Genomic DNA, 54413 nt, shown 5'->3' with positions numbered 1-54413 from the left:
TGTGTTTATAGGTGTTTATAGGTGTTTTTAGGTGTTTTTAGGTGTTTATAGGTGTTTATAGGTGTTTTTAGGTGTTTATAGTGTTTATAGGTGTTTATAGGTGTTTTTAGGTGTTTATAGGTGTTTATAGGTGTTTATAGGTGTTTATAGGTGTTTTTAGGTGTTTATAGGTGTTTTTAGGTGTTTTTAGGTGTTTATAGGTGTTTATAGGTGTTTATAGGTGTTTATAGGTGTTTTTAGGTGTTTATAGGTGTTTATAGGTGTTTTTAGGTGTTTATAGGTGTTTTTAGGTGTTTTTAGGTGTTTATAGGTGTTTTTAGGTGTTTATAGGTGTTTATAGGTGTTTATAGGTGTTTATAGGTGTTTTTAGGTGTTTATAGGTGTTTATAGGTGTTTTTAGGTGTTTATAGGTGTTTTTAGGTGTTTATAGGTGTTTATAGGTGTTTTTAGGTGTTTATAGGTGTTTATAGGTGTTTATATGTGTTTTTAGGTGTTTATAGGTGTTTTTAGGTGTTTTTAGGTGTTATAGGTGTTTATAGGTGTTTTTAGGTGTTTTTAGGTGTTTATAGGTGTTTATAGGTGTTTTTAGGTGTTTTAGGTGTTTTTAGGTGTTTTAGGTGTTTATAGGTGTTTATAGGTGTTTATAGGTGTTTTTAGGTGTTTTATAGGTGTTTATAGGTGTTTTAGTGTTTAGGTGTTTTTAGGTGTTTTTAGGTGTTTATAGGTGTTTATAGGTGTTTATAGGTGTTTATAGGTGTTTTTAGGTGTTTATAGGTGTTTATAGGTGTTTTTAGGTGTTTATAGGTGTTTTTAGGTGTTTTTAGGTGTTTATAGGTGTTTATAGGTGTTTATAGGTGTTTTTAGGTGTTTATATGTGTTTTTAGGTGTTTATATGTGTTTTTAGGTGTTTTTAGGTGTTTATAGGTGTTTTTAGGTGTTTATAGGTGTTTATAGGTGTTTATAGGTGTTTATAGGTGTTTTTAGGTGTTTTTAGGTGTTTATAGGTGTTTTTAGGTGTTATATGTGTTTTTAGGTGTTTTTAGGTGTTTTTAGGTGTTTATATGTGTTTTTAGGTGTTTTTAGGTGTTTATAGGTGTTTTTAGGTGTTTATAGGTGTTTATAGGTGTTTATAGGTGTTTTTAGGTGTTTATATGTGTTTTTAGGTGTTTTTAGGTGTTTTTAGGTGTTTTTAGGTGTTTATAGGTGTTTTTAGGTGTTTTAAGGTGTTCATAGGTGTTTTTAGGTGTTTATATGTGTTTTTAGGTGTTTATAGGTGTTTTTAGGTGTTTTTAGGTGTTCATAGGTGTTTTTAGGTGTTTATATTTGTTTTTAGGTGTTTTTAGGTGTTTTTAGGTGTTTTTAGGTGTTTATATGTGTTTTTAGGTGTTTATAGGTGTTTATAGGTGTTTATAGGTGTTTTTAGGTGTTTATATGTGTTTATAGGTGTTTATAGGTGTTTATAGGTGTTTTTAGGTGTTTATATGTGTTTTTAGGTGTTTTTAGGTGTTTTTAGGTGTTTATAGGTGTTTTTAGGTGTTTTTAGGTGTTTTTTAGGTGTTTATATGTGTTTTTAGGTGTTTATAGGTGTTTATAGGTGTTTTTAGGTGTTTATAGGTGTTTTTAGGTGTTTATAGGTGTTTTTAGGTGTTCATAGGTGTTTTTAGGTGTTCATAGGTGTTTTTAGGTGTTTATATGTGTTTTTAGGTGTTTTTAGGTGTTTTTAGGTGTTTTTAGGTGTTCATAGGTGTTTTTAGGTGTTTATATGTGTATTTAGGTGTTTTTAGGTGTTTTTAGGTGTTTTTAGGTGTTTATAGGTGTTTTTAGGTGTTTTTAGGTGTTTTTAGGTGTTTATATGTGTTTTTAGGTGTTTTTAGGTGTTTTTAGGTGTTTTTAGGTGTTTATAGGTGTTTTTAGGTGTTTATAGGTGTTTATAGGTGTTTTAGGTGTTTTTAGGTGTTCATAGGTGTTTTTAGGTGTTTATATGTGTTTTTAGGTGTTTTTAGGTGTTTATAGGTGTTTTTAGGTGTTTTTAGGTGTTTATAGGTGTTTATAGGTGTTTTTAGGTGTTTATAGGTGTTTTTAGGTGTTTATAGGTGTTTTTAGGTGTTCATAGGTGTTTTTAGGTGTTTATAGGTGTTTATAGGTGTTTTTAGGTGTTTTTAGGTGTTTTTAGGTGTTCATAGGTGTTTTTAGGTGTTTATATGTGTTTTTAGGTGTTTATAGGTGTTTATAGGTGTTTTTAGGTGTTTATAGGTGTTTATAGGTGTTTTTAGGTGTTTATAGGTGTTTATAGGTGTTTTTAGGTGTTTTTAGGTGTTTTAGGTGTTTTTAGGTGTTCATAGGTGTTTTTAGGTGTTTATATGTGTTTTTAGGTGTTTATAGGTGTTTATAGGTGTTTTTAGGTGTTTATAGGTGTTTATAGGTGTTTTTAGGTGTTTATAGGTGTTTATAGGTGTTTTTAGGTGTTTTTAGGTGTTTTTAGGTGTTCATAGGTGTTTTTAGGTGTTTATATGTGTTTTTAGGTGTTTATAGGTGTTTATAGGTGTTTTTAGGTGTTTATAGGTGTTTTTAGGTGTTTATAGGTGTTTTAGGTGTTTTTAGGTGTTTTTAGGTGTTCATAGGTGTTTTTAGGTGTTTATATGTGTTTTTAGGTGTTTATAGGTGTTTATAGGTGTTTATAGGTGTTTTTAGGTGTTTTTAGGTGTTTTTAGGTGTTTATAGGTGTTTTTAGGTGTTTTTAGGTGTTTATAGGTGTTTTTAGGTGTTTTTAGGTGTTTATATGTGTTTTTAGGTGTTTTTAGGTGTTTATAGGTGTTTATAGGTGTTTATAGGTGTTTATAGGTGTTTATAGGTGTTTATAGGTGTTTTTAGGTGTTTATAGGTGTTTATAGGTGTTTATAGGTGTTTTTAGGTGTTTTTAGGTGTTTATAGGTGTTTTTAGGTGTTTTTAGGTGTTTATAGGTGTTTATAGGTGTTTTTAGGTGTTTATAGGTGTTTATAGGTGTTTTTAGGTGTTTATAGGTGTTTTTAGGTGTTTATAGGTGTTTTTAGGTGTTTTTGGGTGTTTATAGGTGTTTTTAGGTGTTTATAGGTGTTTATAGGTGTTTTTAGGTGTTTTTAGGTGTTTTTAGGTGTTTTTGGGTGTTTATATGTGTTTTTAGGTGTTTTTAGGTGTTTTTAGGTGTTTTTAGGTGTTTTTTAGGTGTTTTTAGGTGTTTTTAGGTGTTTATAGGTGTTTTTAGGTGTTTTTAGGTGTTTTTAGGTGTTTTCATGGTGCTTCTCTGTGTTTACGGTCCGTTTGTCATGTGACTCAGCAGCTGGTGTGTCAGCCTGTTGGGGGTCAGCGTTCACCCAACTCTTACAGAAGTGTTGTTTTAGAGGCAGAATCCAGTTTGTTTGAACTCTTATTCAGACGTTGGTTTGGAAAGCTTTAAAGTTTTTGGGGTTTGCAGCCTCGCTGCTCTGAAAGCTGCCAGCTGCTCTACAGCAGAGGTCAGAGGTCACAGAGAGAGGCTGTAAAACCTCCTGATGGAGCGTCTGAATCTGACGGAGCAGTGGAAGGACTGGTTCGGTCCGGCTGCAGGTCTGTCCTGGCAGCCGGTGGGAAAGTGCATTAAAGCTGCAGCTCGGGGCTCCGTCTGCCCGGCTGTGGAGTTATTCTGACCTCCGCTGGCTCGTGCTGACAGGAGGTCACACTCCGACACACCCGGCTGTAAATCTGCGGCGTAAAGCCGTCGGCGTGCTGAGGCTGAGCAGCTGGGCGGCTCATAGTGACGGAGGGTCTGCAGCTGCTGCATCATAAACTGTCCAAAGGTTCAGAACAACAGCAACGCCACGCTGACCTCAGAGAGTCCAACAGCAGAACCAAACTGGGGGGGACACCGGCCCCTCAGAGTAACGGAACCAACAAAAAGAATCACATTCAATAAAAGTTCATCATCAGGCGACGTGGCCTAAATACCCAGAATGCCTCTGTTCTCCTCAGCAACAGGTCATTACCCCCCCCCCCCCATCTGACTGTTGACCTCTGAGTGAGCTAAAGGAATGTTACTGAGTTAATAACAAGTTAATAAGTAGTAATGAGTTAATCACTCATTAATAAGCAGTAGTAAGAGTTAATAAATAGTAATAACTCGTTAAAAAGTAGTAACAACTCGTTAAAAAGTAGTAACAACTCGTTAATAAGTAGTAACAACTCGTTAATAAGTAGTAACAACTCGTTAAAAAGTAGTAACAACTCGTTAATAAGTAGTAACAACTCGTTAATAAGTAGTAATAACTCAGTAATGACTCATTTATAAGTAGTAATAACTCTTTAATAAGTAGTAATAACTCGTTAATAAGTAGTAATAACTCGTTAATAAGTAGTAATAACTCAGTAATAACTCATTTATAAGTAGTAATAATGAGTTATTTGGAGCTTCTCTCAGACCCTAAAGCTGAACCATCAGCAGTTAAACCTCCTGTAAGAGATTTAACTTTCATATCCTGCTCATCCTGAGCCTCCTCGTTCATAACGCAGTGAACCCTCACCTTGTTCGTCCCAGATGTTTTACTCTCTAACATCTGTTTCCTCTGTGGCCCCCCCCCCCCCCCCCAGGACCCGGCCTACGCCTCCTTCCTCTTCGATAAGCTCCAGCGCCTGCAGTGGCCTCGCCGTGGCCGCCACGCTTCTTCTGACGCCCGCTGCGATGTCTGCGGCGCCGCCTTCCAGCAGCTGAGGCGCCTCGCTCTGCGTCGGGCTCTGGGCATCAGCAGGGACATGACCCCCCGCCCCGCCACCCCCAGCGCCCCCCCGGCTTCAGAGAGCGTCTGGGAGGCCGACGAGCTGCCGGTGAAGCAGCAGAGATGGACGTACGACGAGCAGCAGCCGAGGGGCGGAGCCCCGTGGGGATGGGGCGGCGTCCAGAGCACTTACCTGGGAGGGGGCGGAGCCAAAGGCCTCGCCACCGTCACACCTCTGAATGCACAGAACTACCTGGAGGGGGTGTGGAGGGTGTCATGCTCCAGACCGGAGTTCCTACAATCTACGGTAAGCAGGGAGGGACAAACTGCACAGACACATGTACAGATACAGGTAGTTCCTCTGTTGATCCCAGAGGGAAACAGGTTAGCATGTAGCTGTAAGCTAGCAGCAGATGCTAGCTTACAGACACAGATAGGTCCTCTGTTGATCCCAGAGGGAAACAGGTTAGCATGTAGCTGTAAGCTAGCAGCAGATGCTAGCAAACAATGCTTTCTCATCCACAGTGATGGACCCAGCCGGAGATGCACACAGCATAACTCTTAGTAATGCATGTGTCCCGTTAATTACTGCGTTTAAACACTTTGGATATTCAATTCAATTCAGTTTTATTTATAAAGGGCCGAATTACAATAAATGTCATCTCAATAATACTCCAATTCAAGCCAATTGGAGTTCAGTTCATTCAGAGTTTAAAACAGTTTCCAGCTCAGGAACAGACAGATTGTACTGAAACTTCATCTACATCCAATCCCCGTCCTGAGCTGCACGAGGCGACTGTGGAGAGACAAAACTCCCTTTGAACAGGAACAAACCATCAGAACCAGAACCAGGAAGAAACCATCAGAACCAGAACCAGGAAGGGTGGCCATCTGCCTGGACCAGCTGGGGGCTGAGAGTACAGGAAAGAGGGGACAACAAACAGCGCTCATTTCATATTCACAGCGTCTGACAGGAGTCCGCTGGGACGTTAGCTCAGACAGAAGCTAATGGAGCAGGAAGGGAAGTTAATTAGTTAACGAGCTGCTACTGGACGGATCAGCAGGACGCTGATCAGGGAATGAAACGCGCTGAGTCACATGTTTCCATCTGTTTCTGCCAGGGTCCGACCTCAGGTGCAGGTCATGTGACCACCAGGAGCACGACCCAGGAGGTTAAACCAGCGGCCCAGAGCATCGCCACCCAAACCGTGCAGCCGCCGTCTGCTGCGGCCGCCTTCTTCATCAGGTCAGTGAACGCACCGCTCCTTCAGCAGGTCAGTGAACGCACCGCTCCTTCATCAGGTCAGTGAACGCACCGCTCCTTCAGCAGGTCAGTGAACGCACCGCTCCTTCAGCAGGTCAGTGAACGCACCGCTCCTTCATCAGGTCAGTGAACGCACCGCTCCTTCATCAGGTCAGTGAACGCACCGCTCCTTCAGCAGGTCAGTGAACGCACCGCTCCTTCATCAGGTCAGTGAACGCACCGCTCCTTCAGCAGGTCAGTGAACGCATCGGGTTCGGGACGGAGAGCGTGCGTCCCGAGCCCTCCTGCAGACGCAGCTTTGAGCCGTCGTGCTGCTGTTTAACCTGTTTAACAGGCTTCAGCCAGTCTGGAAACCAAACTGAAGGAAACTTTCTCTCTGGTTTAAATAAGTTTTTAGTTTGCTTTCAGTGTTTTTGTTCATCTGATTTTTCTGTCGTATTTGTGGAACTCGTTGAAGGAACGTCTGATCATTCCAAAAACTGAATATCTGACATTCATTGATTCATTGCACACTCACACATGCACACTCACATGCACACTCACATGCACACTCACATGCACACTCACACATGCACACTCACACATGTACACTCACACATGTACACTCACATGCACACTCACATGCACTCACACATGCACACTCACATGCACTCACATATGCACACTCACACATGCACACTCACATGCACTCACACATGCACACTCACACATGTACACTCACACATGCACACTCACATGCACTCACACATGCACACTCACACATGTACACTCACACATGCACACTCACATGCACTCACACATGCACACTCACACATGCACACTCACATGCACACTCACACATGCACACTCACACATGCACACTCACACATGTACACTCACATGCGCTCTCACATGCACTCACACATGCACTCTCACATGCACACTCACACATGTACACTCACATGCACACTCACACATGTACACTCCCACATGTACACACACATGCACACTCACAAGCACTCACACATGCACACTCACATGCACTCTCACATGCACTCTCACATGCACTCTCACATGCACTCTCACATGCACACTCACACATGTACACTCACACATGCACACTCACAAGCACTCACACATGCACACTCACACGCACACTCACACATGCACACTCACACATGCACACTCACACGTACACTCACACATGTACACTCACATGCACACTCACACATGTACACTCACACATGCACACTCACATGCACTCTCACACATACACACATACACACTCACATGCACACTCACACATACACACTCACATGCACACACACACTCGCACACATGCACACTCACATGCACACACACATATACACATGCACACACACTTGCATACACGCACACTCACACATGCACTCTCACACATACACACACGCACACTCACACACATATACACATGCACACTCACACATGCACACACGCACACTCACACATGCACACTCATATACACATGCACACTCACACACATGCACACTCGCACTCACACTGAGTGTGTTTGAAGTCCAGCAGTCGGGGTGTCAGTCATCTCATGAAGTATTCATGAACCGTAGTGTGTGTGTGCGTACGTGCGTGCCCGTGTGTGTGCATGTGTGTGTGTGCACGGCCGCTGTGTGTCTGCAGCGAGAGGCGGGGCTGTGAACACAGAGAGGAGAAGGGAGGGAAGGTGAGAGATGCAGACGGACGGAGGAGGAGGAGGAGGAGGAGGAGGCTGGAGCTTCAGTGTTTCCCAGCAACGACAGCAGAGAGGCTGGAATCCAGCGCTTCATTACTGCCTCCTGGTTCACTCCTTTATCCCTCCTCCTTTCATCCACGTCTCTCCTGGAGTTAGAGGAGGGTGGAGGAGGGGTGGAGGGGGACAGCATTGCGATGCAGACTGCAGGAACAGACTGAGGAGCTACAGCAGAGAGCAGGAGGAGGGAAACCTGGGCGGTGAAGAAATGAAGCGTTCAGGAGGAAAAAGGAGGTGAAAGATGAAGAACGGAGGTGAAGAAAAGAGTGACGAAAGGAGGAGGAACACCACCCATTCCACCTCATGTTGGACATGACTGAGAGGTTTACAGGTGGTGGTGCGGTGTGGGCGGAGGGCGGCGGCATGATGGATAACTTCCTCTGAAGAACCGAGCGGAACGACCCCGAGACCAAGGTGGAGCCTGCAGGGTGGAGCCTGCAGGGTGGAGCTGAAGGTGGAGCTGAAGGTGGAGCTGAAGCTCGGGTGGAGCTCTGCCTTCGGTCGGCAGAAGTTACTGACAGATGACCCGCTGACCTTTAAGGGACCGGGACGGTCCTGAGACCGGCTGACCGCGCTGCAGAGGGTGACGGATGCAGGACGCTTTGCTTTCAGATCCAGTTAGAAAACAGGAACTTTTCTGAGTGACGAAGTCGGACAGAAACAGGAAGGAGGAGTTTTCTCCTCTGAGGATAAACCAGAGACGAGAGGAGTTCAGCTGATTGCCCAGATGTGAATGCCCAGATGTGGAGGCTGTCACAGACTGATGGACTGTGGTTCACAGGGATTTCATGTAAAACTCTTCTTCAGACATTTGACAGAATTTAGAACCATCAGAGATGTGAGGAGGAGCTGGAAAGATGTCTTAAGGAGGAATATTTCCACCTTTTTCGTCCCTTTGCTGCTGATGGATGTTTATCTGACTGACTGACCGAGGCGTTACTGACTCACCGGGAGGAGCGGCAGGTCAGCTGCACCCATCGATGCTTTATTGGTGCTCTGAGGATGCAGCTGCACCATGTGGGAGATGAGCCAGATGTGGAGGAACATCTGTGTTCTTTAGAGTTTACTGAAGCTGCTGAATCCATCAGAAACCTGACTGATGAACTCTGGGTTCCTCTGGATGAACAGATGATGATGAGCTGATATTTGGGCCACCTTCTGAGTATCTCCAGCAGTTACTGAGCTGCAGAACTTACTGAACTCTGATTTAATCAGATTTACTCCCCTCAGTCTTCCTCTGGGAGCAGCTGGGCTGCATTGCTCAGGTTTCCTCTTGTTGGATGAATCTGGTTCTTATGATGGTGAACGATAAAGAGAACAAGTCCGGACCGGTTTCCTCTGGGAGGCGAGGAGCTCTGGTCAGATAATGGACTGGAAGGAACTGTGAGTAAAGATGTTTTCTTCTTCAGATGTAAAGGTGCTGCTGGGTGCCGTAACCTGCAGATAAATAAATACCACCGCATTCATGGGTTCGTGTTGCCTGTGAAGACTTTTTAACATTTGGGTCCAAAGCGGCCCCTCTGCGGCCCCTCTGAGGCCCCTCTGCGGCCCCTCTGTGGCCCCTCTGGGGCCCCTCTGCGGCCCCTCTGCGGCCCCTCTGCGGCCCCTCTGGGGCCCCTCTGCGGCCCCTCTGTGGCCCCTCTGGGGCCCCTCTGCGGCCCCTCTGCGGCCCCTCATCAACAGTTCAGCCTTTATTAACTTTATGTTAGTGAAGATCAACCTGAAGTCGCTTCAGTCTGAGGCTCACAGGAACCAGATTTACTCCAAATATGGTTCAGTCCAGACTTTTAAATCCTTAAAAAATCTTTTCGTGCTGTTCTGCACAACTTTCACAGGAAGTGAAGGTCGGGGTACCGGGTCGTATTTAAACCGTACCCGGTCCTATTTAACCCGTACCCGGTCCTATTTAACCCGTACCCGGTCCTATTTAACACGTACCCGGTCCTATTTAACCCGTACCCGGTCCTATTTAACCCGTACCCGGTCCTATTTAACCCGTACCCGGTGATATTTAACCCGTACCCGGTCCTATTTAACCCGTACCCGGTGATATTTAAACCGTACCCGGTCCTATTTAACCCGTACCCGGTCCTATTTAACCCGTACCCGGTGATATTTAACCCGTACCCGGTCCTATTTAACTCATACCGGTGATATTTAACCCGTACCCGGTCGTTTTTTAATCCGTACCCGGTCCTATTTAACCCGTACCCGGTCCTACTTAACTCGTACCCGGTCGTTTTTAACCCATACCCGGTCCTATTTAACCCGTACCTGGTCCTATTTAACCCGTACCCGGTCCTATTTAACCCGTACCCGGTCCTATTTAACCCGTACCCGGTCCTATTTAACCCGTACCTGGTCCTATTTAACCCGTACCCGGTAATATTTAACCCGTACCTGGTCCTATTTAACCCGTGCCTGGTCCTATTTAACCCGTACCCGGTAATATTTAACCCGTACCTGGTCCTATTTAACCCGTACCTGGTCCTATTTAACCCGTACCCGGTAATATTTAACCCGTACCCGGTCCTATTTAACCCGTACCTGGTCCTATTTAACCCGTACCTGGTCCTATTTAACCCGTACCCGGTAATATTTAACCCGTACCTGGTCCTATTTAACCCGTGCCTGGTCCTATTTAACCCGTACCCGGTCCTATTTAACCCGTACCCGGTCCTATTTAACCCGTACCCGGTCCTATTTAACCCGTACCCGGTCCTATTTAACCCGTACCCGGTCCTATTTAACCCGTACCCGGTCCTATTTAACCCGTACCCGGTCCTATTTAACCCGTACCTGGTCCTATTTAACCCGTACCCGGTCCTATTTAACCCGTACCCGGTCCTATTTAACCCGTACCCGGTCCTATTTAACCCGTACCTGGTCCTATTTAACCCGTACCCGGTAATATTTAACCCGTACCTGGTCCTATTTAACCCGTGCCTGGTCCTATTTAACCCGTACCCGGTAATATTTAACCCGTACCTGGTCCTATTTAACCCGTACCTGGTCCTATTTAACCCGTACCCGGTAATATTTAACCCGTACCCGGTCCTATTTAACCCGTACCTGGTCCTATTTAACCCGTACCTGGTCCTATTTAACCCGTACCCGGTAATATTTAACCCGTACCTGGTCCTATTTAACCCGTGCCTGGTCCTATTTAACCCGTACCCGGTCCTATTTAACCCGTACCCGGTCCTATTTAACCCGTACCCGGTCCTATTTAACCCTTACCCGGTCCTATTTAACTCGTACCCGGTCCTATTTAACCCGTACCCGGTCCTATTTAACCCGTACCTGGTCCTATTTAACCCGTACCCGGTCCTATTAAACCCGTACCTGGTCCTATTTAACCCGTACCCGGTCCTATTTAACTCGTACCCGGTCCTATTTAACCCGTACCCGGTTCTATTTAACCCGTACCCGGTCCTATTTAACCCGTACCCGGTCCTATTAAACCCGTACCCGGTCCTATTTAACTCGTACCCGGTCCTATTTAACCCGTACCCGGTCCTATTTAACCCATACCCGGTCCTATTTAACCCGTACCCGGTCCTATTTAACCCGTACCCGGTCCTATTTAACCCGTACCCGGTCCTATTTAACCCGTACCCGGTCCTATTTAACTCGTACCCGGTCCTATTTAACCCGTACCCGGTCCTATTTAACCCGTACCTGGTCCTATTTAACCCGTACCCGGTCCTATTTAACCCGTACCCAGTCCTATTTAACCCGTACCCGGTCCTATTTAACTCGTACCCGGTCCTATTTAACCCGTACCCAGTCCTATTTAACCCGTACCCGGTCCTATTTAACCCGTACCCGGTCCTATTTAACCCGTACCCAGTCCTATTTAACCCGTACCCGGTAATATTTAACCCGTACCTGGTCCTATTTAACCCTTACCCGGTCCTATTTAACCTGTACCCGGTTGAGTGAACACAAACAAACCATTTAACAGCAACTTGAAAGCAGCAACAACTTAAAGTAACTGGACCAGCAGCAGAAATCAGCAGATTTATTTCCATCTGTTCATCTCAGCATCGTTGGCTGAACCCAAAGATCCAGGATGGAGTTTCAGCAACATGCACATGATGAAATCCTTTCAGGATGGATGCACGTGGCAGCTCATATCTGAGCGCTTTGGCTTCCCTGATTCATTTCTCCACCTTCCATGGTAAAGCTCTCCCTGGGTCGGATCTCTCTGATGGAGCCAGCATTAAGCGGACCTGTTTCAGCCTTTACCAGCGATTACTTCTCTGCCGATACTCTTAGAAGGAACCTGTGGTGGCCAGTTGTTTAATCTGGAAAACTAGCGTAAAGTGCTGCACAGTTCATATGTTTCCGGAGGACAGTGTGCATGAAGCTCTCAGTACATTCCTGAATAATCATGGTGGGTTATAAACCAGCAGAATAACTTCATCAGAAAGAGCAGCAAAGCTTTCCCTTTGTTGGACAGTTGTTCTCTCGTTTAATTCTTCTTCCAGCTTTAATGTTTCTCCATCTTTTGTTGAACCTCTGGTTCAGTTCTGAAATGGATGGTTTGGAGTTTCCAACATGTTGTTGATAGAATGATGAGATACTTAGCTTTTATAGTCTTTGTTTCTCTTAGACAAGTGTTAGTTTCCTCCTCTGCTCGGCTAGGAGGAACCAGTCTGAAAACATGCTGATGTTGGAACATCTGGAAGCCTGTCCTGCAGGACATCACGGACAGATGTTTTCTGCTCGGTCTTTAGGCTGAATTCATCGACTCTGACGGGTTACACCCTGCAGACGGATCCTCTAATTGTCCATTTTCCTGTGAATCTCTCTTTAAACTCTGAGTTTTATCTGATTATTCAGGGTCACATGCTTATGACCTCATGTTATTGACGCTTTAACATCTTTGCTGCGTCAGACGTTGAATAAAATGTCAAACCTGATGATCTTCGGCCTGATTGAGTGTGTTTTGGGAACAGCGCCGCCCTACTGGCTGCTGCAGCTACTGCAGAATGTAACCTGCTCGTGATGTTTCCACCAGCAGCTGCTGATCCAGCTGAGTCAGGGTGTCGGTTCGATGCTGTTTTTAAGCCTCTTTCCTTCCATCTGTGCAGATCCAGAGTTAGTTAGATTTCTGCTTCTTGGGTTCCTCAGTGGGATGTAACCGTAGTCTCTCCTGGTGATTTCGGCCTCGGTTACCATGGATGGAAACCTCGGCGAGCTGCCAGTGCACATGTTCAGCCTGCAGCTCTCTGAGCTCTCTGAGCTCTCTGCTGACACTGAGAGAACAAACGCTCCCTGAATCCCTGCAGGCGGCTCTCTGCCGTCCTTCACGGAGGCTGAGATTACACGCTCTGTTTTCTGATTGGACTCACCGATGATGGAGGGATGAGGAGGACGATGATCTGGGGCTCGGCCTCCTCGACTCCCCCACCTCGTAACCCAACCCTCCTCCCCACATGTCCACGTTTTATCCTGCAGAGCTGCAGAGGGGAAGCCGGCTGCTGAAGCAGAACAGTTCTGACACCATCTGACCTGTTCACTGTCCTGATATCAGAGAGTAAAACCACATCTCATCCTCAGAAAGCTGTCAGGCTGAAATGTTTCCTCATACGACACGGACACAACCTTGGCGTGTTTAATAAGTTAAACAAATTCAATTCAATTCAAATTCAAAAATACTTTATTTATGCCAGAGGGAAATTAAATGTTGATGTAACTCAATTAAATCAAGGAGTTCTTATAGATGCTGATGGCTGTGGGCAGGAAAGATTTCCTGTAGCGGTCCGTTTTGCATCCAAACTGAAGAAGCCTTTGACTGAAGAGACTCTGTTTTCTGATAACAGTCTCATGGAGAGGATGTTCAGGGTTGTCCATAATTCTCTTGATTTTATGCAAAATCCTTCTTTGCATTATTGTCTCCAGAGGTTCCACAGTCGTCCCCAGAACAGAACCAGCCTTCCTTATCAGGTTGTTGAGTCTTTTTAGGTCCCTGGTTCTGATGCTGCTGCCCCAACAGAAAACCTCCACATGGTCTCCTTTGTCTGCGGCGCTCTGCTCTTCTTTCTTCATGAAACCAGGAAGTATGGCCTGCGCTCCATCCTGCGTCTCCTGACTCTCTCTGTGAGCTCTTCCAGCCTCCATGTTAGACGCCCCATGTGATCGTCCATGATTAATATCACCATCATGCAGACCATGAACACGGTGGCCTCCCCGCTCTCCATGTTAGCTTCTTGGTGCTGTTTTTCTACTCTCCTTACTTTTACAGTTCCAACAGACTTTGTGTCTCTGCTGTTTTGTGTCTTCAGGGTGGCTCAGAAGCTCAGTCTGTCCCGCAGGACCAAGGCCCAGCCCGGACCCCCCCGCTCCCCGCCGGGGGAGGCCCCGCCGCCGCCGGCGCCGGTGCTGTACACCGGGGGCTTCAGCGGCGCCCTGCAGCTGTCGCCGCCCGCCGTCCCGCCATGCCTCCTACGGGCCGGAGCGAAGGGGAAAGACGCGCCCGGGATGGGGAAGGTGAGCCGATGTGTGGATGTTTCAGCGTTAAAAAAGAACAGGTGGCAGAACATCTGCAGGAGCTCAGAACATATATATTTGTTTTTACCTATTTTTCACTTGTCATGCATATTGCTGTTTTGCACCAGAGATCAGAGGGAAACCCTCTTCTGTCCTGATCAGCGTCCTGCTGTGGGCATGAGTCAGCTGATGATGTAATGTCATCATCAGCTGAGAACATCTGGACTCAGTGACTGAACGCTGACTCAGTAACGGAGTCGTAAAGACCCATAAAAGCAGCCCCCCCTGTGGCTCTCTGCTGGTTTTATTGGTGATAAAGTGAGATCAGTCAGTATTTACAGCTCAGGAACGTCCCCGGCTCATAAACCGTAGGAGGCTGAAGGCCTTTCTGTGGCCGAGGCTGTAAAGACCTGAGAGGTTAATGTGGGACTCTGATGTTTTTCTGCTGATTATTTCCTTCCTTCTGTCCCAGTTTATTCTGTTTTAACCCTTCATTCAGTGGATCAGAGTCTCTGTTATTACACAGAAACTTCTTAATTAGTTTAATCAGAGAAGTGATGGAAGCAGCAGCTCCTCCTGAACTCTGACCTTTATCTCATTAACAGCCGGAGCTGCTGCTCGTCGCTCTGAAACAACTTAATGACTTTGATTCAGTCAGAGGGAAAAAACGGCTGGATTCTGTAAAACTGACTTCACTCCAGCTGCTTCCGACTCGATGATTCACTCTGCGACGCGTCATTTAAAAGCTGCTGCGTCTGTTTGTTTTTGGCTTTAAAGCGCTGACTCGGCAGCTCTGTGACAGGCTAATAAACCCTTCAGACGTTTAAATCTTAGATCAGGTTGAAAAATGCTCCAAAAAGGCAGGATGTGCAGCAGCTGGGGTTAGAAGAGGTGGAACCCTTACCCTACCCTAACCACATCTACCCCTTACCCTACCCTAACCCTAACCCTTACCCTACCCCTTACCCTAACCACATCTACCCCTTACCTACCCTAACCCAACCCCAACCCTACCCCTAACCCTACATCTATCCCTAACCCTACCCTAACCCTAACCCTACATCTATCCCTAACCCTACCCTAACCCTAACCACATCTACCCAACCCCTAACTCTTACCCTACCCTAACCCTACATCTACCCCTATCCCTACCCTAACCCTAACCTTACCCTAACCCTTACCCTACATCTACCCCTTACCCTACCCTAACCTATCCTACCCTAACCCTACATCTACCCCTATCCCTACCCTAACCCTAACCTTACCCTAACCCTAACCCTACATCTACCCCTTACCCTACCCTAACCCTAACCTTACATCTACCCCTAACCCTTACCCTACATCTACCCCTTACCCTACCCTAACCCTACATCTACCCCTTACCCTACCCTAACCTACCCTACCCTAACCCTACATCTACCCCTATCCCTACCCTAACCCTAACCTTACCCTAACCCTAACCCTACATCTACCCCTATCCTTACCCTAACCCTAACCTTACATCTACCCCTAACCCTTACCCTACATCTACCCCTTACCCTACCCTAACCCTACATCTACCCCTTACCCTACCCTTACCCTAACCCTACATCTACCCCTTACCCTACCCTAACCCTTACCCTACATCTACCCCTTACCCTACCCTAACCCTTACCCTACATCTACCCCTTACCCTACCCTACCCTAACCCTACCCAAACCCTTACCCTTACCCTAACTCTTACCCTTACCCTTACCCCTACCCTTACCCTTACCCTATGTTGAATCAGTCTTTGGTTTGCTGGAAACCTGTACCAGGTAGCTCCAAGAACACGGTGTCTCTGGTGAGATCTTTACTAATCTCTTCCGTCCTCAGGTCCGGGTGATGGTCCGGATCTGCTCGGCCCAGAGCGGCGAGTCCTCAGAGTCCATGTCCTTCCTGAAGGTGGACGGCAGGAAGAAGCAGCTCACTCTGTGCGAGACGGCGGCCGGCGGACGGTCCTCGGCCTCCGTGCCAAAGACCTTCGCCTTCGACGCCGTCTTCTCCCAGGACGCCTCGCAGGTGGGAGGAGTTGAGCACTCTAATTACAGCTAATGTTAGCAGTTGCACTCTAATTACAGCTAATCTTAGCAGCTGCACTCTAATTACAGCTAATGTTAGCGGCTGCACTCTAATGACAGCTAATGTTAGCGGCTGCACTCTAATTACAGCTAATGTTAATAACAGCCAATGTTAGCGGCTGCACTCTAATTACAGCTAATTTTAGCGGCTGCACTCTAATTACAGCTGTTAGCGGCTGCACTCTAATTACAGCTAATGTTAGCGGCTGCACTTTAATTACAGCTAATGTTAATAACAGCCAATGTTAGCGGCTGCGCTCTAATTACAGCTAATGTTAATAACAGCCAATGTTAGCGGCTGCACTCTAATTACAGCTAATTTTAGCGGCTGCACTCTAATTACAGCTAATGTTAATAACAGCCAATGTTAGCGGCTGCACTCTAATTACAGCTAATTTTAGCGGCTGCACTCTAATTACAGCTAATGTTAGCGGCTGCACTCTAATTACAGCTAATGTTAATAACAGCTAATGTTAGCGGCTGCGCTTTAATGACAGCTAATGTTAGCGGCTGCCCTCTAACACGATTGGTTGGTTTAAACTGCATCTGTCTCCTGATAGGCTGAGGTCTGCTCGGGGACCGTGGCGGAGGTCCTGCAGTCGGTGGTGAACGGCGCAGACGGCTGCATCTTCTGCTTCGGACATGCCAACCTGGGTAACTACAGAGTTCTCCTCTTTACCACAGACACAAGTGAACGTCTCACTGATCCCTGTGTTGGCTCCGCCCCCCTCAGGTAAGACGTACACCATGATTGGTCGGGACTGCTCCACGCAGAGTCTGGGCGTGGCCCCCACGGCGATCTCCTGGCTCTTCAAGGTGATCGAGGAGCGCAGAGAGAAGTCTGGAACTCGTTTCTCCGTCAGAGTGTCAGCGGTGGAGATCTCCGGTCGGGAGGAGACGCTGACGGACCTGCTGGCTGAACTCTCCTCCTCAGCGGGGGGCCGCCAGGAGGCACCGGGTCCCCAGGAGGCGCCAGGCCCCCGGGAGGCTCTGGGCCCCGCGGTGTCGCTGAGAGAGGATCCTGTCTGTGGATCTCAGGTGGAGAAAAATGTTCACTACATACTACATCCTGCATGCTTCATACTGCATACTACATACTACATACTGCATGCTGCATACTGCATACTACATACTACATACTGCATGCTGCATACTGCATACTACATACTGCATACTGCATGCTGCATGCTGCATACTACATGCTGCATGCTGCATACTACATACTGCATACTGCATACTTCATACTTCATACTGCATACTGCATACTGCATACTGCATACTTCATTCTTCATACTACATACTGCATACTACATACTATATACTGCATACTACATACTGCATACTTCATACTGCATACTTCATACTGCATACTGCATACTACATACTACATACTGCATACTGGATACTACATACTGCATACTTCATACTTCATACTGCATACTGCATACTTCATACTTCATACTGCATACTTCATACTTCATACTGCATACTTCATACTGGATACTGCATACTTCATACTGCATACTGCATACTTCATACTGCATACTGCATACTTCATACTTCATACTGCATACTGCATACTTCATACTTCATACTGCATACTTCATACTGCATACTGCATACTTCATACTACATACTGCATACTGCATACTACATACTGCATACTGCATACTTCATACTTCATACTTCATACTGCATACTGCATACTTCATACTGCATACTGCATACTTCATACTGCATACTTCATACTTCATACTGCATACTGCATACTGCATACTTCATACTTCATACTGCATACTGCATACTTCATACTTCATACTGCATACTTCATACTGCATACTGCATACTTCATACTACATACTGCATACTGCATACTACATACTGCATACTGCATACTTCATACTTCATACTTCATACTTCATACTGCATACTGCATACTTCATACTTCATACTGCATACTTCATACTGCATACTGCATACTTCATACTACATACTGCATACTGCATACTACATACTGCATACTGCATACTGCATACTTCATACTGCATACTGCATACTTCATACTTCATACTGCATACTGCATACTGCATACTTCATACTTCATACTGCATACTGCATACTTCATACTTCATACTGCATACTGCATACTTCATACTTCATACTGCATACTGCATACTTCATACTGCATACTGCATACTGCATACTGCATACTTCATACTGCATACTGCATACTACATACTGCATACTGCATACTGCATATTTCATACTGCATACTTCATACTACATACTGCATACTGCATACTTCATACTTCATACTTCATACTACATACTGCATACTTCATACCGCATACCGCATACTACATACTACATACTGCATACTACATACTACATGCTGCATACTGCATACTACATACTACATACTGCATACTGCATACTACATACTGCATACTGCATACTTCATACTTCATACTGCATACTGCATACTTCATACTTCATACTACATACTGCATACTTCATACTGCATACTGCATACTGCATACTGCATACTACATACTGCATACTGCATACTGCATACTACATACTACATACTGCATACTACATGCCACATGCTGCATGCTGCATACTGCATACTGCCGTTTTGACAGGAAATGACGATCGGCGACGTCACGTTACGTTGCATCCTGGGTAGTTTGAGTATGAGTAGTAACCTCATGATGCATACCCAACATTTCAGAGAATCTAGTATGCATCCGGGAACTTCTCGCTTACTCAAACTCGCTTACTAACTCAGAAAGTTAGTAGGAGAAGTAGGAGTAGTATGAGAAGTATGTGGTATCGAACACAGCCTTTGTGATTTACCTGAAGCTGAACTATACTTAAACCTTAAATCTGTTTTCTTGTTACTTTTGATCAGCTTCAGAATCAGACGGAACTTCGGGCGACCAGCGCCGAGCGGGCGGCTTTCTTCCTGGACGCCGCTCTGGCACAGAGGAGTAGCGACCGGACGCCGAGCAACCAGGAGGCCCGAAGGAACTCCCATTTCCTGTTTACTCTGCATCTGTACCAGGAGAGGCTGGACAAGAGCAGCAAGGCAGCAAGTTAGTGTCCGATTCGGGCTAAAGAGTTTTAACGGGGTGCTCTGGGAGCTTTCCTCCTATAAAAGTCTTCAATCTGGACTGTAATCTGGACTTTAATTTGGACTGTAATCTGAACTTTAATCTAGACTTTAATCTGAACTTTAATCTGGACTGTAATCTGGACTGTAATCTGGACTTTAATCTGGACTTTAATCTAGACTTTAATCTGAACTTTAATCTGGACTGTAATCTGGACTTTAATCTAGACTTTTATCTGAACTTTAATCTAGAATGTAATCTGGATTTTAATCTAGACTTTAATTTAGACTTTAATCTGGCCTGTAATCTGGACTTTAATCTAGACTTTAATTTAGACATTAATCTGGACTTTAATCTAGATTTTAATCTGAACTTTAATCTGGACTTTAATCTGAATTTTAATCTAGACTTTAATCTGAACTTTAGTCTAAACTTTAAATTAACTTTAATCTGGACTGTAGTCTAGACTTTAATTTAGGTTTTAATCTGGATTTTAATCTGTACGTTAATATGAATTTTAATCTGGACTGTAATCTGGACTTTAATCTTCAGCATGAACACGAACCACATTGCTGCTGGTTTGGGTCCAAATATGAATCAGAATTTATCCCGAGGACAGACACGGTGACCCCCAAATGAACCAGGAGGTGGGATCTTCCTGCTGATTAGGGTTAAAAATGTGACATAAACGCCATGAAAGCAGCAGGAATAACTTCTCCCTGCAGCTGTTTCCTTCTGCTGCTCGGCTCCAAACACGTAGCTGCTAATTAGCTTCATGCCGAATCACCGCCGAGCTCAACGAGAGGCTCCGCCCACGTCCACCTGTCACAGAGCCACTTCCACAGCTTTTGGTGTTTAACGGCCTCTGCGTCCGCGGCTGGAATAAATCTGCACGGCTAATGAGGCCTGCGGAAAAGCTGCTCTCAGCAGCTTCTAAATGTTGCTGATGCGGATGTTGAACTTTCACTCCATCATTACTCTGAATTACTGCAGCTGAAACGATACTGAATGCTTATCAGAGACTTCCTGAATGACTTCAAACATCCTCAGTGTGAACATGTTCATGTATTTGGTTATTGATGAGGTGTAATCATGAGTTTAACCCACAGACACACACAGACGCAGACCAACTAAACTAAACCTGTTGGTGTTGATCTGGACTTTAATCTGGATTTTAATCTAGACTTTAATTTGAAATGTAATCTGGACTTTAATCTGGATTTTCATCTGGACTTTAATCTGGACTTTAATCTGAACTGTAATCTGGACTGTAATCTGGACTTTAATCTGATCTTTAATATGAAATGTAATCTAGACTTTAATCTGGACTTTAATCTAGACTTTAATATGGACTGTAATCTATACTTTAATCTGGACTGTAATCTATACTTTAATCTAGACTTTAATCTAGACTTTAATCTGGACTGTAATCTATACTTTAATCTAGACTTTAATCTAGACTTTAATCTAGACTTTAATATTGACTATAATCTGAACTGTAATCTAGACTTTAATATGGACTTTCATCTGGACTTTCATCTGGACTTTAATATGGACTATAATCTGGACTGTAATATGGACTTTAATCTGGATTTTAATCTAGACTTTAATCTGAACTGTAATCTGAACTGTAATATGGACTTTCATCTGGACTTTCATCTGGACTTTAATCTGGACTGTAATCTGGACTGTAATCTAGACTTCAATCTAGACTTTAATCTGGACCATAATCTGGATTTTAATCTAGACTTTAATTGGGATTTTAATCTAGACTTTAATCTGAATTTTCATCTGGACTTTAATATGGACTGTAATCTGGACTACAATCTAGACTTTAATCTGGACTGTAATCTGGACTACAATCTAGGCTTTAACCTGAACTTTAATCTGGACTTTAATCTGAACTCTAATCTAGACTGTAATCTAGACTTTAATCTGGACCATAATCTGGACTTTAATCTGGATTTTAATCTGGATTTTAATCTAGACTTTAATCTGAATTTTAATCTAGACTTTATTCTGGAATTTCATCTGGACTTTAATCTGGATTTTAATGTAGAATTTAATAGTACTGAAAATCTACACTTTAATCTGGACTGTAATCTGGACTATAATCTGGGTTTAAACCTGAACTTTAATCTGGACTTTAATCTGGGACTCTCTGTGATGGAGCCTCTGGTTCTGTCACTACTCTGAGGCTGGACTCTGCTGCTCTTAGAAATCATTTGACCCTCTGAACAGACTCACTGGAATCCTCAGCTTCAGACATTTAGAAAAACATTTATTCAGTTAATGGTTTTGGTTGTTTTTAATGTCTTGAAGCATCTTTAAACCAATGGACGGAGCTTATAAAGGTGTGTTTGTGTCTCAGGGTCCGGCCGGAGCCGCCTCCACCTGCTGGATCTGGGCAGCTGCGAGACGGACATCAGCAGGACCAGAGAAGGGGGCGGAGCCCCGTGTCTGTCCCTGTCGGCGCTGGGAAACGTCATCCTGGCGCTCGCCAACGGGGCCGAACACGTTCCCTACAGGTAGCGGCGAACACGTTCCTTACAGGTAGGAGCGAACATGTTCCCTACAGGTAGGGGCCGAACACGTTCCCTACAGGTAGGGACCAACACGTTCCCTACAGATAGGAGCGAACACGTTCCCTACAGGTAGGGACCAACACGTTCCCTACAGGTAGGGGCCGAACACGTTCCCTACAGGTAGGGACCAACACGTTCCCTACAGGTAGGGGCCGAACACGTTCCCTACAGGTAGGAGCGAACACGTTCCCTACAGGTAGTGGCCGAACACGTTCCCTACAGGTAGGAGCGAACACGTTCCCTACAGGTAGGAGCGAATACGTTCCCTACAGGTAGGAGCGAACACGTTCCCTACAGGTAGGGGCCGAACACGTTCCCTACAGGTAGGAGCGAACACGTTCCCTACAGGTAGGGGCCAACACGTTCCCTACAGGTAGGGGCCAACACGTTCCCTACAGGTAGGGGCCAACACGTTCCCTACAGGTAGGACCGAACACGTTCCCTACAGGTAGGGGCCAACACGTTCCCTACAGGTAGGAGCGAATACGTTCCCTACAGGTAGGAGCGAACACGTTCCCTACAGGTAGGGGCCGAACACGTTCCCTACAGGTAGGAGCGAACACGTTCCCTACAGGTAGGGGCGAACACGTTCCCTACAGGTAGGGGCCAACACGTTCCCTACAGGTAGGACCGAACACGTTCCCTACAGGTAGGAACCAACACGTTCCCTACAGGTAGGAGCGAACACGTTCCCTACAGGTAGTGGCCGAACACGTTCCCTACAGGTAGGAGCGAACACGTTCCCTACAGGTAGGGGCCAACACGTTCCCTACAGGTAGGGGCCGAACACGTTCCCTACAGGTAGGAGCGAACACGTTCCCTACAGGTAGTGGCCGAACACGTTCCCTACAGGTAGGAGCGAACACGTTCCCTACAGGTAGGGGCCGAACACGTTCCCTACAGGTAGGAGCGAACACGTTCCCTACAGGTAGTGGCCGAACACGTTCCCTACAGGTAGGAGCGAATACGTTCCCTACAGGTAGGAGCGAACACGTTCCCTACAGGTAGTGGCCGAACACGTTCCCTACAGGTAGGAGCGAACACGTTCCCTACAGGTAGTGGCCGAACACGTTCCCTACAGGTAGGAGCGAACACGTTCCCTACAGGTAGGAGCGAATACGTTCCCTACAGGTAGGAGCGAACACGTTCCCTACAGGTAGGGGCCGAACACGTTCCCTACAGGTAGGAGCGAACACGTTCCCTACAGGTAGGGGCCAACACGTTCCCTACAGGTAGGGGCCAACACGTTCCCTACAGGTAGGGGCCAACACGTTCCCTACAGGTAGGACCGAACACGTTCCCTACAGGTAGGGGCCAACACGTTCCCTACAGGTAGGAGCGAATACGTTCCCTACAGGTAGGAGCGAACACGTTCCCTACAGGTAGGACCGAACACGTTCCCTACAGGTAGGGGCCGAACACGTTCCCTACAGGTAGGAGCGAACACGTTCCCTACAGGTAGGGGCCAACACGTTCCCTACAGGTAGGGGCCAACACGTTCCCTACAGGTAGGACCGAACACGTTCCCTACAGGTAGGAACCAACACGTTCCCTACAGGTAGGAGCGAACACGTTCCCTACAGGTAGTGGCCGAACACGTTCCCTACAGGTAGGAGCGAACACGTTCCCTACAGGTAGGGGCCAACACGTTCCCTACAGGTAGGGGCCGAACACGTTCCCTACAGGTAGGAGCGAACACGTTCCCTACAGGTAGTGGCCGAACACGTTCCCTACAGGTAGGAGCGAACACGTTCCCTACAGGTAGGGGCCGAACACGTTCCCTACAGGTAGTGGCCGAACACGTTCCCTACAGGTAGGAGCGAATACGTTCCCTACAGGTAGGGGCCAACACGTTCCCTACAGGTAGGAGCGAACACGTTCCCTACAGGTAGGGGCCAAACACGTTCCCTACAGGTAGGAGCGAACACGTTCCCTACAGGTAGGGGCCGAACACGTTCCCTACAGGTAGGAGCGAATACGTTCCCTACAGGTAGGAGCGAACACGTTCCCTACAGGTAGGGGCCGAACACGTTCCCTACAGGTAGGAGCGAATACGTTCCCTACAGGTAGGGGCCGAACACGTTCCCTACAGGTAGGAGCGAACACGTTCCCTACAGGTAGGGGCCGAACACGTTCCCTACAGGTAGGAGCGAACACGTTCCCTACAGGTAGGGGCCGAACACGTTCCCCACAGGTAGGGGCCGAACACGTTCCCTACAGGTAGGAGCGAACACGTTCCCTACAGGTAGGGGCCGAACACGTTCCCCACAGGTAGGGGCCGAACACGTTCCCTACAGGTAGGAGCGAACACGTTCCCTACAGGTAGGGGCCGAACACGTTCCCTACAGGTAGGAGCGAACACGTTCCCTACAGGTAGGGGCCGAACACGTTCCCCACAGGTAGGAGCGAACACGTTCCCTACAGGTAGTGGCCGAACACGTTCCCTACAGGTAGTGGCCGAACACGTTCCCTACAGGTAGGAGCGAATACGTTCCCTACAGGTAGGGGCCGAACACGTTCCCAACAGGTAGGAGCGAACACGTTCCCTACAGGTAGGGGCCGAACACGTTCCCTACAGGTAGGAGCAAACACGTTCCCTACAGGTAGGGGCCAACACGTTCCCTACAGGTAGGGGCCGAACACGTTCCCTACAGGTAGGGGCCGAACACGTTCCCTACAGGTAGGAGCGAACACGTTCCCTACAGGTAGGGGCCGAACACGTTCCCTACAGGTAGGGGCCGAACACGTTCCCTACAGGTGAACGTGTTCGTGTTCAATGTGGGCGCCTTGGGCGGGCGCCCACATTGCCCAGAGCAAAAACCGGCCCTGGGCAGAATGACTGAATCCCGGCAGAAGCAGCTGGCTCAACCCATTTCTTTGAGCCGTTACTGTGAGCTCAGACTCTGGTTATCGGGTCACATCCTGCTGAATGTTCTCCCATGAAGGCAGCTGATGGAAGGTTTCAGCAGCTGATGAAAGGTTTCAGCAGCTGATGGAAGGTTTCAGCAGCTGATGGAAGGTTTCAGCAGCTGATGGAAGGTTTCAGCAGCTGATGGAAGGTTTCAGCAGCTGATGGAAGGTTTCAGCAGTTGATGGAAGGTTTCAGCAGCTGATGGAAGGTTTCAGCAGCCGATGGAAGATATCAGCTGCAGAAACAGCTTAGATGGTAGTATGTAAATCCAGGATAGTTCCCCATCAAAGGCCGGATTCCACTCAGATCAGCAGCGAGGTTCAAAGCCGGCTCATGAATGTGAGATGAGCGACGGTTCCTCTCTGTTGCCCGCCGTAATGAGGGGTCTCTGGGGTCCTGGGGGGGCTTTCTTTGGGGCTAAAGAGGGCTTTGTGATGTATTATTCAGGGACAGCAAGCTCACCATGCTGCTCAGCGAGTCCCTGGGAAACATCAACTGTCGGACCACCGTCATCGCCCACGTCTCCGACTCGCCGGCCAACTTCATGGAGACGCTGACCACGGTGCAGCTGGCCGCCCGCATCCACCGCATCAGGAAGAAGAAGCCCAAAGTACTCCACCTTTTACTCCATCTGTTACTCCATCTGTTACATCTCTTACTCCATCTGTTACTCCATCCGTTACTCCATCCGTTACTCCATCTGTTACATCTGTTACTTCATCCGTTACTCCATCTGTTACTCCATCTGTTACTCCATCTGTTACTTCATCTGTTACTCCATACGTTACTCCATCTGTTACTCCATCTGTTACTCCATCTGTTACTTCATCTGTTACTCCATCTGTTACTCCATCTATTACTCCATCTGTTACTCCATCTGTTACTCCATATTTTACTCCATATTTTACTCCATCTGTTACTCCATCTGTTACTCTGTAGCTCAGGGAGGCTGGGAGGAAGAGTGCTAGATGTTGAAGTGAACACCTCCACCACCTCCATCACCTCCACCACCTCCATCACCCCCACCCCCTCCATCACATCCATCACCCCACCACCTCCAACACCATCACCTCCACCACCTCCAACACCTCCAAAACCTACAACACCTCCATCACCTCCATCATCTCCAACACCTCCATCACCTCCAACATCTCCATCACCTCCAACATCTCCATCACCCCCATCACCTCCAACATCTCCATCACCTCCAACATCTCCATCACCCCCAACACCTCCAACATCTCCATCACCTCCAACAACTCCAACATCTCCATCACCTACAACATCTCCATCACCTCCAACAACTCCAACATCTCAATCACCTACAACACCTCCATCACCTCCAACACCATCACATCCACCACCTCCATCACCTCCATCACCTCCAACACCTCCATCACCTCCAACAACTCCAACATCTTCATCACCTCTAACATCTCCAACACCTCCAACACATCCATCACCTCCAACACCTCCATCACCTCCAACAACTCCAACATCTCCATCACCTCCAACAACTCCAACATCTCCAACACCTCCATCACCTCCAACAACTCCAACATCTCCATCACCTCCAACAACTCCAACATCTCCATCACCTCCAACAACTCCAACATCTCCAACACCTCCATCACCTCCAACAACTCCAACATCTCCATCACCTCCAACAACTCCAACATCTCCATCACCTCCAACAACTCCAACACCTCCATCACCTCCAACAACTCCATCACCTCCAACACCTCCAACACCTCCATCACCTCCAACAACTCCAACATCTCCATCACCTCCAACAACTCCAACATCTCCATCACCTCCAACACCACCATCACCTCCAACAACTCCATCACCTCCAACAACTCCAACATCTCCATCACCTCCAACACCTCCATCACCTCCAACAACTCCAACATCTCCATCACCTCCAACATCTCCATCACCTCCAACATCTCCATCACCTGGATGTTAAACCTCAGGCCTCGGGCTCCAAACTCTGAGGTGTTGATTCTGTTTCCTCTGATCCGCAGTACGCCTCCAGCTCCTCCGGAGGAGACAGTTCCTGTGAGGAGGGTCCGTCCCGCCGACCCGCCCACCTCCGGCCCTTCCACCCTCGGACCGTGGCGCTGGACCCCGACACGCCGCCCGACTACTCTTCCAGCAGCGAGCAGTCCTGCGACACCGTCATCTACGTCGGGCCCGGGGGGGCCGTGTCGGACCGCGAGCTGAGCGACCACGAGGGCCCGCCGGCCTCCGTGCCCATCGTCCCCTCCCTGAACAGGAGGCGGGTCGGCGGCGCGCCCAGGCCCGAGGGTGACCACCTAAAGTGCAACACGTTCGCCGAGCTGCAGGAGAGGCTGGACTGCATCGATGGCAGCGAGGGCCACGGGGGTCCGGCCACGGCGGCGCCAGCAGCGAAGCCTCAGAGGGAAGCTGGCGAGCCCACAGAGGACGCAGATCCACCAGAGGCTGAGCAGAAGTCCTCAGAAAGCTCGCCTGGTCAGAGGGAGGCCGACCCCGCCCACAAACGGACAAGCGCTGACGGGGAGAAACTCTCAGCTGTTCCCCTTCAGCCATGTTGGGTGGGCGGGGCTTCATCCCGGGACTCAGAGCCTGTGGTACGGGAGAAGGTCTACCTCAGAGGAGGCGTGCCCAGGCTGTCGGCCTCGCCGTCCTTACCCAGGACGCACCGACCCACCGAGGCTCTGAGCAGGACTCCTCCGGTGGGCATGAGCTATCCAGGCTCGCCTCTTACCGGCAGAGGCCCCGTGGAGGCCGCCGGCCTGCAGGCGGCGCTGTTGGGACGGTGCCTGGACAGGGACTTCCTGCGGACCACGGTCACGCTGCAGCGGCCCGTGGAGCTGAACGGCGAGGACGAGCTCGTGTTCACGGTCGTAGAGGACCTTCTGGTCCCGGACAACGGCCGTCCCTCCAGTTTCCTCAGCTTCGGCGCCGACTGCTCGCCGCAGGGGTCGGGCTCCGGCTCGCGTCCCGTCAGCATCATCAGCAGCATCAACGACGAGTTTGACGCGTACACGTGTCAGCGCGGGACCGAGGGGCGGGGCCGCCGGCCGGGCGTGTCCACGTTGACATCACCAGGGGGCGTGTCCACGCTGACATCACCAGGGGGCGTGTCCACGCTGACATCACCAGGGTTACCCCACAGGCAGGCGTTCCTGCAGCACAGCCTGAAGAGCTCGCTGAACGACAGCGGCGTCTGTTTCTCAGAGCTGGACAGCGACCCCGCCACCCCAAACAAGCTTCCAACCAAAGCGTCCCCCAAGGTGCAAGCCAGCCCCCCGGGGTCGGCCCAGGCCTCCCACCGCACCCCCCACTCCAGTCTTCCCAGGAAAACCAAGCCTACCTCGGCTGCGGCTGTGAGCTGCAGCAGACAGGAAGGCAGACACCCAGACCTTTTGCTTCAGGGAAGCAGTTTTATTGATCCCAGAGAGGTCGAGTTCCTCTCTGCCGGTAAGCCTCCAAGAAGCGCCACAACTTCCTTTTCCTCCAAGAAGTCTGGAGGAAGCAGCAACAGCAACAGCGTACCTCGGCCTCCGAAGGCACAAACGTCCTCTTCAGCTCAAAGAGTCGTGGATGGATGCGAGAGACCGGGCGGCAGGACAGCAGATCTGCCACGCCTCACTCGCGGCGCAACAACTCTGGGAACCGTTTCCATCCCACAGAGTGCTGAACCGAAGTGGGGTCACGAATCTAACCCTAACCTCGGGACTCTGAGGTTTTCATCGCTGGGAAAAAGGTCAAACGGACAAAAGAGTGGCCTGGTCTCCAAGTCTGGACCTGGAGGCGTCCCCCCCCCCAGTCCACCGGTCCGACAGTCCAGCCAAGAGCACAAGACCAGGTCTCCAAGTGCCTTAAAAACCGTCAGCGACGCTGGAAGGATTCTGTTCCCGAGCAGCTCGGCCTCAGAGGACGACTTCACCGTCAGGATCCGAGCGGGTTCCTTCAGCCACAGGACATCCAGTTTAAAACCGGATCATGGTTCTGCCCGGACGTCCTCCAGCCTGAAGACACGGGGGGCCAAGGCAGATTCCTCCAGATGCTACGGGAGTCTGGCGTCCCTGGAGAAGTACGGCAGTCCGACCTCGGCCGGCCCCAAATCTGAGGTGTTCAGGGAGAACAGTGGTGCCGCTTCAGGGGGCAGATCCAACAGATCGGTGCCGAGACTCGGGCTTCCAGCCTCCACCTCGGTCCGAGGCAGCGGCGGCGGCGGCTCCCGGGCCGCTGCTCCGGGTGGACCGAAGGTCCGAACGCTGTCTGCCAGCAGCTCTAAGACCCTGAGCTCCTCCCCCAAACCTCCCGAAAGCTCCGCTGGACGCCACGCCAGCCTGCCTCCGACCGGAAAGTCCCCGGCTCGTTCTGCGGCCGGACCCAAGACGGGAAGAGGCACCATCATGGGCACAAAGCACGCCATCAGCCGGGCGGCGAACAGCCGGGTCAGCGAGCTGGCCGCCGGAAGCCAAAGGAAGCAGCCGAGCGGTGGGCCGCTCGACACGCCGCTGCCGTCGCCTTACAGCAAGGTCACGGCGCCTCGGAGGCCGCAACGCTACAGCAGCGGCCACGGCAGCGACAACAGCAGCGTCCTCAGCGGGGAGCTGCCGCCCGCCATGGGCCGCACCGCCCTGTTCTACCACAGCGGCGGCAGCAGCGGCTACGAGAGCATGATGCGGGACAGCGAGACCACCGGCAGCACCTCGTCAGCCCACGACTCAATGAGCGAGAGCGGAGCGGCTGTGGCCAACAGGGGACGGGTGTCCAAGTCGCCCAAAAAGAGAGGAAACGGTGAGTCCAGGTCCAGGTCTGAGTCCAGTTCTGAGCCCAGTTCTGAGCCCAGGTCTGAGCCCAGGTCTGAGTCCAGGTCTGAGTCCAGTTCTGAGCCCAGGTCTGAGTCCAGGTCTGAGTCCAGGTCTGAGTCCAGGTCTGAGTCCAGGTCTGAGTCCAGCTCTGAGTCCAGGTCTGAGTCCAGTTCTGAGCCCATTCTCTAACCCTTCTTCCTCCCAGGGGGCTTCCTGCGGCGCCGGCTGATCCCGGCCCCCCTGCCGGACGCCTCCTCTCTGGGCAGGAAGGCGGGCGGTCAGTGGGTGGACCTGCCCCCGCTGGGCGGCGCCCTGAAGGAGCCGTTCGAGATAAAGGTCTACGAGATCGACGACGTGGAGCGCCTGCAGAAGAGGAGGGAGGCGGTGATGGGCCCAGAGGTGAGGAGGTTTGCTTCTGCCTGAACCTCCGACCGTCCTCCAGCCGGAGGTTCAGGTGTGAGCGTCGGCTGGAGGACGGTCCATCAGTCAGTGGGGTCACATGGCACCGAAAGGATCGGATTATTGGCTAAATTACAATAAGAACTAGAAACTTTCTGAAGAAATTTTGATGGGTGCCAATCTACTGACCGCCCTATAACAAATAAAGTTTAGTTTAGTTGAGAGTCTCCTGCCTCATATGAACTATGAACGAGGTCTCTGTGATGTCGTATGGCTGAGTTATGAGAACTCCAAAACAGGGCATTTTTTGTCATTTTTGGTTCGTTAAGTCCTTTTCAATCGATTTTCCCATTGAATTTTGGGCCTCACAGAGGCCCAGACCTGTCTGATGAACACAGTTATGTCATTTTTATCAAGGTCCTGTTTAAAATACAGCTTTTTTGGCATTTTCAAAATGCATTTTGGGGCTTGTTAAGTGCTTTTCAATCAATTTTCCCATTGAATTTTTCACCTCTGCGAGTCCCAAAATGGAGAAGAAAGGTGTGCTGTAGACAGTTATGTCATTTTTATCAAGGTCCCGTTTAAAATACAGCTTTTATGGCATTTTCAAAATGCTTTTCAATGCATTTTCCCATTGCGTTGTGGATATTTTCAAACTTCCCCTCACTATCAGCTTAAAGGAGAAAGGCAGATCAGATTTATAACATGAAGCAGTTATAACAGGGCAGCCATCTTGGCTCTGCCCTCATAAGCAGTCTCAGAACAGAGCAGGCTAACAAGTCGTTGCCCCGGTAACAGGAGCAGGTGCGGCTCGTCAAACTGACATATGTACACACACTATGGCTTCTATAATGAGACTTATTTTGACTGCACTCGACTGTCTCAAACAAACGGTCGGTGTTCGAAAAGTAAAAGTCGTATCTGAATAATTTTTTAACCGTCAGCGCCCCGAGAGACGGCAGAAGCCAGCGGTGTAATTTTCATTCGGCTACTATCTGTGGCTCGTTTTTATGGCAGTTTTAAAATAATTTTTCACCTGAATTTTATGATTTTAGACGTTTATAATGGAAATGGAGAGGTGACCTCTGGGCTCAGAGGCAATTTGTGATAAATCTGTGTGGCAGAGCTCAATAAGTGTGACTTTGGGTGAAAGAGGACAAAAATACCTACGTTTTGAAGTGAAATTTGTCCAAATCGGGCAGATATTTTGGACATGTGAGACATTTGTTTGAGGAATTGGTGCAGTATCGAATTTAGAGTGAGCAGTAGAGTGTGAGACACCTGAGCTGAGATGTCGTCTCCCTAAAACGTAAACTGGCGTTGTGTCAAAGCTGTATAATGTATCAACAAACCCTTTGTTTCAGTTAAAGCTGAGAGTCTCCTGTCACATATAAAGTTTGAATGAGGTCTATGTTCTGCTTTATGGCTGAGTTATAAGGCCTCTAAAATAGGCCTATTTTTTCATTTCCAATGCATTTTCCCATCCGCAATTTTCCGACTCCGGGTCTTAATCCGATCCGATCCAATTCTTAGTCAGATTAAGGTGTCTACATGCACTTAATAACTCAGTCTGATTGTAATTTAGCCAATAATCCGATCCTTTCAGTGCCATGTGACCCCACTGAGTGTTAACAGCTCGTTGACCCAGGTTAAAGCTCACTCTTCTTTCTCTTTCAGCAGCCGTTCCACGATGTAGAAAAGGTGAGTTTCTCCTGTGGATGATTCAGCCTGAAAGTTTCAGTTCATTCCCTGCGGTCAGACAGGAAGCTCAACATCTGTGCCTCTGTTGTCCCGCTCTGACCTTACACTGGATCCATTTGCTTTGCTTCAGCTGTAAATCTCCAGAGTTCAGTAACTCTGAGGGTTCACTTTGTTCTTTACCTGCTTTTCAAATCAAGCAAATTTCCAAATTATATAAAACATTTTTTTACATTTTTAAGAACAATCTTTCACAGATGTGTGAATTTGTGGGTTTCTTTCCTTCTATTCTTCATTTCTTCAGGCGTTAAAAGCCAAACAGACTCTCATCAGGGACTTTGTTGTCATTCTGCTACATTCAGGCGTTTAGACCAAAGAAATGTGATTCTGTTTCATCCTCAAGGAACCGAGAGCTGCCAGCTCTAGAACTTTATAACTTCTGGGCCGATGGGGACAGAATTAGTCCAACAATCGGAGGCCAACGCAGTTTATGTTTCAGGACGCTGGATTTGTCAGCAGCTGCAGTTATTGGTGTAAAATGGTGAAACTTCTGTCCGGTTCTGACTGAGTTCAGGTCCAGAACCGCCTGAGGACGAGTCGGGCTCGGATGCAGGAAGCCTGAACCGTTGTATTTAAGGTTCTGTTCCCAGACGTTGATGAGTTAGGAGTAGGGATGGGAATCGAAAACCGGTTCTTGTTGAGAACCGGTTCCCAGTGTTTCAAGTCCTTGGAATCGTTTGGCCAAACGATTCCCTTATCGATCCCAGTGGGCGCGAATGACGTCACCACGCAGCGTTGCGTGGCGAGTCCAGTGCAGCCAGCAGCCAACAGTAAACATGGCGCCCAAGCGGTACAAACGCTCGAAAGTTTGGTTACACATCCCTAAAAAAGACGACAACAGGGCAACTTGCAAAGTGAATATTTCACCAAAGGGAGGAAAGACTACCAACATGCAATAACTATGAATGAATGTCGCGTTTTCGATCCGCTCCGGACTAACGTTGGTGAATCTGAACCCAGCAACGTTAGCAGCGTTAGCAACGTTAGCATGTCCTCGGCTAACACTGCAGGTAACTAACTAACAAACACTGCCTATCATGTTAGCACCATTTGCCTGATTGTAAAAGCTGCTGTTAGTAACGGTTAAGGTTAAATGAATGCCTTCTCAGGCATTACATTTAGATGAAATCATGAGAGACAGAGCCTGACTGGCTCAGAGCCAGAGGCTGGTGGTACTACCCCCAGTTCACCTCTACCTCCAGCTTCTCCTTTCACCAGAGCAGGAAGAGTTAAATTACCCAGGCCAGGATAGACCAATGTGGACCTCACCGTTGTTGGGTTTGTGAGGTCATGACTCGTGTTACTTCTAAACTAAACAAAGTTGATGCTGATCGACCGGTTTGTTGTCCTTTTTCTCCAAATGAGAATCGAAGGGAACCGACAAAGAACCGAATCGTTAAGCAGAATCGAAAATGGAATTGGAATCGTAAAAATCTCATCAGTTCCCATCCCTAGTTAGGAGTGACCCCAACACCTCAGTCTCTGTCAGACTGAAGGTTTTCCATCATTTAAACGATGAGTAAAAGCAGCTTCCTGGTATCCACCTCGGTGTCCCGGCCGTCCTTAATCCTCCTTCAGATTAACTGCAGATTAAAGCTAATTTTACCTCCTAATTAAATCCATCTGGACACGGATTGGACGCTCTAATCCTTCAGAACCCACCCGGTGCTCTGCTGCTGCTCAATGAGCACAGAGACTCTGCAGGGTTCTGGATCTGACCCGGTTCTGTCTGGTTCTGACCCGGTCCTGTGTGCTCCTCAGGGTCTGCTGTACTTTAACGCCCGGCTGAGGATGCTGGAGAGGCGGCAGCAGCAGATCAGGGAGCTGAGCAGCAAACACCAGCAGCTGAAGGTGGAGCTGGAGGAGGCCAAGAGCCGCCTGATGCTGCAGCCCAGCAGGTGGAGCGGAGAGTGTGAGTAGCACCTGTGCACATAATAATAATAATAATATATTTTATTTATAAAGCACTTTACATCAACTTAACCCTCCTGTTGTCCTGCGGGTCCAAAGTGAGCCCCCACCATGTTTAGCTGTAGAAAAAACACCTTAAACTATCTTTTATGCCTTTTCCTAAAGGGACCCCATCATTAGAAAAGGTCACACTTTATGTTTGTTTCTGTTTCCATGTGGGCTGTACACCACTAGGGTACAAAGATTGTTTATGGGTCATTTTTGACCCGTGAATTATAAAAACATTTAAACACCAGAAAAAAGTTCACTGTTTTTTCCCTTTCAATATAATTAATTCAGAAGTAATTACTTCACATTTATATAATAGCAATAATAAACCTTTATTATGTAAAAGAAAACTGAGAAAACAAGAAAACTGTTGGTCCAACTGACCAAACAAAAAAATAAAGTGTAATCCTGAAAACTGGTGATTGTCTTTTTGTATTGTGTAACAAAAAATACATGATAAAAAATGTATTGAGTTGAGCTGAATAGATCAATAACAGGTGGTTTCATCATACTAAATAGATTTTGGATTTAAAATTTAATTAAGTTGCTTTATTTTGGGGCGTTGGTAGGGCGGGGCATTTCTGACCCGTAGGACAAAGGGAGGAAACACAATGTTAAGACCGCACAGAGGGTTAAAGTCCTGAAACTGATTAGTCTGCTGGGCTTATTGAGGGGGGGGGGGGGGGGGCATTGAGATGGCTTTGTGGTCAGACACGCCCAGATCGTGCACCGAGAGATCGCTGATGGAGGTGGAGTTGGTGATCAGCGAATCAAGGCTGTGGCCTCTGGAGTGTGTTGGGTGAGGTTGAGAAGTTCAGCTACAGAGTGGGAAAGCGGGGGTGTTAGCATGAATGTTAAAATAAAAAAGTATGATGATGTTCCCTGGGGCTGTACAGAGTGTGGTAAGGAGGTCATGTTTATTATTATTATTATTATTATTATTATCTCAGGGATGAAGGCTGGGTTGGGTTGGTGGAGGGGGGGGGGGTTATATCAGGAGAACTGTAGTGGAAAGTGGTGGTTTGTAAACACAAGGCATTCAAAAGAGAGAACAGGCAGGGACAGGGGGGAGAACTCAAAGACCCGGTGCACCACGGCCGGGGGTGAGGTAGGTGTAGCCAGGCAGTTTTATTTATAGAGCACAATTCGTACACAAGGTAATTCAGTGCTTTGCAGCTATATAAAATCACAAGAAGGCAATACAATCATTAAAAAATTTAAATATTTAAATTAAAAAAAATAAAAAATATTCCCAGGGGGACAGGCCTACACCTGACAGACTGCTACACCTTCAGACCCGTTTGCTTTGGATGAGGTTCTGCTCGGTGCCTGTAACTCTGAATCATCTCTTCCTGTGTTTCCTCCAGTCGACGTGAACCAGGACCTGGACCAGGAGTCCCAGGAGTACCTGGAGGCTCTGGCTCAGGTGACGGCAGAGCTGGAGTTCTGCGTAAACCTCTGCAAGTCCCGGGTCATGATGGAGACCTGCTTCGACATCACGGCGAGCGCTGCTGCCGTGGCAACGGGGGGACGGCAGAGGGTGGAGGTGTGACGGGCGGAACACTGAGACAGAAGAAGAAGAAGGAGGAGGTGGAGCTATGAAAGAGGAGGAGGAGGCGGGGCTCTGCAGGAGGAGGCGGGGCTCTGCAGGAGGAGGCGGGGCTCTGCAGGAGGAGGCGGGGCCCTGAAGGAGGAGGCGGGGCTCTGCAGGAGGAGGCGGGGCTCTGAAGGAGGAGCTCTGAAGGAGGAGGCGGGGCCCTGAAGGAGGCGGGGCTCTGCAGGAGGAGGCGGGGCCCTGAAGGAGGAGGCGGGGCTCTGCAGGAGGAGGCGGGGCTCTGAAGGAGGAGGCGGGGCTCTGCAGGAGGAGGCGGAGCCCTGAAGGAGGCGGGGCTCTGCAGGAGGCGGGGCTCTGAAGGAGGAGCTCTGAAGGAGGAGGCGGGGCCCTGAAGGAGGCGGGGCTCTGCAGGAGGAGGCGGGGCCCTGAAGGAGGAGGCGGGGCTCTGCAGGAGGAGGCGGGGCTCTGCAGGAGGAGGCGGGGCTCTGAAGGAGGAGGCGGGGCTCTGCAGGAGGAGGCGGAGCCCTGAAGGAGGCGGGGCTCTGCAGGAGGAGGCGGGGCTCTGCAGGAGGAGGGGCTCTGCAGGAGGAGGCGGGGCTCTGAAGGAGGCGGGGCTGCTGGTTCTGGGTCAGATAAACGGGGCAGAAGGAAGTGCCTTTCTATTTATTATCCTCTGGAGCTCATTTATTTATTTCTTCTTCTGCTGTTTCTCCTGTTTTTAAGGTTCTGAATACATTTGTTATGCAAACAGAGTTTAGACGTAGCAGAGGTGGCGTAGCAGAGGTGACGTAGCAGAGGTGGCGTAGCAGAGGTGGTGTAGCAGAGGTGACGTAGCAGAGGTGGCGTAGCAGAGGTGGCGTAGCAGAGGTGGCGTAGCAGAGGTGACGTAGTTCTAAGAAGGAAGCTGAGGAGGCTTTAAGCTCCTTAATTTCAGAACCGACCCGATTCCCTGTTTCACTCTCCTTCATCTGAAAGCAGCTGAAGGTCAAAGTCGGCATGTTCAAGGTCAGAGGATGATGATGATGATGATGTCATTACCTTCTGTCAGACCAAACAGACTGTTGGACACGTGTGAACATGTTGGGGCCCGGTCCCACAGCCGGGTCAGAACCTTCAGAACTATATTTACCTTTTTATCTTTATTTTCACCTCCAGACTCTGATCATAAAGTAATATTCTAATTATCTGTAGCTGTTTTCACACTGCGACCCGCTACCTTAGCGGGTCCAAATTGCACCTTCGACCCGCGTCGAGCAATGTGAACGCTTGGCGTGTTGGTGACCCGTGCCGCCTGAAGCCGAGTTCAGGGGGCGTGGCCTAGTGGCAGAGGGTCACAGGAAACACATAAAATGCTGGGCGTGTACAATGACGTAGGCACAAGCCATGCGTCGGAGGTAGGGTTAAATACACCTGTCTGCATCAAATGTTTCAAACCAACGATGGCGGGACACCTTGAGGACTCGTTTTTGCAGTTCATGGAGATGTTATTTTACGGGGTGTGGATGGTCACAGCGTGGGATGCCGCCGAAGAACATATGCGGAGAATACAAGAGCACTATAGTGTCCAAGTTGAGGAAATCCATCGACAATTTTAAGCAGAAGAACGGGAACAGCGTCGACGCTATGACGAAGTCGTTTAGCTGTCGTGGCTCTGAACACACGTGTGTCTGCCAGAAGAGTGGAAGATGGCAAGACCACCAGGGTCGGTGTTTTCTTTGCTTTCACACCAAACTCGGCTCGGCAAAAAGACTAGGGTCCGACGCGGGTCGAAAGGCGAGTCGAGTTGACGCGCCAGCCCGGACAGGCAGTGTGAAAGGAACAGCGGACACGCTAAAGGCGCCAATTAAACGCGGGTTATTCCTCAGTGTGGAAGGGGCTTGTGAGATGTGAGAGAACCTTCCTGTAAAAGCAGGATCAGAACCTTCAGATGAAGCCTCTGCAGCTGTTTCTGGAACATCTGGAGCTTCAGACCCACAGAAATCCCATAATGTGTCCGACCTTTAAGTCCATGAGGGCTGATGGAAGGTCCTTCTTTAAACGGTTGGACTGGTTCTCCTGACCCGGGGTTCTGGCCCGGGGTTCTGGCCCGGTATGGTATCAGCTGCCCGGGTCACTTCTGGCTGAGGGTTCCTCCTGGCTTCAGAACATGTGTTGGCAGATGTGGATCCAGATGTGTCCGACCCTCCTCAGGCTGTTTTTAAAGGTGCTGCATGAAAAGTTTTTCCTCCTTTTTTTTACGTTGTTTGTTTTATAAAGTGCAGATGTTCTGCTGATTCACAATAAAAGATCCAGATGTTTTTTTATTTGCTTTTCTACTGTAAAGTTTTCTAACGGTTTCTAAAAGCAGTTTGTGGAGCTGTGGGAAGGAAAGGTGGGTCGCCCCGCCTCAATAAAGATCCGTCTACTACAGGTGAATAGCGTAATATTTTAAAATAATAGATGTCACCATGAAACTTCCTCAGTTGATTACTTATACAAGTATGAAAAAAAATGTATTACAAGTTTTAGAAATTTGTATGTTTAATTATGCAAATTAGGCATAATCTCATTAAATATGCGCACATTTGCATATATTTCCGGAAGATAGATCTGAACATGTGATAAAGCCAGGTACAAAATTCTTTTTTCATTTTGTTTACACACAAAATGAAAAGAAAATTACAGAGGGATTTCAGGTTATCTGCTTTCATTTCCTAGGAAATCTAAATATACTGCCCAGAGCCTAAAAACCATAAATTTTCGCCTTATTTTTTTATTATAACGTCACATAAATCAGGCCAGGAATGATTTATCAACAAATCCTTCTGTAAATATCTTCAGAATACTGCTAAGTGTATAACTGGAAAGTTTGGTGTTAGTAGGTGCTCCAGAGGCTGAGATATTGATACTGGAAAAATACAAAAAACTGATTTTGAGAAAACGGCATTTAAAGATTTAAACAGTGGAATTCATTTTGGTAAATTTGGTCGAAACGTACTGCCGCGATGAAACAAAATGTGATGAAATAAACGTTTAATTTATGTTTTGAAATAACACATGTTGAAGGGTTAGGGTGAGCTGTCACCTTACCGTGGTGGGGGGGTTTGCGTGCCCCAATGAGTCTGGGAGCTATGTTGCCCGGGGCTTTAAGCCCCTGGTAGGGTCACCCATGGCAAACAGATCCTAGATGAGGGACCAGACAAAGAACAGCTCATAAAACCCCGTAGGCGTAGAGCAGGTGTGGGCATACTTATTGCCCCCCGGCTGTGCGCCTGTACATTGGGGTTCACCCCGGTAGACGAGAGGGTAGCCTCCCTCCGCCTTAGGGTGGGGGGACGGGTCCTGACTGTTGTTTGTGCTTATGCACCGAACGGCAGTTCAGAGTACCCACCCTTTTTGGAGGCACTGGAGAGCGCTCCTCCGGGAGACTCCCTCGTCCTGCTGGGGGACTTCAATGCTCACGTGGGCAATGACAGTGAGACCTGGAGGGACGGGATTGGGAGGAACGGCCCCCCGATCTGAATCAGAGTGGTGTTTTGTTGTTGGACTTCTGTGCTCGTCACGGACTGTCCATAACGAACACCATGTTCAGGCATAAGGGGGTCCATATGTGCACTTGGCACCAGGACACCCTAGGCCGCAGCTCGATGATCGACTTTGTAGTCGTATCGTCGGACTTGCGGCCGTATGTCCTGGAGAAAGCGGTGCACCGTCAACACCGTGTATGGTGAGGGCGGGGCTCTGCTGACTTCAACTAGGGACGTCGTGAGTCGGTGGGGAGAATACTTCGAGGGCCTCCTCAATCCCACCGACACGCCTTCCGATGAGGAAGCAGAGTTGGGGAGCTCGGACGTGGGACCTCCCATTTCTGGGGCCGAGGTTGCCGAGGTGGTTAAAAAACTCCTCGGTGGCCCCGGGGGTGGATGAGGTCCGTCCTGAGTTCCTCAAGGCTCTGGATGTTGTGGGGCTGTCTTGGTTGACACGCCTCTGCAGCATCGCGTGGACATCGGGGGCAGTGCCTCTGGACTGGCAGATCGGGGTGGTGGTTCTCACTGGTAAGGTCTTTTCGGGAGTACTGGAGAGGAGGATCCACCGGATAATCAAATCTCGGATTCAGGAGGTGCAGTGTGGTTTTCGTCCTGGCCGTGGAACAGTGGACCAGCTCTATCCCCTCCGCAGGATGGGCGGCTGTGGCTCAGTGGTTAGAGTCGGTTGTCCAATAACCGGAAGGTTGGTGGTTCGATTCCCACTCTCGCCACTCGGAAAAAAGATTGGTGGAACTGATAGCTGGAGGGGTGTCAGTCCACCTCCTTGTCACGGCTGAGGTGCCCTTGAGCAAGGCACCGTACCCCCATGCTCCCGGGCGCCTTCTGGCTGCTTCATGGCTGCCCACCGCTCCAGGTTGGCATCTGTCTCCAATTGTGTGACCCTGTCCATGTGTGTCAAACAGGTGCCAACCTGGATGGTTAAAAGCGGAGGACAAATTTCGTGTGTACATATGTACGCATGACAATAAATCAAGAAAAAAAAAAAAAAGGATCCTGGAGGGAGCATGGGAGTTCGCCCAACCGGTCTACATGTGTTTTGTGGACTTGCAGAAGGCGTTCGACCGTGTCCCTCGGGGACTCTTGTGGGGGGTGCTCCGGGAGTATGGAGTGCCGGACTCCTTGATATGGGCTGTTCGGTCTCTGTATGACCGGTGTCAGAGTTTGGTCCGCATTGCCGGCAGTAGGTCGGACATGTTTCCTGTGAGGGTTGGACTCCGTCAGGGCTGCCCTTTGTCACCGATTCTGTTCATAAATTTTATGGACAGAATTTCTAGGCGCAGCCAGGGCGTTGAGGGGGTCCGTTTTGGCGACCTCAGAATCGGGTCTCTGCTTTTTGCGGACGATGTGGTTCTGTTGGCGTCCTCAGGCCATGACCTTCAGCTGTGGGTAGGGACCGAAAGAACGAGATCCTACCCTCACCTATGGTCACGAGCTGTGGGTAGGGACCGAAAGAACGAGATCCTACCCTCACCTGTGGTCACGAGCTGTGGGTAGTGACCGAAAGAACGAGATCCTACCCTCACCTATGGTCACGAGCTGTGGGTAGTGACCGAAAGAACGAGATCCTACCCTCACCTATGGTCACGAGCTGTGGGTAGGGACCGAAAGAACGAGATCCTACCCTCACCTGTGGTCACGAGCTGTGGGTAGTGACCGAAAGAACGAGTTCCTACCCTCACCTATGGTCACGAGCTGTGGGTAGTGACCGAAAGAACGAGATCCTACCCTCACCTATGGTCACGAGCTGTGGGTAGGGACCGAAAGAACGAGATCCTACCCTCACCTGTGGTCACGAGCTGTGGGTAGTGACCGAAAGAACGAGATCCTACCCTCACCTATGGTCACGAGCTGTGGGTAGGGACCGAAAGAACGAGATCCTACCCTCACCTATGGTCACGAGCTGTGGGTAGGGACCGAAAGAACGAGATCGCGAATACAAGCGGCCGAAATGAGTTTCCTCCGCAGGGTGTCTGGGCTCTCCCTTAGAGATAGGGTGAGAAGCTCGGTCATCCGGGAGGGGCTCGGAGTAGAACCGCTGCTCCTCCGCATCCAGAGGAGTCAGATGAGGTGGCTCGGGCATCTGGTTAGGATGCCTCCTGGGGCATCTGGTTAGGACGCCTCCTGGGGCATCTGGTTAGGACGCCTCCTGGGGCATCTGGTTAGGACGCCTCCTGGGGCATCTGGTTAGGACGCCTCCTGGGGCATCTGGTTAGGACGCCTCCTGGGGCATCTGGTTAGGACGCCTCCTGGGGCATCTGGTTAGGACGCCTCCTGGGGCATCTGGTTAGGACGCCTCCTGGGGTATCTGGTTAGGACGCCTCCTGGGGCATCTGGTTAGGACGCCTCCTGGGGCATCTGGTTAGGACGCCTCCTGGGGCATCTGGTTAGGATGCCTCCTGGGGCATCTGGTTAGGATGCCTCCTGGACGCCTCCCCGGTGAGGTGTTCCGGGCCCGTCCCACTGGGAGGAGGCCCCGGGGAAGACCCAGGACACGTTGGAGAGACTATGTCTCTCGGCTGGCCTGGGAACGCCTCGGGGTCCCCCCAGAAGAGCTGGAGGAAGTGGCCGGGGACAGGGACGCCTGGGTCTCTCTGCTCAAGCTGCTGCCCCCGCGACCCGATCCCCGGACCAGCGGAAGATGATGGATGGATGGATGGATGGATGGATGGATGGATGGATGGATATACTGAAGGAGTAGACTGGCCCAAAATCTAAAAATTGACCACTGCATGAAAAATCACTGTTTTTGCCCGCCGTGTCTCGCCTTAAAGGAGGAATACTCTGATACCCTGAGACCCTGATACCCTGAGACCCTGATACCCTGAGACCCTCCCCTGTCAGCAGGGGACCTGCTGGTCGGACCAGCTTCCAGAACATCCTCGCCCATAAAGTAAAGATAGTTTATGATTAACGCTCATCAGTTCTGAAACTGACCAAAGTTACAGAAAGAAACATTCAACAAGGACTTGTTAACCAAACTTTAACTAGTTATTGAAAACTTTAACCAACACATAAGAAATGGAAATCCCACATCTGTGCTGGTGGTGTTTGAGTCTCCAACAGGAACCAGCCTCCCAAAGACTTGCTTCCACATTAACCCACAGCTGTTACTGGACTCCAGAACATCTTTTAACAACATCTGGTTCTGTTGGTCAGACTCTGAAATTCATTTCCTTGTTCTGCTATTTCTTCTCAAAGTCAGTTTGAGCCTGCTGAGGATCCGTAAAGATGCTTCAGTTCAACATTTTCTCTGAGATCTTTGTTTCCGAATGGAAAAAGTCCAATTAAAGTCAAGTTTCTCTCAGCTATAAACATGGAGTCATGGTTCGGTAAGGCAGGACCCATGCATAAACAAAAAGCGCAGCAAAGCTGGAACACTGAAAAAACTAAACTAACATAAAACTAAGAAAATAACAAAACCAGACAGAATACCTGCGGGACCGACGAGGAAAACCAGGGAACAGGGACGGGAGTGAGACGAATAAGACGAGGAACTCAGATGAGGATCCGGCCAGGAGTGGTGGAACCAGAAGACATTTATACTGGGAGGTGATTACTGGAGCAGGAAGTGGTGGCTGATTACTGACGGGTTGCAGGTGAGAGTGAATAAGAGCAGAGGGCAGGACACAGGGGGCGAGGGAGGGAGAGCACACTAACTTAGGAAAGTGAATCTAAAGCAAAGGGAAAACATGCCAGAATAATAAATAATCTAAATAACACAAAGAGCACACAAGGAGTAATTAAACCTAACTTAGTATGAGGTAAAAAACAGAACCAAGGTGAAACTGAGGTGTCTGATACTCAAGAGAACAGTTTCTAAGGCCACTGAGTGCATGCATCCCAACCAGAGGTGGCATATGGTCATAAGGAAACAAATACATAATAAATAAATAAGGAGATTCGGAGGAAAATACATTCCAAAGGCGTGAAGTCGTATGCATTGTTTCCTGGCTAGATGCCTGGAGAAGAAGAGCCCTGGAGCATCTCCACCATATGGGGATAAATTAACATAAGAAGGAGTTTCACCCTCTGAAAGAAAGAGATTTCATTCGAACATTCGGGCTCATCTCTGCAGACTCGATGCATCTTTTCTGGGAATTCCGGCCGGACCTGATGAATGCAACAAAGGTTTCTGTGTTCCATTAAGTCCGTGTCAGCAGAGTTCTTCATCACACATCTCCACATCGGCTGACTGACCGATCCCTCTTATTTACTACAAAACAATAAAAGAACGAAAAAATCAAAGTCTTACCGAGTATATTTGTCTCATTTCTGGAATACATCTGGAATATCTTGTTAAATGAAAAAGTCTTGAAAACAAATTGTTTTGAGTCGGATTTCATATGAAACAAGCTTTTTTTTTTGTTTTTAAGCTAATTTCAAGATCACTTTTAACTCAAAAGTCCTAAATATCACATTTTATTTCAAGAAATCTTGACAAGCCGATTTTCACTAGTTCCATTGGCAGATTTTTTTTTTGCTTATTTCAAGCAAAAACGTCTTTTATTTATTGTTTTTACTTATTTTTGGAGGGGCATTTTTTCCAGTGAGCACTGAGCAAACACAGAAGCAATAAATAATAAATAAATAAATAAACACCCAGATCGTGACACATGGAACTCTCTGCAGGTGTTCAGAGTCGGATCTGTTTGATCACAGGTTTCTTTAATGTGGAGACGGCTGAGTTCAGCCAGAGTTCAGTTCATCAGATAAGCTGCAGGGAGACGATCGGATGACACTTTTTATTTTGTATTTATTAGTTCAGAGAGGAAGCAGGGGGCAGAGAGAGGGGGAACAACATGCAGCACAGGGCCGTCCAATCGGACTCTGTGACAGAGTTTAGGTCGGTGAGGAACTGGAACCTTTAAAGGTTTAAAGTGATGATGAACCAGAAGGTCTGACTGAGTCCAGCCGTCTGCTTCTGGACAGAAATCATGTCCAACTTTAAATAAATCAAACAATAAAACATCTGTATGTTTTACGTCTTTAACAAAGTGGGCGGCGCTGACAGCTGATGGCGTTTCCATGGTGATCAGGTCAGGTGGCGCACTAATTAAGCGCCTGCCGCCTCCTCCTGACTGACGGATAATTTAATCACAGAGAAGGCAGCTGTTCCATCCCAGTTGCCATGGCAACCAGGAAGCCCCCTTCATGTGGGGAACGGGAGCGTTTCAGGTGCATTCTGGGAGAAAAAGGAAGCCTCGTGTAATGTGAGAAGTGTGTTCGAACCAGCAACGGCAGAAGAAATGTTCCACAACGGAACCAAACTGGGACGTAAATACACTGCTGACAATTCAATTTAGTTTTATTTATAAAGCGCCAAATTACAACAAAAGGAATCTGAAGCCACTAATGATGCAGGCCAATTCAAGCCAATCAGAGTCCAGTTCATTGTAAACATAATCCAATCCTATGACGTCACTTCCTACAGAACTGTTAAAATTGTTAAAAAACAGGACCTGCAAAAATGTTATTACAAATGTTATTAAACATGTTATTAAACATGTTAACCATGTTATCAAACATGTCATTAAAATGTTATTAAACATGTTATTATCAACGTGAAGAAGAAGAGCTCAGAGTCTGTCTCAGTTTCCTGTTTACAGGTTATTGATTATTATATTATGACATTATTATAATATTATTTTATAATTATTTGTATTATGTTATTTTATTATAATATTATTATCACATGCTGAGTTATTTATGAGAACACCATTCATATTTATTTGTCAGGCTTTGGTGCAAAGTTACTGAAACATGAACAGATGTGCGCGTCACAGCTGCCTGTGCGGGTGCGCGTGTCTCAGTTTGGAGGTTCCGGTTCCGGAGCTGCGGTTCCGGCTGCTGCCCAGCAGGTGGAGCCCACCCCCCGGGTTCGGTTGGACCCCTCTGACGGTCCTCTCTGCGACCCACTCAGGTCCGTTTAACGGTTTCTGGTTCTGGATCAGCACCATGGACAGCTCAGGTGGCGTCAGACTTCCGGTTCGGGTTCACCTGACGCCGCCGTCTCTGTTTCAGAACATTTGGTCTAAATACCGAACTTTCTGCGTCACGTTACCGCTGCTGCTGTCTGGAGCCGCATTCAGGCCAGAGGTGTGAGCAGAATGGCATGTGTGGGGGGGCAGTTAGCTCATCTGGGGGGCAGAAAACAATACCTGAAAAAATCGGTGGAAAACCACGACTACAACTTCAAGCATAATAATAATAATAATAATAATAATAATAATAATAATAATAATAATAATAATGATGATAATAATAATAATAATAATAATGATAATAAGAATGATAATAGTAATAGTTCAATTCAGTAATGAAAATATGGTCACACTAGCATAAATCATGACCGTCAATTTTGTTAACTGTGTGGAATTTTTTCATGAAGCTTTTTTTTTTTTTTTTTCAAACGAACCAACAGGAAAGCAGTTTTGACGATTGTTCTGCCCCTTAATCCCTTCGCCATGTTGCAAACATGTCCTATTTGGGAGAGGTTTTTAGACCAGGAATTTAAGATGCCATAGCTTTTGTTTAACGTGCTCCACATTCTCCATCGAGGGTTTAAATTCCAGTAGATACTTGGGGCAAGACATCCAGCCAACTCCAGCTTTTTATTACCTTCATTAAGTCTAGATTTCAGATCATTATATACAACAAAAACATCCGGAAATGTGAAAATCGCCTTTTTTTTTCAGCAGCAAGGGGTTAAGGTTACGGAGGGGGGGGGGGGGGACACGATGACAAAAAGATAAATAAAGCTATAAACTTTGCAGATATATGCTTTCTTAAAATCACCACCTGCATTTATTCTATCAATACAAGACACAAACAGAGATAATAAATCGTTTTTTCTGCCTTTTTTCTGGCCAGTTTTCTTTGGCTGGACAGGGCATTTTTCAGGGGGGCAGTGCCCCCCCGTAGCCACGCCCCTGATTCAGGGGAGAATCTGTAAAATGATCTTTGGAATAACCAGAACTCTTCCTCTGAGGTTCTGGGCGGGTCCATTGTTCTGCAGAGTCACGGGGCGTGACGGAGTCCAGCCGGGAGGAAGAGGAGGAAGAGGAGGAAGAGCGCAGCGGTCACTGAGTCTTTGTGTCCGAACCGAGCCGGGAGGCGGAGCGGCGGAACCAGATGTGAAGAAGAGGAGGAGGAACTGAGAGAGAATAAAGGGGCAGAGCGCGGGGCGTCAGCTGAGAGAACCCAGATCAGGAGGTTCCGCCGCTCCCACAGGACCCGGATCGATCCGATCCCAAACCCAGATGCAGGCCTGCGGGGGTCCGGAGGCGGACGCGTCCGGATCCGCCGCCGCGGACGCGGACGCGGACGCGGACGCGCCGCCGCTGATCAGCGCGGAAAACTGCTTCGACCTGCTGACAGAAGCGAAGCGCGGAGGCGCGGCGGCGGAGCAGCGGCGGCTGTACCGCTTCATGAGCGACCACTACCTGCAGGTGCTGCGCAGCCCCGCGGTGTACGGCCGGCTGAGCGCGGGGGAGCGCGAGCTCATCCTGGCCCGCAGGATGGAGGGGTGCGAGGTGCTGGCGGTGGCCGAGACCTGCGAGGTGTTGGACGGCCGGCCGCAGAGCCCCCAGCAGCAGCCCGCCCCGGAGGAGCCCGGCCCGCGGCGCGTCTTCTTCCTGCCGCCGGACGCGCGGCGCTGGGAGCAGCTGACCAGCCTGCCGGAGGAGGTCCCGGCCCGGGGCTGCGGCATGTGCACCATGTTCAACTACCTGTTCGTGGCGGGGGGCATGAGCGCGCACGCGGACGGCCGCTCCAAGGCGTCGGACCGGGTGTTCTGCTACAACCCGCGCACCGGCCTGTGGACGCGCGTCCGGCCGCTGACGCAGCCGCGGTGCCAGCTGCGGCTGGTGTCCATGGACGGTTTCCTGTACGCCATCGGGGGGGAGTGTCTGTTCACCGTGGAGCGCTACGACCCGCGCGCGGACAGGTGGGCTCAGGTGGCGCCGCTGCCCAAAGGCTCCTTCGCCGTGGCGCACGAGGCCACCGCGTGCGGCGGGCAGCTGTTCGTGTCCGGCGGCTCGCTCTTCTACCGCCTGCTGCGCTACGACGCGCGCCGGGACGAGTGGGAGGAGTGTCCGTGCACGGAGAGCCGTCGGCGCGCCGCGGGGATGGTGGCGCGCCGCGGCCTGGTCTACCGCTTCGACGTGGACCGGGAGCGCGCGCGCGTGAGCGTGCACCGGTACAACACGGTGGTGAAAGTGTGGCTGGAGGGGGCGTGCTTCCCGCTGGAGGACCCGCGGCCGTTCCGCTGCGCGCTGCTGGAGGACCGCGTGTACTGCGTGAACCGGAGCCACGTGCGCGTGTTCCAGGTGCGCGAGGAGGAGCGCGAGGGCTTCCTGCCGGAGGTGCTGCCCCCCCCAGCGGAGGCCAGAGGAGCCCTGGTGCCTTTTGTCCTCAGTCTGACCCGGGACCACCCGGGACCACCCGGGACCTGATCCCACCCGGGACTATTGACCCACCCGGACTGGGGGTCCGGTGTTAAAAGTGCTAACCAGGAGCAGAAGTGGAACTTTGTGCCTTTTTGTTGCTGCATGAAGCTCGTTGTGCCTGTTTCTGTCAGAGGTTGCTGGTTTGGATCCCCGACACGTTCCCACAGGAGAACTTTCATTAAACAGAAATATGATCAGATTATGGTGAAGTCTAACGGTACCTTTGTGTTTCAGATGAGAACGTGTTGGTGTTTAACTGAATTAAACTGAATTTAACTCATTTTAACCAAACAAACAGAGAGAAGAAGAAACTGTGACGTCATCAGAGGTCTCAGAGGCTGAACTCGTGGATAAACCAGCTCCGATCTTAACGTTTTATATCTGCAGCGTGAACTAACCTGAGATTAGTTTGAACTAAAGACTTCATGCAAAGAATGAATCAATAAGAAATGAGGAAATAAATAAATAATCAAACATATAAATATGGATGAAAACAAAGCAGAAGAGTTCATTAATGTCACAGTAATTGATTAGTTATTGGCAGAAGTTTGCAGCTTTTATTTGGATGTTTACTGACAGACTTTAAATGATTGTATTTCTTCTGCTTCCTGCTCCTCCCTCTGACATCATCAGTCTGTGGCTCCGCCCCCATCGGCTGAGTTTGGAAATAATTCAGAATAAATCTGCTTATTGTGATATTACATCCATGTGTTTGTGTCTCTGCTTCTTCCTCCGTCAGATTCATACGTTAGGGCCTGATAACTGAAGGCTTTGCCTCCCAAACTGGCAGCTGGTTCCTCAGAGAGGGGCCTGATAACTGAAGGCTCTGCCTCCCAAACTGGCAGCTGGTTCCACAGAGAGGGGCCTGATAACTGAAGGCTCTGCCTCCCAAACTGGCAGCTGGATCCACAGAGAGGGGCCTGATAACTGAAGGCTCTGCCTCCCAAACTGGCAGCTGGTTCCACAGAGAGGGGCCTGATAACTGAAGGCTCTGCCTCCCAAACTGGCAGCTGGTTCCACAGAGAGGGGCCTGATAACTGAAGGCTCTGCCTCCCAAACCGGCAGCTGGTTCCACAGAGAGGGGCCTGATAACTGAAGGCTCCGCCTCCCAAACTGGCAGCTGGTTCCACAGAGAGGGGCCTGATAACTGAAGGCTCTGCCTCCCAAACTGGCAGCTGTTCCACAGAGAGGGGCCTGATAACTGAAGGCTCTGCCTCCCAAACTGGAGGCTGGTCCCACAGAGAGGGGCCTGATAACTGAAGGCTCTGCCTCCCAAACTGGAGGCTGGTCCCACAGAGAGGGACCTGATAACTGAAGGCTCTGCCTCCCAAACTGGAAGCTTGTTCCACAAGAGAGGGGCCTGATAACTGAAGGCTCTGTCTCCCAAACTGGCAGCTGGTTCCACAGAGAGGGGCCTGATAACTGAAGGCTCTGCCTCCCAAACTGGCAGCTGGTTCTTCAGAGAGGGGCCTGATAACTGAAGGCTCTGCCTCCCAAACTGGCAGCTGGTCCCACAGAGAGGGGCCTGATAACTGAAGGCTCTGCCTCCCAAACTGGAAGCTGGTACCACAGAGAGGGGCCTGATAACTGAAGGCTCTGCCTCCCAAACTGGCAGCTGGTTCCACAGAGAGGGGCCTGATAACTGAAGGCTCTGCCTCCCAAACTGGCAGCTGGTTCCACAGAGAGGGGCCTGATAACTGAAGGCTCTGCCTCCCAAACTGGCAGCTGGTTCCACAGAGAGGGGCCTGATAACTGAAGGCTCTGCCTCCCAAACTGGCAGCTGGTTCTTCAGAGAGGGGCCTGATAACTGAAGGCTCTGCCTCCCAAACTGGCAGCTGGTTCCACAGAGAGGGGCCTGATAACTGAAGGCTCTGCCTCCCAAACTGGCAGCTGGTTCTTCAGAGAGGAGCCTGATAACTGAAGGCTCTGCCTCCCAAACTGGCAGCTGGTTCCACAGAGAGGGGCCTGATAACTGAAGGCTCTGCCTCCCAAACTGGAAGCTGGTTCCACAGAGAGGGGCCTGATAACTGAAGGCTCTGCCTCCCAAACTGGCAGCTGGTTCCACAGAGAGGGGCCTGATAACTGAAGGCTCTGCCTCCCAAACTGGCAGCTGGTTCCACAGAGAGGGGCCTGATAACTGAAGGCTCTGCCTCCCAAACTGGAAGCTTGTTCCACAAGAGAGGGGCCTGATAACTGAAGGCTCTGCCTCCCAAACTGGCAGCTGGTTCCACAGAGAGGGGCCTCATAACTGAAGGCTCTGCCTCCCAAACTGGCAGCTGGTTCTTCAGAGAGGGGCCTGATAACTGAAGGCTCTGCCTCCCAAACTGGCAGCTGGTTCCACAGAGAGGGGCCTGATAACTGAAGGCTCTGCCTCCCAAACTGGCAGCTGGTTCCACAGAGAGGGGCCTGATAACTGAAGGCTCTGCCTCCCAAACTGGCAGCTGGTTCTTCAGAGAGGGGCCTGATAACTGAAGGCTCTGCCTCCCAAACTGGCAGCTGGTTCTTCAGAGAGGAGCCTGATAACTGAAGGCTCTGCCTCCCAAACTGGCAGCTGGTTCTTCAGAGAGGGGCCTGATAACTGAAGGCTCTGCCTCCCAAACTGGAAGCTGGTTCCACAGAGAGGGGCCTGATAACTGAAGGCTCTGCCTCCCAAACTGGCAGCTGGTTCCACAGAGAGGGGCCTGATAACTGAAGGCTCTGCCTCCCAAACTGGCAGCTGGTTCCTCAGAGAGGGGCCCGATAACTGAAGGCTCTGCCTCCCAAACTGGCAGCTGGTCCCACAGAGAGGGGCCTGATAACTGAAGGCTCTGCCTCCCAAACTGGAAGCTGGTACCACAGAGAGGGGCCTGATAACTGAAGGCTCTGCCTCCCAAACTGGCAGCTGGTTCCACAGAGAGGGGCCTGATAACTGAAGGCTCTGCCTCCCAAACTGGCAGCTGGTTCCACAGAGAGGGGCCTGATAACTGAAGGCTCTGCCTCCCAAACTGGCAGCTGGTTCCACAGAGAGGGGCCTGATAACTGAAGGCTCTGCCTCCCAAACTGGCAGCTGGTTCTTCAGAGAGGGGCCTGATAACTGAAGGCTCTGCCTCCCAAACTGGCAGCTGGTTCCACAGAGAGGGGCCTGATAACTGAAGGCTCTGCCTCCCAAACTGGCAGCTGGTTCTTCAGAGAGGAGCCTGATAACTGAAGGCTCTGCCTCCCAAACTGGCAGCTGGTTCCACAGAGAGGGGCCTGATAACTGAAGGCTCTGCCTCCCAAACTGGAAGCTGGTTCCACAGAGAGGGGCCTGATAACTGAAGGCTCTGCCTCCCAAACTGGCAGCTGGTTCCACAGAGAGGGGCCTGATAACTGAAGGCTCTGCCTCCCAAACTGGCAGCTGGTTCCTCAGAGACGGGCCTGATAACTGAAGGCTCTGCCTCCCAAACTGGCAGCTGGTTCCACAGAGAGGGGCCTGATAACTGAAGGCTCTGCCTCCCAAACTGGCAGCTGGTTCCACAGAGAGGGGCCTGATAACTGAAGGCTCTGCCTCCCAAACTGGCAGCTGGTTCCACAGAGAGGGGCCTGATAACTGAAGGCTCTGCCTCCCAAACTGGCAGCTGGTTCCTCAGAGAGGAGCCTGATAACTGAAGGCTCTGCCTCCCAAACTGGCAGCTGGTTCTTCAGAGAGGGGCCTGATAACTGAAGGCTCTGCCTCCCAAACTGGAAGCTGGTTCCACAGAGAGGGGCCTGATAACTGAAGGCTCTGCCTCCCAAACTGGCAGCTGGTTCCACAGAGAGGGGCCTGATAACTGAAGGCTCTGCCTCCCAAACTGGCAGCTGGTTCCTCAGAGACGGGCCTGATAACTGAAGGCTCTGCCTCCCAAACTGGCAGCTGGTTCCACAGAGAGGGGCCTGATAACTGAAGGCTCTGCCTCCCAAACTGGCAGCTGGTTCCACAGAGAGGGGCCTGATAACTGAAGGCTCTGCCTCCCAAACTGGCAGCTGGTTCCACAGAGAGGGGCCTGATAACTGAAGGCTCTGCCTCCCAAACTGGCAGCTGGTTCTTCAGAGAGGAGCCTGATAACTGAAGGCTCTGCCTCCCAAACTGGCAGCTGGTTCTTCAGAGAGGGGCCTGATAACTGAAGGCTCTGCCTCCCAAACTGGAAGCTGGTTCCACAGAGAGGGGCCTGATAACTGAAGGCTCTGCCTCCCAAACTGGCAGCTGGTTCCACAGAGAGGGGCCTGATAACTGAAGGCTCTGCCTCCCAAACTGGCAGCTGGTCCCACAGAGAGGGGCCTGATAACTGAAGGCTCTGCTCAGAGGACAGAAACGTGTGGATGAGCTCAGTTTTCTAACTGTGTCACATTAGTAATCAGGTCATGTGGCCTGCAGATATAAAGCGTCTCTGTGGACGACAGGAACAGAAACAGCTCTGTTAGACTCTGACTCCTCCTCCCTCCTCAGACTCTGAAACTCTGCAGATGATCGGCTGTCAGACGCCTCAGCAGGAACTATCAGACACTGTGTGCAGCAGCTGGAAACATCTGTCACAGTAAAGGGAAAGTTTAAAGTCTCTAAAGGAATGAGAGCAGCTTCACACAGATTAACGTCTGAGCCGCCTTCATCTGTCAGCTGCTTCCTGTTTTATCAGAGGTCAGAGGTCAGAGGTCATCTGTGACAGCAGCCGACCTCTGACCTCTGACCCCTGACCCCTGACCTCTGACCCTAACCATGCTGCAGGGACACAGTTCAAGATTTAAGATAGTTTTATTTGTCACATACACAGCACAATATGCAGTGAAATTCTTCCTTGTCCTGCTACCAATAAAAAGAGAATTAAAATTAAAAATGAATAAAAATGAATAAAAAATATAAAAGAAGAATAAGAGAAAATGTATAAGGTATCTGAAATATACAGTATTAACAGAGAGACACCAGATGTATCACCTGCAGGGACACAGAAAGCTTTACTGAACCAGCTGGAAGCGGCTCAGTTTTAGGAGGTGAAAGTATCCGGAGGATCTATAACTGTGAGAATAAATCAGCCGACTGTGGAAATGTTTCTGCTGAGTAAAGGTTTCCTTCCTCTGACGTGCAGCAACGAACCGAGGCTGTTTCCAAACGAGTTGAACTGGAGCTGAACTCGAGTTAACTCGATAAAAACGAGTTAACTCATTATTATCGCGTAAACTCGTAAATTATTTGAAGTCGATAAATATTTTATCTCGCATTAACGCAGGTTTTATTATTGTAAAAGTCTGAACGCATCATATTCACACAGTTACAGCAAACACCAGGAAGCATGGAGCAATAAAATAAAGATAAACTAGCAGCTAACATCACCGCTACAGGTGTGAAGCTCACGGAGCAAACCGGCGCTTTATGAACAATTGCGATTAATCATGATTAATCAGGGAAATCATGCGATTAATTATGATTAATCAGGATAATAATGTGATTAATTGCGATTAATCAGGGAAATCATGCGATTAATCGTGAGTAATCAGGGAAATCATGCAATTAATCGGGATTAATCAGGGAAATAATGCGATTAATTGCGATTAATCAGGGAAATCATGCGATTAATCGTGATTAATCAGGGAAATGCGATTAATCGTGATTAATCAGGGAAATGATGCGATTAATTGCGATTAATCAGGGAAATCATGCGATTAATTGCGATTAATCAGGGAAATCATGCGATTAATCGTGATTAATCAGGGAAATTATGCGATTAATTAGATTAAACATTTTAATCATTGCCCAGCCATAGTTAGAAGCTGACTCGAGTAAATGACCAACAGCAGTTAACTCCCAGAGGAAAGCTTCTCCTGGTGTTTCTGCAGGATAACTGAGTCGTCTGTGATTCCCAAAGATTCATCACTGAAACCTGTTTAACCTGTGAAAGGACAAAGCAGCTTTATATGATGCTCTGATGTTTAGTTTGGTCCCATAAACTCTTGAACTCTTGAACGTGTTTTCAGGAAGTTACTGAGCGTTTGAATCAGCTGGATCGTACTTTAGGGAAGCAGAACGCTGTTTCTCCACCTGTTGGCTTGTCAGAAACTTCCTCCTGACGGTGAAAACAAACCGCAGCGGGTTCATGACCACATCCAGCCAGGCGTCACCGAAGCTGAAAAAAGCTTGTTGTCCCCCAGGAAATAGAGAGTCTATTTTAAAGAGACTTGAACATGTTATTGGGATTAAAGGAACTGCATTAGGCTGGTTTAAATCATATTTATCTGATAGATTTCAGTTTGTTCTTGTAAATGAAGAATCTTCCTCACACACCAGAGTAAGTCATGGAGTTCCCCAGGGTTCTGTGCTCGGACGGATTCTTTTTACTTTATACATGCTTCCATTAGGTAACATTATTAGACAGCATGGCATAAAGTTCCATTGCTATGCTGATGATACTCAGCTGTACTTATCTATAAAACCAGATGAACCCAATAGGTTGGTCAGACTACAAGCATGTCTTACAGACATAAAGACCTGGATGACTCAGAACTGTCTGCTTCTAAATTCAGACAAAACTGAAGTCGTTATCTTTGGACCTGAGCGTTTCAGGGAGAAATTGTCTAGCTATATAGTTACTCTAGATGGTATTTCCTTGGCTTCTAGTTCTACAGTGAGGAACCTTGGAGTTATTTTTGACCAGAACTTATCATTTGACTCGCATATAAAACAGGTTTCAGAGTTCTGATGAGAACTAACAGGAGAGATCATATTTCTCCAGTTTTAGTGGATTTTCTTCAGTAAATCCACCATCTTGGTGACTGCAGTTACAGGAATGAGGAAAATTTCCCAACAAACATAAAAACTCTTTAAAATAAAGACACAAAAACGTTTCAACATCTGTGAATTGATCAGAATGAATCTGTGATAATACATTCAAATGAGTCTCAAATGATCTGAAACAGGACAGAAACACGAGGAAATAAAGACAAAAGGAAAAAGTTCCAGGTTAATATCCTGGAAAAGCAGGGGGAGGAGCCTGCAGACGGACAGGAAGCA

At 48.9% G+C, this 54413-nt stretch overlaps 2 protein-coding genes across 4 annotated transcripts; both read left to right on the top strand.

Moving 5' to 3' along the window:
- Positions 1 to 7814: 7814 nt before the first annotated feature.
- Positions 7815 to 35488, top strand: LOC142375508 (kinesin-like protein KIF26A). Of its 3 annotated transcripts, none has more exons than XM_075459543.1 (13): positions 7815 to 9134; positions 14045 to 14249; positions 16104 to 16289; positions 16909 to 17002; positions 17082 to 17386; positions 19263 to 19446; positions 21836 to 21992; positions 25408 to 25570; positions 26988 to 29757; positions 29977 to 30170; positions 31851 to 31871; positions 33690 to 33840; positions 35255 to 35488. In XM_075459543.1, exons 1-13 carry the CDS (start codon positions 9118 to 9120, stop codon positions 35437 to 35439), a joined length of 4632 nt encoding a protein of 1543 aa, XP_075315658.1. In that variant the 5' UTR covers positions 7815 to 9117; the 3' UTR covers positions 35440 to 35488. The 3 variants fall into 3 exon arrangements, with proteins under 3 accessions (XP_075315658.1, XP_075315657.1, XP_075315659.1); XM_075459542.1 differs by having other exon boundaries at positions 31848 to 31871; XM_075459544.1 differs by lacking the exon at positions 31851 to 31871.
- Positions 35489 to 45909: 10421 nt separating this feature from the next.
- On the top strand, positions 45910 to 48117 carry LOC142374969 (kelch repeat and BTB domain-containing protein 11-like). Its single transcript, XM_075458851.1, has one exon. It carries the CDS (start codon positions 46229 to 46231, stop codon positions 47420 to 47422), a length of 1194 nt encoding a protein of 397 aa, XP_075314966.1. The 5' UTR covers positions 45910 to 46228; the 3' UTR covers positions 47423 to 48117.
- The last annotated feature ends 6296 nt before the right edge of the window (positions 48118 to 54413 follow it).

This window comes from Odontesthes bonariensis, chromosome 24 (assembly GCF_027942865.1).
Source record: "Odontesthes bonariensis isolate fOdoBon6 chromosome 24, fOdoBon6.hap1, whole genome shotgun sequence".
NCBI lineage: Eukaryota > Metazoa > Chordata > Actinopteri > Atheriniformes > Atherinopsidae > Odontesthes > Odontesthes bonariensis.
This window is presented reverse-complemented; position numbering and strand designations above follow the sequence as displayed.

Coding starts and splice junctions, on each gene's coding strand:
- LOC142374969 (XM_075458851.1), top strand. CDS start 46,229: ATGCAGGCCTGCGGGGGTCCGGAGGCGGACGCGTCCGGATCCGCCGCC.
- LOC142375508 (XM_075459542.1), top strand. Junction 21,993..25,407: donor GCCGAACACGTTCCCTACAG/GTAGCGGCGAAC, acceptor TGTATTATTCAG/GGACAGCAAGCTCACCATGC. Junction 29,758..29,976: donor GCCCAAAAAGAGAGGAAACG/GTGAGTCCAGGT, acceptor TCTTCCTCCCAG/GGGGCTTCCTGCGGCGCCGG.